The 60,650-nt window shown below is 33.3% G+C and overlaps 5 protein-coding genes across 5 annotated transcripts; 4 read left to right on the plus strand and 1 right to left on the minus strand.

The window, feature by feature from the left end:
- Positions 1–22,637: 22,637 nt before the first annotated feature.
- On the plus strand, positions 22,638–29,646 carry LOTGIDRAFT_154664 (hypothetical protein; the record flags this gene model as incomplete). Its single annotated transcript, XM_009063865.1, has 7 exons — positions 22,638–22,745; positions 23,387–24,656; positions 25,304–25,449; positions 25,801–25,897; positions 26,338–26,505; positions 26,768–26,938; positions 29,453–29,646. The coding sequence occupies 7 exons, from the start codon at positions 22,638–22,640 to the stop codon at positions 29,644–29,646; spliced, it is 2,154 nt and encodes a 717-aa protein (XP_009062113.1).
- A 2,920-nt stretch (positions 29,647–32,566) lies between these two features.
- Positions 32,567–34,507, plus strand: LOTGIDRAFT_107103 (hypothetical protein; the record flags this gene model as incomplete). Its single annotated transcript, XM_009063866.1, has 4 exons — positions 32,567–32,676; positions 33,518–33,522; positions 33,896–34,039; positions 34,314–34,507. Coding segments are annotated over 4 exons (453 nt in total), but the record flags the coding sequence as incomplete, so codon positions are not given.
- Positions 34,508–37,036: 2,529 nt separating this feature from the next.
- Positions 37,037–37,919, plus strand: LOTGIDRAFT_107115 (hypothetical protein; the record flags this gene model as incomplete). Its single annotated transcript, XM_009063867.1, has 2 exons — positions 37,037–37,119; positions 37,784–37,919. Coding segments are annotated over 2 exons (219 nt in total), but the record flags the coding sequence as incomplete, so codon positions are not given.
- Positions 37,920–40,724: 2,805 nt separating this feature from the next.
- LOTGIDRAFT_210552 (hypothetical protein) lies at positions 40,725–50,295 on the plus strand. Its single transcript, XM_009063868.1, has 11 exons — positions 40,725–40,749; positions 41,717–41,791; positions 42,458–42,511; positions 45,276–45,360; positions 46,308–46,480; positions 46,736–46,841; positions 47,418–47,588; positions 47,778–47,813; positions 48,206–48,320; positions 48,650–48,736; positions 48,925–50,295. The coding sequence occupies exons 1-11, from the start codon at positions 40,742–40,744 to the stop codon at positions 49,047–49,049; spliced, it is 1,035 nt and encodes a 344-aa protein (XP_009062116.1). The 5' UTR covers positions 40,725–40,741; the 3' UTR covers positions 49,050–50,295.
- A 3,526-nt stretch (positions 50,296–53,821) lies between these two features.
- On the minus strand, positions 53,822–58,916 carry LOTGIDRAFT_229316 (hypothetical protein). Its single transcript, XM_009063869.1, has 5 exons — positions 58,776–58,916; positions 56,517–56,557; positions 55,971–56,055; positions 55,258–55,369; positions 53,822–54,806 (listed from the first exon to the last, which is right to left on the minus strand). The coding sequence occupies exons 1-5, from the start codon at positions 58,858–58,860 to the stop codon at positions 54,782–54,784; spliced, it is 348 nt and encodes a 115-aa protein (XP_009062117.1). The 5' UTR covers positions 58,861–58,916; the 3' UTR covers positions 53,822–54,781.
- Between the last annotated feature and the right edge of the window lie 1,734 nt (positions 58,917–60,650).

Consider the following 60,650-nt stretch of genomic DNA (forward strand, 5'->3'; position numbering starts at 1 on the left):
GCTAAATTTGAAGAGAATTGCCAGCAGAATTCCAATGAGTGACTGATCAAGAAAGGTCAAAATGTCTTTATTTTGTTTATCCAGACTGTACAAACATGGACATTTATGATTGGTTGAAACGTTTAATTATATACAATAAGAACAAAATGATGTGATAAAGAATACATGATAATTCATTAGAAACACCATTAATCAAATAGTTTGCTTAATTTGACACTAAAAAATAAGAAAAACCCATCTTTAAAAAAATGTGAACTATTAAAAGATCACAAATCAGAATACCAATAAAACTATGTTTTTCTTATGGCTAATGTCATGATTTTTCATATACATATATAATACCCTCATACATGGGAAAATTACCCTGTGAAGAATAGTGATCTGAATAGAGCTATAAAGATTCACCCAATAAATCTGATGTAGCTAAAAGAAATAATATATCAACTGAGAAACCTAAATCAAACTAATTGTTGCAACAAGACAAAAGTTGTATAAACAACATAAAACATCAACTTACTGTTACAATGTTGAGTGGATTCGAATTTCCATAGTTACCAGAAGCTATTTCTCTACTATAAATAGATGTTGGGAAAGTGGGTGTGGCATCATTTACATCCACTACATTAATAGTCAATGTAGCTGTTGCAGAACGCATTGGGTTCACATTTTCTACTACACGCACCTAAATTACATAGAATTAAAAAATACATTTTACTCTCAATATGAGAAGCTCAGTGGACATACCATACAGCTGGGTACATAGCTCTGACCACATACCTGTATAATCAATATTGACAATGTTCTATTTTGACCAAAGACATTGTGCCAAATTCTCTGTAACTTAGAGCATTTTTAGCTCCTTTTGAGCCACATTATATGAAGTGAAACTATATATGTATTAAAGGGAATAGTACACAATATTTTTGACCAATCATACTTTAGTCTCAGAAACAGGATTTTTTTTTTTAGCTAAGCTAAGCAGTAATAGTGTTCACAGCCCACTGTTGAAATTTGAGCCTTTAAATCCATGTGTCTAGAATTATCCGCGTTTGAAAGTAAAAAAGACGAGCTGTCTTTTTTTAAGACACTGCCATATATAGAAAAGACATCTATAGAAATAGGAAAGGAAAGTACTAGTACTTCTGAAAACTATTTACATAATTCAAAACTTAAATCAACCCCCAAAGATGGTGCACCCACCCCTTTAATACCTAGTCATATTGGAATACATCCTATACTCAAAGAAGTTTTTGAGCAGGTAATAAGAACTTTGATATTTTTTGTAGAATGTATTAATCAGCACTGTAGTTGACATAATTTAATATTTACATTTCTTCTATCACTCTCCCTTCATTTATTTTGTAATAAATTGTAGTTTGTCATGTGACAATATGGCATATGAATACATGTAGCAAATAAAAATGTGGTCTTAAGAGCATTATTGATGTGTAAATGCATTGCATGACATTGTCATTTATTCATTGATGATCATGATCATTGATCAATCGTGTTTTCAAACCAATAATGACATTGAGACCAACGTTAAATTCGTAAATATATACAATGTGAGTAGATAGAAATGAATATACCTGAATTACATGTTGAACAGTGGTTTCATAATCCAGGAGTATATTGCCTGTTATAAAGCCTTCTGATGTAACAGAGAATAAATTACTGTTGACTACACTGTACAAAAAAGTAGTGACTGGATCCGAATCTCTCTACAAAATATACAAAGATAGCATGCAAGATTCCTCAGATTCAGATGACTGCAGCCTCTATGTCAATGTTAATAAAAAAAAATAGGGCAATAAATCTATGTCAATATTTTCAACAGATGAAAGAATTAACTCAATTCTTATAAATTTTCTCCATCAACAGAAATTAATCAACAAAGCACATAACTGCAAGATTCTGTGTCTCTTAGCAAGAGACTTTAGCCCTTTGGTTTCAAATTTTTCATTATTGAGTTCTTAAATGCTTGAAGCTGTTTATCCCACTTGACAATTCTATGGCCTGTACTCGGCCCCTCGGCTTATGATTGAGATTCATAGAAATGCTAATGTACTTATTAAGACTAATTTGCCTGTATTATTTGTATAATTTGCAAGTATCCATGTGGTCATTTATCCATGGTACCACTTTAACTACAAGTGAGATAGTATACATACCCTATCTGTATCAACTGGTAATAATCTCAATGCCTGTGAATAATCAGCATTGGTTACGATAGTTCCACGTGCAGAATTCTCTTTAATATAACCTTGACCTTGACCCAATGATGTACTAATAACAGGATCAGCTTCATTATTGGCTAGTACTGAAACAGTTACAATGGCACTACTGTACCTCCTTCTAACAGTCTGTTCTTCAGCCTTAAAAAAAACATAAAAATCAAATTGAACTTTTTTAGCTTTTGTTCACAAAAGCTTGTATTCATGATAACTTAATGGCCTGCAATACACAATGTTGATGAATTTTTGGTTTCAGACTTTTGGAAATAGATTAAAACTGAGAAGATGAAAAAAGATGTTACCTTTATATAAAGCCTGATAGTTGTATCAATTCTCCTAATAGTCTGAATTTGTGTTAGAAAACCTTGATAATAGTCAGAACCTGGTTCAGGGTCAGAGGTTCTGATTGAGAAAGATGATTCATAGCCTGCTGGTATAGCTTAAATAAAATAACATCATAGAATTCTTTAAATTGTTGTCAAATGTATGAGTTTTCATTCTACCTTTCTGCATCTTATGCCACAACAAGCAGTGTGTAATTTTATCAAGACGAAAGAGCCACAAAGCTTAAAGGTTAAAGGTATAAAGGCTTAAAGGTATATCACTCTATCTATGATTCTTTGAAAATGGGTTCTTTTACTTACTTTCTTCAATACTGAATTGAATGGGTGACTTTATACTAACATCTTGGTCTCTAGCCCTTATAATTTCAGTCTGCATTACAGTATTTAGCAGTCTCTCAGGATATGGAAATAGGACCATTTGTGAGTTGATTGCCACAGGTGTCAAAGACAACTGTAATATAATCAGACAAATTTAATCAACTATTCATTCTTTCATTCATTGAATTGGTACTACTACTAATTTATAATGAGCCAAACAAACCAATCATAACCATTCAAATAGTTCTGAACTCTTGTGCTCAGTCCCCCGTTTCACTACGGTACGTAAGTATTTACAAAAGTTTTATACTTACGCATAATGTAAGTATTTACTTACGTCCGTTTCACTAAAGCATGCGTAAGTATTAAGTAAAAAAAGTGGCGTAAGTATGAAAATGTGTGACGTAAAATCAATACATGGTGACGTAAGTCACGCTAGGCCTAAATAAATCGTCTTTCACTGTCACCTTTGTCAAAATGGCATCATCCGCAAGAAAACATAACTGGTTCAATAATGAAATATCAACATTTTTCGAAGCTGTTATGAAAATTTTTAATACAATATGCGCCAAGTTTAGTACTGGGGTGATCAGTATAACCAAACACGAAGCATGGTCGGTGTAAGATAAATAGACCTAATAAAATATTGAAATGAACACTTCTAAAGTTAAACTTGCTTGGTTAGCATTGTCCTAAACTCTAAAAGCAATTTTGAAATCATTAAATAAAAGACACGTGAATAATATGGATAGGGTAAACATGTGCCCTCGATAAAACACATGTGCTTCGAATGTACTTATGCCTGCTTGTAGTTGACTTAGGATTAAGGCGACATATTTACGTAAGTAAAAATTTACGTCTTTTAGTGAAACGCAAATTTTACCTACATATTTACTTACGTATATATTTATACTTACGTACCTTAGTGAAACCAGACTCTTACTGATTGACATTTTTTATCAAATGTTTTGGATCCTTTAATTATTTATGACGAAAAAGATCTAATTTAAAATTACTTGGGAATCTAGAGCCAAAAATAAGCATTATAAAAAATGCATTCTACAATGAGCTTAAGAATCAATTAAATACTTACTGAGGGCACACTGGTAGTGTAACGTGGACTATAACATATATCAGATATACCATTATTAAATACAAAACATGTCTGATAATTGAACACTGGTGGCAAGTCATCACCATCTTCAACTAGTATAAATAATGTTTTAAAAGCCTGTAATCTTAGGTTATTGCCTGTAGCTTGATCCTGCAATAATAATAAACATACTATTTAGATCATCACCATCATAGAGCAATCAAATGAATTACCTTCGGACAAAAGCAAATTCACTTCTTCAAACCAAAACAGATTTTTTACCATGCAATATTAGTTCAAACTGATTCCTAAAATAACTCATATTATATATTTTTCATTTTGGGGGTTTTCAATAAGGTTCATCCTTGTGTGAAAATGAACAATTTTATCAAGTTTTGGTTAAATCCATCAAGAATTTTTCTGTTTTTTTTTTTAAGAGTTCATTCATAAAAAGTTTCATCAAAATCCGTAGAAAAGTGTGCTTTCTACTAAAATGTTTACAAGCAAATGGGTGACATGGGTGACATCAATATACACATTTCATGTGGGCGTATAAAAAGGAAGATATTCTAACACAGTAATAGAAAATTGTGGCAAATAACATTAGTAGGATTTTCAGTTGAACTTACAGTTGCTGAGATGTTTACACGATATGTAAGTGCATTTCTTGACTTCAACAATTCAAAATCCAGTACATTTCTAACAGTAACCACTCCTGTCTCCTCATCAATGGCAAAAGCAAAACTTGGATCAAACTGAAAAGAACAAAAACAATTGAAGACAGTTTTGCAGTCAAGTTAATATATGCCATTATAAAAATGAAAAAAAAAATCCATATACTCAAATTCAGTTTCACACTCTTTTTTACTATACCAGGAGATGGATGGATGGATGGACATGGGCAACAGCAATATTTGCCCACTTTTACCCAAACCCTATTCCCTTTTACAAATCAGCTGACATGAGACAGAATCTGTATATAATGTGACATGCTGACATATGGTTATCTCTTGTCAATACAACCCCAATTAAACAAACAGTCAATATATTTGTCAATCAACTGCATAGTTAAGCATTTAACAAAGTCAGTGTACTTACCAATTGTGGAGTAGCACCATTTGACACAATTCCAAATTTGATTTCTCCATTTTTTCCCAGATCTATATCAGTAGCTGAAACGTCTCTGTAAACTGTGTTTCCAACAGGTGTCATCTTAAATCATAAATCAATTGTACCAGTTAAGACTAGGAATCAACAACAATGACCATATATATTGCCATCTTTACAATGTCAAACTATTACAAACTGAAATCCAATCAAATCAATTCTATGATACAATAAAGGTGGCTATTGCAGTCTATGTATTAGACGCAGTTCGTAAAAGCCTGATATTGTGAAGATAAATTACAACCATAATATCTTGTTACCTTTATCACTTCAAAACAAAATAAATTCTCCTGGAGTAAGAGGCCTTTAATAACTATTTATATGGTACAATTTGATGATTGTTCATTGTCCAATAAAAATGACTTGGTTAAACTGCAACCTTTCCCCTAAATAATAGGGCTGAGCAGAACTGTGACTCCTTTACAAAGTACATGCTAGTGTATAATAGATGGAATCAGTTTGTATAGGTTATGTATGACTTGAATTAGTCCTGCCATATCTAGATTTGATCTAAATGTATTTAGTATTGTATTTGTATTAGTATTTAGTGAGTTGATCAGATAGTTGATTCTGAAAGTGACTTCCAATTATCAGTAGTTTTTTTGGTTTGTCTAGCTTCAGGTTGTGGCTGGACAGAGTTAAATTTCTCATATATGAAAGAATTATAGTCTCTCTTCATTGAACACTCAGTTGTATTTCTTTTATCATGTGGCATCATTCTGGTCTTAATACAGTGGACAAAAATGTCACTGTTTAATACTACCCCTTGCTTTTTATTTTTCAAGAAGTTTGCAATCCATTTATGAGATGTCTTCCTTCATCTATCCTCAAAACTATTTTCTGGAGTCCATGGTGTGGTTGGGAGCTTTTCAGAAATCTATTTAATATTATGTCTATTTGATTTCAATCATCTAAAGCATCTGTTACCTGGTAAAAAGCATTCTAGACACTTTGTTATAGTAGATCTGCCTCATCCATAGCAATACTGTTCATGATGTTTTTCACATAATAGATTGTTATTCTCTACTCTCTACATGCTCCATAATCTTATCTTTTACAATTGATTCCAATGTTTTGACAATCAGGCTTGTGAAGCTGATTGGTCTGTAATGTGAAGTATATAGTTTGTTTTGTTATGAGTAGTAAGAATGAGGCCTAATAAAAAAAATTATTAATGTTATAACACACCTCATTAATGACAGTTGAATATGTAGCAAGTGAAAATTTTGGAACCACATCATTGGCATCAAGTATGTTAACCCTTAAATTGTAGGTTCTCACCTGAAAAAGATACAAAAATTAGTACCAAGCAAGGAGCTCGAGCTCGGAGTAGAGCCTGAATCCTGGAGCCGGTAATGCATTAGAGTCTACCGGTAGCCTACCATTGGCCTGTTTTACGTCCTACTTTATGCACTGTTTTCCTATAGGTTTCGGCAATATTCGATAACATTTTCATGACATCTATAAAATGTGAATATAAGATCAAAATTATCACAATCGGAATCAGACTTTTGGAATAACCAATGGAACAATGGTAATTTTTTGATATTATGTATAGGTTGTATTTCGATGTTCAGTCATTTTTCCGCCATATTGTTTACATCATACGCGAGCTAGAGAGTCAGGCGCGAGTAACTGAAACGTAACTACGGACAAACATATTATATAATATGAAGTGATTACGTATTAGACCAATCTGAACTATGCATAGAATAACACTTACTCTTCCAGAAGTTTGCAGCGAAGTACACTGTAACTGAAAATCGAAGAAATTCAAAGCTGGAGGTCCCTGAAAAAAATTGTAAATTATGAATGTTACTTTATAGGCTATGTGGATAGCATAGAGAGTTATGTCGATACTGTAGCCAAAGAGTTACATATACATGTACCCTAACTTTATGACTGTAGCCTACATATCACTGCGTAGACAGTGACTGTTCGCTACTCGACCCAGTGGCATGCTCCCGCCCCCTCCCCTCACCCCAAGAATTTAGGCTTGCCCGGTTCTGCCTCCGTCAAACTTTCAAATTTCTTATTATTGGATATAGGGGAAAATTGACTGGGGTCCCCTCTTGGCAATTCTGTGGCCATTACTCACTTCAGCCACCTCGCCGAATGATCCTTAGAAACGGCACTAAATCGATTGGCCCAGTGATTTTTATGAAATCAGTGATTTAGCCTATAACTGATACTGAACTGTGAACACGTAGTAACAATCACAGTCCGTGGCTGATCTAACCTATGGCCCATTTAAAAACAAAACTAAATCAATATAATATCATAGACTTACATCACGATCTACACTTGCGATAAGTCGTAGAATGGTTTTATCCGTGGTGGTATTCAACCTCAACGTGAAAAAGTCATTAGGATTGACATTGCTGGTTCCCTGATTCAAATTCAGTCGGTATGTTGTTTGAAATATGCCGAACAATCTTATTTCAGCTTCATATGCTGGATCATTTGGAAAACTGTCTGAAAAAAAAAATTTTGAAACTTTTTTAGAAACAATTTATGGATGAGATCTATGGGGGGTCTTTCTATTTTTTCTAGAACAAAAAGTTAAAGGAGAACCAAATGGACCTGTGGCGTATTTAGAAGACCAAAAGCCTCCCCGCAGAAGGACACTATCTCATTTTACCTCCTCCCCCTCCTCGGACATTTTCTAGATATACCGCTGAAAAGGACAAAGTGCAAAATCGTTTGGTTTTGGCTTACATACGTGCGCTGTCCTTGCCTAGAAAGCAAAAAACCGAAGCCTACGGTAGGATAGATCTATAGGTCCATGGACCTATCAATCAGGGGCTTGGTGAATTCGGCAATATTCGGTCAAAACAGCGGCGGAATTCGGGCAATCTCAGATATTTTGCCACCCCCCCCCCCCCTCCCCTAGGACGTTAACCTGGCTCCGCCACTGGGTCAAAATAGTCAGACCAACAGGCTCAAACCCGAAGAAAGTGTGTATCATAATATTAAGTCAAATTCAGCTATTTGGAAATCGAGGCCAATGACGGAGAAACAATGGAAAATATTGGGACCTTAACAAGGAGTTTTACCTGGCATTGTTTGTTCCAGAATATTAACAGATAAAGTGTCTGTAACATCATTATCAAGGGGGTCGCATATCTCTTGTCCTCTTGTTGATGACACCAGCAGCAGTATGAATATCCAGATTGTCGGTTGACCATGGTCTTTCCACCATGGCACCATTGCAACTTCTCACTAATCTGTAAACAAAAACAAAATGAATAATGTTTAATAAAATCTGTACCAGAGGACTCAATTTAATTATCGACAGATCATTCATTGCGGAATGAACAATCCTCTCTGATCAAGTAAAAGAATATCGTTGGAATGATGAGAGTCTTAATTTTGAGCACCATCCACTGCAAAGATATAATATATCGAATATAAAAATCTGACAATGGTAACGTCGGCCCGTTTTAAACAGCGGAAATTCTATCTGAAAATGATACGACAAAAGTAAAACTTGAATCGAAGAAATGATATAAGATAATATAGACCTACACTTAACTTGTATAGTCTACGAAATAATATAATATCTTATCTTTACAAAAACAAAATATGTTCATAGTTTAAAATAAAATTCAAAATAATATGATGTTGTCATATATCCTGTTCCTATATGATCTTGACACAATACAGGGTATATGTGTATTGTGATGAATTTATGGCCTGCACATAATTTAATTTTTAGTGTTGAGTATTACTTAAAAAATAGAGATAGTTTTCTTATAACGTTTGTTAACTGTTATTAATATTGTTACGTAGGCCAATACAGTAAAATGTGATCGGGAACTGTCTGCAACCATAAGATCCTTTTCTTCCTTCAATTTTCTCTCTCTTTTGTCACCATGTATGTAAAAAATTAAGCTCCGACAATAGGCCTACGCTCTTTATAAATTTGTGCACGACAGAAACTCTTATACACGGATGCATTATCTGTAAATTATCTGTACGTATTTTACATAAGAGTTTATTATTAGTCTTCAAATAACTTAGCGGTTGGCTGCATGCCCCCACCTGAACAGTTAATTTCTAGAAGTCGTAGAGAGTAGGCTTAACTTTCAGGGCGTTACGACCGCTTCAAATAAAAAGATAGCTTGCGTTGCAAGGTAACATACGCCCACTGGCAGCTGTCAGAAATAATAAAACAGTCTTTAGTGACTAAAGTACGAATTTTCTCATATTGAAGAAATTATTTATGCTGAATAATTCCACAAAATTTTTTAAAATCAATATCAATAACCCAAATACAACAAACAGTTAAATCACACAGCTCTAATCAAGGGCAAAAAACAACGTTTACAAAGTCAAGGGCAATAACTCAAAAAATGTTCATAAAATATATCTCTTGTTAGAACTTGTTCAAGATCTTATCAATTCCAATGATCACACCAAGTTTCATCAGAATCGGTTGAAAACTGTAGCTTCTATTGTGCTCACGAACAAATTTTGACGCGTTTTTACAAAGTCAGGGGCAATAACTCAAAAACCGTTCATCAAAAATGCGTCAAGTTAGAACTTGTCCGAGATCTTATCAATTCCAATGATCACACCAAGTTTCATCAGAATCGGTTGAAAACTGTAGCTTCAATCCTGCTCACGAACTATTTTTAACAAATTTCAACACGTTTTAACACAGTCAAGGGCAATAACTCAAAAACTGTTCATCGAAAATGCGTCAATTTAGAACTTGTCCGAAATCTTATCAATTCCAATGATCACACCAAGTTTCATCAGAATCGGTTGAAAACTGTAGCTTCAATCCTGCTCACGAACTATTTTTAACAAATTTCAACACGTTTTAACAAAGTCAAGGGCAATAACTCAAAAACCGTTCATCGAAAATGCGTCAAGTTAGAACTTGTCCGAGATCTTATGAATTCCAATGATCACACCGAGTTTCATCACAATCGGATGAAAACTGTAGCTTCAATCCTGCTCACGAACAATTTTCAAGGCGTTCTAAGTCAAGGGCAATATCTCAAAAACCGTTCATCGAAAATATTTCAAATTCGAACTTGACCGAGATCTTATCAATCTAAAGCATCACACCAAGTTTTATAAAAATCAGATAAAAACTGTAGTCTCTATAGTGCTCACAAGAAATGTTGACGGACGGACGACGACAATATACGACCACATATTCATGTGGGCGTATAAAAAGGTTAAAAATTTGCGCAGTTTGTGTCCTGCTCGGAAGGCATTGTGGTCTCATAAGTGATTTTTATGGCCATATACAAACGAAACACAAAACGTTTCACAAATCCTTTCAGTCATGTCACAACTGCGACCATTTGCGATCTTACAGCGACATGAAATATACTAGTCGCACTCACGCGCGAGGAAAACTAGAGAAAAGTCCCTTTAACCGCAAGTTATGCGAAAATATTGCGTGTAATGGGCTCTCATACTGTTCAGGGAGATGTTACATCGATTTTCTGACGACCTTCTTCATATACACCGCTCTCAACGAGTTGCTGAAACAGACCTCCAAACATTGGCGTTTGTTTTGAACATGTCGTAAAATAAACGCCGTGTCTCAGCGAATACTAGCGACATGTGCCCTACCCACTTATAAAACGCATATGGCAACAAAAACACGCTGAGCCGACTTTCCTTCGCAGTTGCAGGGCAGTATTCGCCTTTCTTCAATTTCTCATTACTGATTAATCAGTTTTTTAGGCATTTTCAGGAGTTGATTTAAAATTTGTAGAAATATTACAACTGTACTAAAATTACAAAGTTTCTCTTTTTATATATTTCGGGCCCAAGCTTATGTATGAGTAAACATTTTTTATTTTTATCCGAGTTATCATTCTGTATAAAACCATTTATGTGACATACTCTACAGACACCGACCGGCGAATAAGTGGTCCGTTTCGGGTCATTGGTAACCATTGAAAATGTCTCCGAATATCAGCGATATCCATTTAAATCTTAGTTTTAATCTCAGCACGGTAGAATGATCGCAGCATGTGTAACGAGATATTTGATGCTGTTCTATAAAAGTGTGTAAAGAAATTATTATTGCTATTTCAATAGAAGGACAATTTTGAATATCTCATGCATTGACCTAGGGTACAAATTATTTTTTCAAATTGTCGTTGTTCAGGAACAAAAGAATAGTCCGAAACTGTCTCTGTTCTAGCCTCTTATATGGGGTTTCAAGCATACTTCGCAATTGTTCGTAATATTGGCAGAGCTGAAACGAGAAACCATCTAGGTTCAATGCTTATTACATATGTGCATATGTATGCAGGTATATTCTCTCTGACCCTCACAAGTCGTCAAAATTGACAAAATCAACTGTTCGGGCTACATATGGATAGTTTGACGGTCAATTGGGACTGTAACTATTTTAAATTGCAATAAAACTATATAGGTCCCTGATTCTCAATCAGTTTCTGTGACTCCCATTAAGATATATTATTGTATAAGCCAACATGTAAAAGTCCTATATAAAACAATCGTCAGAGTTATCTTTCGAGCGTTTTACCAATTCATGTTTTTGTTAGAGTTATATGCCACTGCTACAGAAGCATGGCTTTTCCCACGTCTATTTGTACCATACTGCCATAATTAAGATGAAAGTCTTACTAATAAAGGGACAGATGTGCCATTCTTGGGGGTTGATTTTCGTATTGAATATAATAATCAACGGAAGTACGAAAATGTACGAAAATCACATAATTCCTTTAAAAATTCTTCTAACTAGGAATTCTACTCACTATTTCTATATGTGTCTTTTCTATATGTCACAGAGTATCTTAAATTGACGAGTCGTCATTTTAACATTCAAACGCAGATAATTTTGGACACACAAGGATTTGAAGCCTCAAATTTCGACGGTGAGCTGTGAACACTATTACTGATTAGATCAGTTGGAAAATTCCAGTTTCTGAGACTAATGTATGATTGGTCAAAAAAATGGCCTACCTGTCCCTTTAACTTGGGCCTGTACAACTATCGACTATATTAAGCTCTACCTGTCAGTTTTGATGGGAGACTCTTTGGGACAAATGTATAATCCGCAACGGTGTTCGATATTTCATCACAGCCAGAGTTACACAGTTACTCATCTTATAAAGGTTGTACACCGTTGCTAAATTGTACAACATTTAACTTTCACGATGCTGGGGATCCCACTACAACAATTTACAGAAAACAGAAATCTTTAGATTTTAGAATTTTAATTTTTTAAAAGCAGACAGACAATCTAGTTGCAAAAGAGCTCTCCGATGACCACATCTTTAATTTTCATTCACAAAATCGATGGTTTTGTCGAATTGGATGCGAGTAATTGCGAACAAACTTCAGAATGTGCCGCATGATTGAAACAATCAGACCAATGATCACCAATAGGTTTCACTCGGGTTCAAGCTGGATTATGCTAAACAATAGTAGCTTATTGGATAGTGAAGTTCTCAGTGGTCATAATGATTCAGTTATTCAACTTCTGGTTAGGAGTAATACTCAGTCTTGGAAATATTTGAGAAAAAAAAAGTTTCAAGTCGTGTGAAATTAATATGAAATGCCATTGAAGTACCTAAAATTAAACTGCATACGTGCTATATGCTTCACTTACTTTATACAAATCCTATACATATAAGTAGGCCTTAAGTGCAACCTTCTATTTTCTAAATCATAAATACTTTGGTATTCAAAATATACATAAAACCAAGAAGTAACGCCTTTATTTCAACTCCACTTGGCGAAAAAACTGGGCGTTTTCATTGTGATTTTGATCGTAAAAGACCTTTTCATGAAATATCTCGGAGCATGTAATTATTAGTTTAAAGATGGATTTCCTTATTTCTTAGTGTGAAATTAAGCAAACTATTCGATTGGATGGTGTTTCTAATTAATTGTCATGTATTCTTAATCATTTTTTGGAGAGATTAGCGCAGGACATACCAACGCATAAAAAACCACCATGAGCTACTCTAGGAATCAATCCTCAAGAATGAGATATCAATATCCATGATCATTAGCCAAACCCTTCCTGATATTGTGAATGATATTTTGTTCCGTTGACAAAACGCGGCATAAAGACAATTCTATCAAACAACTTGTAAAAATTGGTTTACAGTTACAGGTTTGTCTTCAATGTCAAAAAAAACAAACGTCGTCTTATACCTTGACGATATCAATATTTAAGCTTATTGTTTACATCCTCTCTGTTGAGGCCTCTGATTGGTCGAATTCACTAGCCTGCAATCCAACCAAATCGCTGCATTTACAAACATTTGTGATACAAGAAAGGTGGCTTTTGCAATCAAGGTGAATGACAGGTTTAGTCCCGCCTACAGCACATGTGAAGAAAATATAATTGTTGACTAAAGCATTTGGTCAAAACACGCTTTCCTAGAAAAGGTCTTAAGTTGATAGTATAAGTAAAGTAATCCACAGAATGATTCAGAAAGGGGAATGAGTGGTACTGTATTTTTAATCAGATTAACTCTATACATTTTGGTCTATGATAAACCTATGAACAAAGTGTCATGGCCTAAAATTATTTTAAACCCCCAGTTTAAACATATGTTAAAATGAGTCTATTTACAGATGAAAGACTGTAAAAGGGTCTGTATTGTTTACACAATGTAAGGTGTTTAAAATATTTGCTCTGCCTAAGAAAGGCGTGACGTTCATCAATAAAGTAAATTTCTTTACCGAGTGTAAAACAAACATACGACGAATCTGGTGAATATACTGATTTCTTTGTAAATATACATGTATACCAATTGAAAATAAAGAAAGATGGAAGATGCAAATTCAAATGAAATTGCTTTGAATAGAGCGGATAAATATTGAGAAATAAAACGATGGTTCAATAATATATTATATAAAAACCGTAAGTCCAAAATGATAGTTCCACAGAGCCAAAAATTTAATGGCTATTAAAATGTCAAAATCTGATCGTAATGAAAGGTCTATCATGTTAAGCTGAATTATTTTGACCATACCAATGAGTAATGGCTTTACCCAGATTTTTTTTTGGCTATGGGGCAATAACTCAGTTCAACTACAACCTATGAAAATAGTTCAAGTTCCATCAAATTGTAGTTTCGGGCGTGATAACAACGCAAATCTGATCGGGCGTACGAACTTCAAGGGTCGACGATGATTAACGTCCTTATCATAATGTGAGGTTGATAAATGTTTGACGTGGGGTTACATAGGAGTTTTTGTGACTATGGAAGACAACCCGTGCCTTTTTTTCTATTTTCTAACTTATCAGTATGTTAATTCATATAAAGGCAAGAACTTCGTGTAGGCTACATATGCAAATGTAAAGCATCGTCTTCACTTTCAAGTTCACTTTGAAAAATATGGGGCGTTTTTTGTGAAATTTAGAAGAAATAATGAAACTTTCAACCAAATTTGTTCAAGATTAAAGCCATTTAAGTTTCTATCAAAACAACCCTGTTGACCTCTACTTGGCACTTCGGCACTGAGCACTCTTCATCCCTAAACCCAAGATTCTACACCCTTAATAAAACAGTGTCACTGCAAGATTGTAGAAACATAGACCGCTATTTTGAAAATTGTCGGCTGGTTTAGATATAGAAAAACTTGTGGAGATTTTCCTCGTCTCCGGAGGTGCGGGTTTTTAAAATTTATTTTGATACCCCGGATCTGTATATGTATATTTTTGTAGTGCCTTCATTTTCTCCCTACACTCCTTACATTAATTTTATGTAACGTCTGCGGTTCCATAAATTGATCTGGCGTTGACCATTTACAAATATTACCCACAACTATGATGGATATCTGCTTAGTATCGAGTAACGGCTAAATGTCCACCACAATCAGGTGGACTGTCAGGGGCTGGTAAAAATCAGTACATTTTGGCCTATATCAGAGATATGGAAGCCAACTGCAGCCATATCCACTCTCGACTTCTCGCCCACGAGAAATCAAGGAAAAAGGCGAGAAAGCAAGGAAAAGGCGAGGGGCGAGAGTAAAAAAGGTCAGCTTTCTCGCCTTTTTCCCCGCTTTTTCCTCACCTTTTTTACCCTCGCTTTCTCGCCCTTTCCCTCGCCTTTATCCTCGCTTTCTCGCCTTTTCCCTCGCCTTTTTTTACCCTCGCTTTCTTGCCATTTTCCTCGCTTTGTCGTCTCTCGACTTCTCGTGGTCGAGGGTAATATGGCCGCAGCCGGTTTTCCATACAGAGATGAGGGTTAACGTCTCCTTCTCCACACGTTCAAACTACCTGATCATATGCTACTTATACAATCTTAATTCTTGACTATATAAGTAACAGATCGTTACTGAACTACCTTCTGATCTTTGTCTAAGTTTCTGACATTTATTTTTATATAGATTATGCAGCGATGAACATGATGTTTTTAAAAACAACAAATTTCTAAACAACAGTCGAAGCGGCAAGATATGAATCCGGTTTATCAGATTTATAAAATTATTGATTGATATCATTTTTTGTGAATTGAAAATATTGAATCAAAATTAAATGAGATATTACAATCAAGAATAATGTAGTACTTACGTGGACGATTCTCTATAAAGACTATTATCTCCTGCAACTCTGCAAGAAACAACCAATTCGACAAGAGCTTCACAGAAGAAGTGTGCGTCAAGGCCAGGTCCCCTGTAAGCTCTATATAACTAAAGTTTTATTCAACCTCGAAGTACTTTTAACGAAAATCACTCTACCGTCCATAATAAGAAACTACAATATGCATTTACTAAAAAAGATTAGAATTTCTGAAAAGGCCCAGTCAAACCGGTTTTAGTAAATTGGTACAGCCCAAAACACACCCAAAAATCTCAAAAATTATGAAGTGTGTGAAGAAGATAAGTATCTGAAATATAGAAGTATATACATGTATAGTATGACATGAATAACATTTGGAGCTATTATTCCTTGGGCCCATTGGGCATTGAAATGTAAGCTCAGGTTGAACATTAATCAACTTTATATCAACCAAAATTTTGGGAGTTTTCACTGGAGGAGGGGAAAATAAATTGTTCTCTTTTTATTTAACAATAAATAGTGCAAGGGAAAACTATTTAAATCCCAGATTACTAATTAAGTAATATTTTGCACCTCGTGGATTCTATAATTTGATCAGCTACACCATGTATCCTGGTGACATTTCATGATGCAAATTCAGCCTACATTTCGTCTCAAATTATATAATAATTTTGTCTCTATCATAAATCATCCATGCAGATATTACACATGATTTTATAATATTTGACTACGGATATTGTTAACAAAGAATGGCAGAATTATTGTAACATTATTAAGTATAACTCTATGTTTATATCTCTTTGATATAGAGTTATCTATAAGACTTTAGCATGAGGCACTAAAATTAATAACGTGGAAAATATAATATATTATATTAAGAAGATTGAGTTCAGGGTCATAGACTACATACAGACTATTTCTATTGAAAACACAAGCTGGACAAATGAACGGTCAATATAATGGACTAAAGAGTTTATATCCCAACTTAAAGGGATTGTAAAAAGGTTTTCTTAACTTTTTATGTGTATCGATGACACTGATATCATTAATTTGCGCCATTCAAATTTTTAGTCAGATGTCTGTGGCTCTTGCAATTCCAGGTAGGTAGGTAGATGACAAGTTAACGTTCGCTTCCAGCGGATGCTGATATCGCAAACTAGGTAGTTGTTGGTAGTCGTAGTAGTTGGTAGTTGCAAGTCCACTTGAAGTAAGCGTTTTATAGCGCCAATATCCTATATTATATAAAAACTTAATGACGTCATAAAACGCATAGTTTAAGTGGCATCACAGACGTCTGATGAAAATTGGAATGGTCCAATCGCTGCTATGGGTGTCCCCTGTACGCATTATACTTCGCAGAAAACTTCTTTACAATCCCTTTAAGACAAAAAAGGGAAGCCCTTTATACACTGTAAGCCCCTTTATTATATATTCATTTAGCCCAAATTTTCAATTCTTTTCGAACTCTGAAGACATACTTCATGCTTTCCTTACGTTATATGCACATTTGCCTTAAACCAATACAGTTAAGTGAGTAACAATTATCAAAAAATGATGAAAATTGGTAATATTAAAGTTTCTAGTAAAATTTATAACCATTTTAGGCTACCTTGTAAAACAAGGATCAGTCCTGCCTTCAAAATGTTAATCAAACTATTTTGCAATGAATTCTAAGAATGTTAATCAGGCCGAAAAATCATCAATCATTTTTAAAAAAATAGTTTGAGGTCGTTTTTCTGCTCGGTTCCAGGTCGTTTCACATTTTCATTGGTCGTTTCCTGGTCGTTTCTGGTCGTTTCCTGGTCGTTTCTGGTCGGTTCATGTTTTAGTAAGTACGATAAACATGACATTTTACGTCTGAACGTCCTATATTCAAGCTTCTTTTTACATGTTTAATAAGGATATAAGTAAATTTTCAAAATCGTTTATTATATTAAATTCTTAGGGTTGCAAATTAAAATTCTTCATCGTCATTAAATACATAGTGAATACCCTTCCATGTGAAACGTAAAAAGATAAATCGTCCATTGCTAGCAAAAGCAAAAGATGCGGTAAACTGCACATGAAAAGCGAAATTTTTTCCATTGCTCGACAGTGCACAAATCTGAATAATCTCATTGAATTGTGAAAAAAACCCTTGACAATCAAACGCGGATACGCAGTTTAGACTCGGCTCGGATCTCTTAAAGGAACAGTTCGCCATCCGTTTGGACCAATCGTACCTTAGTCTCAGAAACAGTATTGTTTTAGCTAAGCTAATCAGTAATAGTGTCACAGCTACCTGAATTTGAAATACACATAGAAATAGCAAGTGGAATTCGCAGTTTGAGCTATATTTTGAAGGAATTAAATGCGATTTTCATACGTTTTTAGTACTACTAAGGACTATTTACATATATTCAAGACTGAAATCAACGTCCTAAAATGGCAAACCTGTCCCTTTTACGGGGTTCCTGGGTGAAAGATTAGGCCTACATGATCTAGGACAATCCCTCCCTCCTCAAGAAAGATTCACGTTCCAATTATTTTCATACTTCGGGGCAATTTTATATTTTAAATATAATTAACCGCCTTGACTTTGACCGTCGTGTCCAACTTCTTGCAGATTATGACACTGGCCAAATATTAGATTCGATAGAGGCGTTAATGGTCGTATCTAATTGTGGTTCCAAATCATTGGGATTGATCTTCGTGTCCGTGACCGTATCTGAACGAAAGATCAGACTGTCACAGTTCGTGACACATGAAATTGATAAAGCCATTACAAATCGCATAATCAAATATCATAATTTTTTATCGGACGAATTTCCTTATGTAGTATAATCCCAAGCTGTAATCGGAATTCTAAGTGTCGTCTGCTAGAATGTAGTCCAATGAATAGAAACATTCTATGGAACACAATGGGGGCCGTATTCTTATATTGTTTCAATGACTTTTAGCAATAAATCACTCTTACATTTTACTTATATTATTTTGTCAGTCACTATTTTTTGTTTAAATCCTTGTTCTTTGAAGGAATTGTTATTAGTTATAATGAAATATTATTAAAGATAAATACTAAGAGAAGTTAATTATACCACCCGGTATCCATACAATGTGTTTTTCTAGACTTATTTATAGATCAAACATTGTACACGAAAATAGGTGACGCATTTAGCAGCCATTGTCGAGTTGGTTACTCAAGAAATATGGATCAAAGTGAGCGATTCAAAAAGAAAATCAAAAAAAAAAAAAACAATTTGAATTATTAAATTAAATCATCTGAATTAAATCAGAGCCGTATATATATAGAGAGAGTCTGGCCAACTTCTGATCTCACCGCGCTGAACCATGATCGTCAGTCGCTGAAAATAATTTCTACAGCCCAATATATGAGATGTCCCTCTGGCAGTAGTTATCAGGAGGATGACAGAGAATTCTTGGCCTATTTCTTACAAAAACCTCAGAGATCCAGGGACGATGTTGACAACGAAATGATCCCGGATGAAATATTGGAGCTAAGTTCGCTCAGTACGTCAGAGGAAGCCAGCTTGTACCATCTGGGTGGATATTGCCTTCATTCCATTAGAAAGCGAGGAACCCAATGGGTGAGGTCAAATGTTGAGTTAGGATTGAGTTAACCCTGGGGTTTACCCCAGTTAATTGACTCAACCCCCATTTCAACCTGAGATTTGACCTCCCGTTTTTGAGTTAGTTAACCGAGGGTTAACCGAGGGTTCAACTCGGGGTTATCCCCGAAATTCAGGATTGAGTCGATTTTTTAGTTGAGTTAACCTGACCTATCGTTTTTCCCACGCCAAAATTCGAGCAGAGGAATAGTTTCATCAATGTGTCAATCATAGAATTCAGCAGCAAATGATATCTGTACTCGATACAACCTGGATGAACAACTCTCGGAGCCCACAATCAACGTGAATTCCAGTTGGTGTTAGTTAACACCTAAGGGGTTAGCTTGAAGCGCAGGTCAAATCCCGCGTTGAGTTGAAATCGAGTTGAAAAAGTCAAGTGAAGATTTCGTGATGATTTTTGTGCCATTTATTCAAGTAATCGGTGTGCAAGAGAGGGGCGAGAATCATGATCGACGTCCAGCGAGCAGTACCGAGCCCACGAAGAAGCACAAAGTTTGCAAAATCGCGCAAAAAAAACACGTGTGAAAAACGAAACTAGAAATGGGAACACCCAGAGGTAAGTCTGAGTTAACCCCGAGTCGACTCAACTCACTGATTCATAGTGCACATTTTGCTTTGGGCAATTTTCATGATGACTAAATTTCTTCGGCAAAGACTGAGTTCAGTCCATTATAGTAACTTCACTATATTCTAAAGCTTTATGTAACATCAATCATTGGTTATAGTTTATGCACTGTTTTGACAGTCTCCAACTGTCGTCAGGCACATGGGCCTATTGATCAAAAACAATATGCATTATATTATACATTATATTACTTACCAATATGTTGCATAAACTATAACTAGTAATTAGCCTATTGTTCCATAAAGCTGTAGAATATACAGCTAGGCCCTATTTTAATATGGAAGATTACAGGTTTAATAATTCGGGGGTTAATTTTTGGAAAGTGCTAAAATTCAAAATTTATCTTCTTTTTGTGTTTTTGTATAGACATACCAAATTTTATCAAAATCGGTTAAAAACTGTAAATTCTAGAGCGTTTACGAGGGATAACGTCGGCCGTCTTGTATCTAAGAGAGGGTAACAAGATGGCGCCGTGTAACGTAGTTGGCCTGACTCTCTCTATATACGGCTCTGAATTAAAGCAGAGCCGTATTCTATATACGGCTCTGAATTAAATTGAAGAAGTTATTTGTAGTTTATCTGTTTATTTAGATTTGCAGTTGCTTCCCTTTAATGGATAAACCATAAATATAGTCTTGATTGTCATGAGTTGTTTCTTGAACTACAAGACTCGCAAAAACAGTTATACGCATGCGCAAGTCGCCATATTTTGCTGAGAGGAAATGGAAATTTTGTTGCTGTATTCAAGTTTCTAATTGTTTTATTTTGGCATTATTTGGTGATTTTAGTTTGGCAATGGGTATGACATGTTGCTGATTTCTTTCCGTTTTCTTTTTATTTACAGAAAGCTGCTTCATTAAGCCTTGGCAGTTGTTTCGATCGACATTTTAAGTATTCTGTTTTGACATCCCAAACTTTTTACACCTTCCTTACTTCAGCTGCAACATCTTTTCACCTACCTCCAGGTTTGTTCCTGGTAGAAGTAGGATGTTACCTCGATAGCCATGTTTCCTCGACAGCCATGTTTCTATTCATTTGTATGCAAAGTTTTTGCTCTTTTATGAGAGGTGTTACTTATTCAAAAAATCTTATTGGGGTGAAATGTTGCTGATATGTTTGTAGTAAAGACATGTTCACTCTGACATTAGCCTTCTCTACTGACAATTGAATATCTCAGAAACAATTTCAAACAAGTGGGTTCACAAGATTTGAGACATTGTTCAGGAGCTAAAGTCTTATGTAGAAACTTTGTACAGACATTATTGCTCATCAATTCTTGGTCTTGTACAGATGGACTATCATATTATCTTCACTATGTCGAGCTATTACAACTTTGTCTAATAATTCCATGTCACTAATAATAGTAGGCACTTTTTTTGTATCACGAAATGCAGTGATTTTATTGGATTGTATGCTAGTGAATATAGCCAAAGAGAGCCATCGCAGAAAAACTGTATACATAATGACTTATTGCTTAAAGACTTTCTATCAAGGAGTCAAATTGGCTGTGTTTGCTATCATACTTACAAACTTCAGTGATACTAGAAAAGTGGCTTATGAAGTAAAGCTTGACATTGTGTTTTTTAAGGGCCCATATATCTTTGATGTTGCTATATAGGGTCAAAGATTTGATACAATAATAGTATTATTGCTCTTTCGTAAAAATGTATTTCAATTCAAAAACAGTGAAATTTTGTCTTGGACAACATAACATTTTAATATTGCAATTGATTATATTATGCTGTAATAATTGATTGATAATAAAGTTATGATTATATTTTTGAAATTAAAAAAAAACTGTTCCATTTTGTCACTCGTAGCTCTGAAAAACTTGCTTAAGTAAGCTTATACATGCAATTTTAGAATTTAAATCAACTTCTGGATAAAGTGTACATGCTCAATCAGTTATGAAACCCAGTAACAGAAATCTTTTGACAGCATTTTCTTGTTGTTTTCCTCATTATTCCAGTTCACCCAGTCTTAAATACATGTATATTAAAAATCATTGAAAGAGCAACTACAGTAATAAATGGATATTGATGAGTGATATTTTATCTGTTTATGGAATACCTGTTGTATTGTTGTTTTACCATCTATTTGTCAGAGCTAGAGCATATTAGTGCTGATACTTGACAATACCTCTCGTTCCATGAAAAGTAGGGAATGGAATCACAAAATTTTCTCTCTGATTTGATGAAATTGTTTGAAACTACATATTGTATTTATATGATGGTTGACCTTAACCATTCTCAAATATCACAGTTATAAAGTCAAAAATGAATAAAAATTGAAACTTCGTGGCTGACCTGGTAATTTTTATCACATTACCCTTAGTTGTGATACGTATTGTGACCCTTGTATGGCGTTATGTATCATTTTGTGGCCAATTTAGACCCGGTGAAATATCTTTGATTGAATACTTATTATGCTATTGCAAGTCAGAATACTTTTTGTGGAAAGCTGAAAATAAATCTGGTTTAGAGAAATATTTTGAATCTTGTATTCATGTTACAGAAATTTTAATATCTCTCCTTCTAATCCTGAAGGGATTCAACAAAAGATATTGAGATGTTATAAGGGCCAACACCAGAAAAAGTTGAAATTGCTTAATTAACCATGAAAATTTTGCATACTGCCCCTTTAAAACAATATAAGAGTTTTTATTATTCTTTGACATTTTTTTTACAGCATGAAAATAAAAGAATATGGCGGGTCAAGAACAAGATACTAATATAAATGTTCAACTCTTTAAAGAGTTGACAGAAAAATATCCTGAAATACCTACAGACTTTGTCTCGCTACAATTAAGAAAGGTATGTAAATTGATACATGGGAAACAGAGCTGTGGGGTGGGGTTTTTTTGTGTAGCTTGTGTGAAAATGATACCTTAAGTCATGTTTCCGAGGTGTAGATGTGGCCATCCTATATGACCTGGGTAGATCAAGATGATTAAGACAATCTTCTGTTTTCATGTTGTTCACAGTTATCCATAGAAGTAAGAAGATGTTATCCCTGTTTGAAGAACATGTTAAAATCATTTGTTTATTACCCTATCGAAATGTTAGGAGAACAAATTTTATACCTTTTGATATCAATTTAAAAGGATCATCATCCATTTGACCAATTGAATCTTAGTCTGTGAGACTATTGATTATCAGCTTTAAAAGGAGGCCATGTCTTTTCTTGAGACAATATCATATATAGAAAAGACGCACATAGAAATAGAAAGTGAAAATCCATGTTTGAGGTATTTTTGAAGTAATTTTGCAATTATCCTACATTTCTAGTAAGCTCACTTCTGAAGACTAATTACATATTCAAGACCAATTCAACTTCACGAAATGGCTTACCGGTCTTATATTGTGAGATATTCCCAAATAGTCCCTGTTTAATGATGAGTCACAGTGAACACTATTTTTTCAAGATGTAGATATTTTTTACAAATTAATTTTAGACTGGTAATAATAGAGATGAAGTGATTAAGGTATTGAAAGAAAGAAGTCAACAAAACCTGTTTGGTAGTGGTAACACAGTAGATATAAAACCTGGCACAGTCATTAATCAGATAAACAATTTGACAATCTCAAAAAGAAAGGAAAATAAATCACCAATGTTAGTGAATCAGAGATCAGATGGTGGTAGCTATCCTACATTAGCTTGGCCTTCAACGGGAAATTCAACAATTACTTCCTCACCCCAGCCAGGATATACAGCTGCTGTTATGCCAAATGACTTCGAAAGTTATTTAGGAAGAGCAAACAGTCAACCTGGATCAATTCCCAATATAAACTGTACTGTGGATAATAGTTCCCAAAGTGTGTCTCAAACTGTGAAAAAATTTGAAGTGAATAATGTTTATGGTAATAAGACAAGTCCAGTGGTGGGAAAACGTCCAGTGCCAGTGATACACGTTCCATCCAAATCTGATAGTGCACAGTCCGTGAACACATCTTATCAGATACATAGTGCAGGCAGTGGAACTAATACAGTTACTCAGCCTCAACATTCACATACTTATTCTTATAATATTACACCTACAGTACTGAGTGCACAATCACCAAATTCCCCTAGTCAGTTTGCTTCTAAGACAAAAATAATGATAAATCAGCCAGCAAGTAATTCTTTTGACTCTCCTACGAGACCAAATAATTTTAGGCCTCAACTCAACTATGGAGATCTACAAAATAAAATTGTGCAACCTAGCGACATTGAAGGGAATGGTAACCATATGCATTGTTCCCCTAACATAACACCAAACTTTAGTAAGCCATTGTTTGTGAAAATAAAGTCAACGGGTCCTGAAGGATCGGAGACTCAAGTGCGTTATAATTTTAATCGGGACAATCAGTCTATGTTTGCAAATCCAAACACTAGCCGTCACATACAACAGCCAACATACTCTGGGGCTTCGCGAATACAGATTTCCCCAATGAATCAAAGTCCTGGAAATTCAAGTCAAAACATGACAACATATGTACAGTTACCTCCTTATGGTGGTAGACCGTTTTCGGCAAGTAGTCGTACTAATAGTGAGGATTCTGATCATGGTACTAGTAATGCATATAATTTATGTACAGGAGATATCAATCATCCTGGTATTTATCACCCCATGTCACCAGCTTCTAGTCACAGTAGTTTAAGTTCAGAATCTTCAGTTCACTTAGTGCAAGGTCTGTCCAAACCTGTCAGTGGTAACGGAACAGAGGATCAAGATTATCTCAAAGGTAAATGTTTCACTGTAGAATCTTTGTCTTCAAACTGTGGGTATTGTTTTGATTACAAGCATGTCAGACAAAATATAATAAATATTATTTTATTACGTAGTTGTATTTGATTTTACACAAAATTTATTTTGAATAATTTTTTTGTAAGCTGTAATCTATGTAGAATTTCCTTCCAAAATTATTTCCGATGTGGTTTCAGACAAGATAGTGCTATTTTATGTCATTTATATTCATGCATACACATGTAAGAAATAGGTACAATGCCAAGCACTTGGCATTTAAATGTTGAGATTGTCTCTTGCTAGGCAACTATTTAGTAATGTATCCAGAATTTGTTCATGTAAATTTATGTATGGTATAAAATTAGGGCTCTATTAGTTGGATACTTATAATGAACCAAATATGTTCTAGTAATTTTCATGGGATCAACTCAATTATCTTTGAATATCCCTTCACATTCTACGTTGGACATTCATGATCCATCTAAAACTGAAATGACAGTAATATGAGTTGGCATGTATTTAGGCTGTTATACCCTATATTATTTGGAAAAAAACACAATCAACACTTAACAGTCTTTATTCCATATAAAAGTTAGAAATGCATGTAGCTTATTTTTATAACTAATTTTTGATGCCCTGTTTCAGCCTTATTACATCATCAGAATACAAGATTAGGTAATTTAAAAAGTGATTATAATAAGACCCTAAAGGAAACTTCAAAGTTACGACAAGAGGTTGCTCAAATGGAAGAAAATATGATAGAGAACAGTAGAAGAAATAGTTTTCCAACTGTAAGTACTGTTAAGTCTGTAATTAAGATAGGATTGAGATGAATTGATTATGGTATAGTTATTATTGTTTAGATCACTATTCACTTAAACATACTCAAGACAGCTTTCTTGTTTTGTAGTATGAGAATATATTGCACCCTGAATTATTAGATATCTATACAATCTCACTAGGCCCAGAGAAGCAGATATTTCTCTCTACCTTCTTATATACGGAGGCGAGTGGGGCATTTAATTTACAGTATAATAAATTTTCCTATATTTCACCAAGTGTAAGAAGGCATGTGTTCTATTCATGGTTATATAATTTGTTTTAAAGTCCATTGTAGTAAACATGCCTGATCTTGATTTCAGATAAATGATGTGACTAAATTACGTGAAATAAATCGGCGATTACAGACTGATATACAATGTATGGGAAATGAAATTGACATGAAGAAGAATGGTCCAGGTAACCAGATATTTGTTCATTAGCTTGCAATATTTTGATTTTTAGTTCGGTTTGCTCTTATAAAGGAGAAACAAGCAATAATTAAGGTGGAAGTAGACACCAATTTATATGGTGTATTTTGATATATCTATGTAACAGTCTAAAAGCAGAGTTAGTATTGAACATTACGGTAAAAAATAAATTAGAAGTTGTAAAGCATTGTGGTTCAAACCAGTTGAAAGCTAGTGTATATTTCCTATATATACAATATAATATAATTGCACCCAATTGTCATCTGTTGCAAATGTAAAAGCTGTGTAAGTCGTCAAATTTTAAAGAATATAAACTTCAGATTGTTTGCAATAAACAGATTATTATGGATATCTCTGCACAAACAGAAATCATGCTATTTTAAAATGGATATTTAGCATACACTAATGTGAAATGTATTTTATTTCCAGGAATGAATAGTCTGGTAGATCCAGTAGATCAACAGAATTTCTTTGATAATATGCCAACAGGTCCAGCTGGTTCTATTGGTCGACCAGTTACATCAGCCTCTTCCCCTTCTTCTTCTGTTGCTCCTCCTTTACCACCACTTCCTTCTATAAGCTCAGTATGCAGACGAGGTAAGAGTATATAAATTGAACAGGCATTTCCTCTTTGCACACTCAATGACACAGCTCAATATCAAAGAGATATTGCTTATCTGTAGTACTGTTGTACAAGGCTAGATGTTGGAAACTAGTAGACAGTAGACTAGTAGTAGTTTACTGTTTTTCTCACAGACTTGCATTACAATGGTTCTGGAGGATATATTAGATTATTTCAAATGTCAGATAATATCGGTTTTTGACTGAGTTATTAATGAATTGAACCTGTTTGTTTCAGTAAACCCCCCACCAAGATCACCTTTAGACATAGTTCCCCCTGTTCCACCAAGACAGCCCCAATCTGGATCTGGTGACTCTGAGGAAGGAGAGCAATGGAATTGTACAGCCTGTACTTTCCTGAATCACCCTGCTCTCAACAAATGTGAATGCTGTGAAATGCCAAGAATAGGTACGCCTACTCCTCACCATCATAATGGTCAGGAATTATGTTATTGTCATAATCATTGACTAATCCTAATTTACATCTCACTGAAATTCACAATGCCTCAATACCACTTATCACAAACCCTTTCTCAACCAAATATTCTGGCTACACTACATAAATTTATAAATAGTCTAAATTATTCATCTCTTAGTATTTTTCCTGCTGATTGTAACATTACAGAAATTCAACAGGTATAATCATTTGGTCTTAAAATTGTATTTTGGAAACAGTTTATTTCATCAGGTCTAAAAATTCATGTGAGTCTCTGAATCCTATTCGCGCCAATACTCCCATAAATGCTGACTGCCAGAGTCTTGTTGGATTCTTGTGAAATCATTTCAATTTGTCTGTCAATACAGTGTATATTTTACATTTGAAAACCTGAATCCTTGACTGCACGTAGCGTCCCAGGGAACGCTCGGTTTACAGCGCTTTCGCCTATACAGGTTATGAAAATTTTAAACACTTTTCTTAAAAAAGAAGAAAATGACCGGCACTAAAAAATGAGAATTCATTCAGAACTATTACGGTATTTAAATGTTTAGTTCAGCATTTGGAAGACTCTCGAACTGCTTTCGGGTGAGTCCATCAGGATTCTCCTTGATTTCGATGAATTTTTAGGCCTGTTTCATTCAGCTCAAATATTTTGGAAATTTGATAAAAATTAGATATTACTGTGACAAGCCCCAGTAGCCAGTTGTCAGAAGTATTGCTGTAACGTGATTGACCTATCTGATATCTTAACTATACCCAGGTTCATATATTATATGATATAGGTCTTTTCGTTGTTCTGTTTTTCTGCACATAAGTTTATAGTTAGATAGATCTAGAATGATATTAATTCATAGTTTTCAATTGTTGTGATATTTTACTTTTTTCAATTTTTCATTCTTTGCTTCATAATAAGCTGCAGATTTGCCTTAATGTTTTAACACAAACTTATTGGGCCTTAACTCATCTAATTTTCTATGCATTTACAATATCTTCATTAGTATTCAACAAATAACCAAACCTTTATATTCTTACATTTTCTGCTTTTGATTTTGGAATTGATTTAAAATCATATTGTATTGACTTTTTTGCCATTTCTGATTCAAATGAATTCAAAACGATCATTTGCTATGTCAATTTTGATCTTTAACGACATTTCTTTAACATATTATAGTTGATTTTTATATTCTGTGCATAATTACTCTTCATCTAGTCTGTTGTGCATAAATAAGTAAGCAAATATCAATCAGTGACATTGGGCAATAGTTATTGTTTTATTAGTGTTTGTAAATTAAATTTTGTGATTAATTTGTGCGTAGTGTTTTTCTCTGATCTCTCAGAACCCTATTTGTATCCCTTATTTCTTTACACCCCTTATCTTATAGCTGCTGCTTTATAATGCTTTTATTTTATTGTCTTTTTTGACACTGACAAAATTTTAGACTGCTGTACTTAAAATGCTTGTTTGATAAATGTGATTTTATTGTGTTATTATTCACTTTATTATTGGATACAACTTGAAGTGATATAGTTATCAATTGTTTGGTTTACTAGCTGCAACTGAAATTTCAATTTTCTGTAATACTCATAATTCACATTGACAAATATGACATCATTCTTGTCTACAATTGAATACAGAGAAATTATTGTAGCTAGAGTGTGTAATATAAGCCCTCAATTCTCCAAATCTTTTTTTTGAATGGAAACAAATTTGAATGACAGATTTTCAATTCAATTATTTAACACCAGATTTTCATTTGATAAAGTGCTTAGGCTCAACTTGGCCTCTGTTTGTAAACTGATTGTGATGACTGTATAACTTTAAAAACAAGAACAGTTGTGAGCATGCTGGATATTACAATTGCTTTATATGTGTATAAAATATCAACATTGAGTGGTGTATTGTTACATTACATGTGATAACTTTATGACAATTCGTGCATAAACTTGCTGCTTTCATTTATTATTTTTGTTTAAATTTTGTTTTTTATTTTTTTATCTCTTAGGTTCATCTTGATGTTGTAGAAGCGCTTGTACCTGGATTCTTGTGGGGGTTTCCTGGATTTTTCAGGACTTTTATTTCATTTTTACTCTTTCCCTAGATTTGTGTACCCTGATTGTCTATTAGTATGTCATTTTATCAATTTAAGTGATTGTTGACCAGCTTTCTAAATATACCTTATATAACACAGCCAACCTAAGACGATCTTGATAGTTCACTGTGTTTTACCATAATAAAGTTGTATCCCATCGTGCCTCTTTTAAAAACATCAGATAGCTTTAACTTGAGCTCATATTATATAAAATTGTTTAAGAAAATAATAATTGGTATAAAAATATATAGCGTGATAGGTAGATCATCCTCTGTGGTTGTTGTGTTAGCATTATCTGGAAATATTGGAAAGCATTTGGTATATATTTTGGAAATTTTTGAGTGCCAGTAGCTTATTAGATATATAGTAAAACTGTTCTAAATTTGTTTGGTAGTTGTATATAGAATCAGTTCTTTCATATTTTTAATTGCACTTTTTCTACTGTTCTTTTTCTTCCAACAAACTCAATGTGCAGGCACATTACCATACTTATCTTTAGATATTTTTATTACAACTTCAACTGTACAAACTGTAGAATATGAAGGTAAAAAAGCATTTCGTAAATATGCCGCAGATAGGTCCTGTTAGTTTTACTTACTCTAGCTGGCTAACATCTGCTGAGCATATAAACTCTACATTAGGTTATGATCAGCTCGTTTTGTTACAAGGGTGTTTTATTAATTTGTTCAGCCACGAACATCATGAGCAGAGATGTTGAAACCTTAATATATATGTTGTTGGGTTATACTTGCCAGACTAAAATTAGCAAACAAAAATCAAATAAACCAACATTTAAACATATCCTTGATATTGTTACTCAACTCCCTAGTCTTATTGAAATTTTCTCACCTATTTCCAAAGTAGCTGTTCAGATAGTAACAATCTAGTAGGTCCAATGAACAAGTGAAATTCTTTTTCGGGTGGTCACAGAACAAAGATTAAAGTAACTTACTAATAGGTTTTGCTTTTGTTATATATCCCAAGTTTTGAAACCAAATTCTTTGTTTCCTTGCAGTTAAAAACGCTGCACATAAGACTTACCATACAAATTATAGGAGATAACAATTGATATTTGAATCTTAATTCTCCATCCAGCTTTGTGATTATATTTTTGTATTAAGTTTATTCTGTCTCTTGATTTAATAATGTCTATGATTGATAAGGACATTGTATTGTAATAATGAGCATAAATAAGGTACATCAAACCTTTGATTGGGGTTGAAGGCCATACAGGTCCAACTCTCGAATGCACTGAGAATTAAAATATTTTGATCAATTGAGAGGATTCAAACACACAATTACTTATCAATTTATTAGCTACTAACTGAGCTGCCAAAGATGTTCAGAACCATGGTTGCTGATCTGGAATTTATTTCGATAAAGGAATACACAGTATCTATTATTTTTTCTCTCCAATTCTAAACAAATCTTGAGCAACAAATTTTGATTCACGCACTGAAATAATTCATAATTCTTTTATTTATTTTGTCATGGTTTGATGTTCATTATTTATGCACTATTTTGATATTATTGTGATATTTCTGTGTCCATTTTAAAACTATTCATTTGATATCTGAGCAATAAATGATAGCGCATGTCAGAGAATGGGAAAAATTGTTATTACATAGAACACTTTATTAACAAGAGTAAATTTGTCTTGACCTTCAATCTTTGATGAATGTAATTGTGTCCAATTCTTAAATACATAATAACCAGCAGAATTGATGAAGGCTACCAATATCGATATATTTGTCACTTTTTGTAGGAACAAAAGTGGTAGTTTTTAATAGCATAAAACTATTTCGTTAATATTTTTGAGCTTTTGAAAATGGAGTTTATTCAAATTAAATCGAGCCTAGTGTGGATTAAATTGTGTGAGGGTCAATTTCCCTCTTAGAAGAAAAAAATCTCTTAGTCTGTGACATTTGAATAGTTTCCTTCTCAAAGTGGTATTGAAAACCACAGCAGAAGTATAATAGATGAAATGATATTTATATAAAGAAATGAAAAAAGTGTATTTTTAACCTGTGTGATTTGTTATTGCTAATATTGTTACTATAAATGTATATATGATCTATTGTTAACACTATAACCTTGTATAAAGTCTGTATATATATAATATTATAATGATATTATAGATTATGTATGTGATTTGCAATATGAGTTGCTTGAATGGAAGAATCTTGTGCCATTTTAATAAAGCAAATTAATCATGACTTTGTTTATTACATTTCAAATTTGTATGGGATATTGTTCAAATTTATATTTGAAGAATTGTGACCAAAAAGGCAATAAATAGACCAGCCTTGTCGCCAGGAATGAATTGGTGCTGTGGCTCAGATTTTGTACTCAGAAAATGTTAAGAATTTAAGGCCCATAGAACTCATTACTGACTACTTTGAGGTGCCAAAAACGTATAAAAATCTCCATATTTTTTATTTTGTACAGAGACACTGTAAATAAATCAATCTCTGCTGAACTACATAAGGTTTTGCTGGGGCTTAGTTCTTACTTGCTGAGGCCCGGACCTTACCCTTACAACTGGGCTGAAATAGCCTAAGGTAAACAGAATTACATTAACTGCTCATGAAAAGAATTTTGTCCCGTTGAAACTTATATATTTCAGTACATTGGAACTGTTGTTAAATATATTTGTGTTCTGCACCAATGATATTGCTCCCTTTACTCAGTGCCAAAGTGCTTTATATTAGGCAATAAGTATACGGATTACGGTAATATAATGCCCACAGCTATGCCACAGGCACAATCGGAGATCTTACGCCGTGTAGCCTACCCTACAATTGCCCAGTGTGTTAAAAGTAGACAATACTAGATATATAGGCCTAGTATAATGAACTAGGTGTTAATTTATTGAGGATAATAAGGATTAAATAAATCCTGTCCTCGATAAGCCCCCAGCTCTCAAGCTCAACAAGGCTCAACAATGAAAATGCGCGCGCATTAGGCTATTAAATGACCTCAGGTTTATTTTCAAGACAATGAGGCTGTATTTATATAAATTTCAAAGTCTACCTTAGGTGACGCGAACAACAATCTCTGATGTATCACAAGTCGTAGACAAGGGCAGCAGTGGTGAAATTATGTTACGAAGTGTCCAAATTGTGTACGAACTGGAACTAAAAGGTGAAGGTCGTAAATGTTGTCAGTGGCTACAACATCCGGGTTTTCACTGAATTCCAAAGAGCAACCATATTTTCCCGAACAAAGTGGAGGCGTAACCTACTTATTTATATTTACTGATATTTTATTTCTTATGGATTGAATTTTATATTTTTGTTAACAGTTTTCTAAAACGATTTTGATGGATACTTAGAAGTAGAGATATTCTAAAAGTGATGGCTGTAACCTGATTGATAGCCTTGTTTTTTTAGTTTGATTCGGACAAAGCCAATCTGGACGTGGTGGCGCTGCAAAATAATGTAAATACGTTCATGTAGGGAGGATTTCCGATTTTTATACCGTCAAAATAGCTTTCGGACACCTCCCTACGATGGAACTGTTTATTGAAACCCTTACTGGTACAGCCTTTGAACTTCGTGTTTCACCTTTCGAGACAGTTTTGTCTGTTAAAACGAAGATACAAAGACTGGAAGGCAAGTATAAACAACCAACCCTTCCTTTCCCTAAACTATTTAATTCTTGGCTATAAATAACTATCAGTATTGTTATTATAAAAACGTAATAACAACATTACAAAGCAAAATTGAGATGGATCAACCAAGGGCTCTTAACTGAGGGGCCTAATCTCTCTTCTTGTAATTTTTACAAAATTTGGCCACTAAATGATAAGGTTCTAGCCAAAATCATCCCTCTTTGAGTCCTTGGCTTCATCCTTGTAAAATTTCACACAAAGTTCAGCAATCCCTTAGGTCTAGACTCTGGCTGGGTATCGAATACAAAATTGAGATTGATTATCTATGGCAGACTTCCGATCAATAAGGCTAAGACGATTAATAATCACAATAATTTAATTGAGACACCCTGTGGCTGTATACTTAATTAAAGACATGCCAAAATTCTTAATTTCATGGGTTATTTTTGCCTATTAGAAGCATATTCCCGCTTTGATCGGTTATTATAGCTTACTGTGGGTAAGTTATGTGCTGAATGGAATCTATGTTGAACAGATTACGGTACTACTGTTAATGTTTACAGTGGAGAATGTGTAAATTTGACATATAATCGATTATGAAATTTGATAATCAATAATCAAAATCATATTCGTAGCAACATTAATCGATTATTTCGATCATTTCACCCAGCCCTAGTCTAGTCTAATATTTTTGTCTGTGTACATGTTAATTTGTGTCAATGTGATTTATCAAATTGTAATGTGAAAACCAGTTAAACATGGTATGGTGTGACATTGGACTTATTAGTGTCATGGGCAAAATTACCAGGGAAGGAGAAAATAGAAAATGACTCACAAAGGATATAGTGTTGGTTTTTTTAGTTTTTATACGCTAAAATTATAATGTGGGCGTATATTGTCGTCGGTAATAGAGACTACAGTTTAATTTGATTGTAAAGAAATTTGGTGTGATGATTTATATTGATGAGATCTTGGACAAGGTCGAATCTGACAATTTTTCGATCAATGGAATTTGAGTAATTGCTCCTGACTTAGTTCAAATGCATCAATATTCGTTAGAGCTGATATTTTATGTCAGAATTTTTTAAATTTTGTGTTTACAAATTAAATTTTTGATATGATTTGACTGAATGGATATACTGAAAATGTATCAGGAAAGTGGGCATATCTTGCTAGGCAACCACTTGTTGTATTTTGATATTCTTAATATTAAATTTGTTCTAGGTATTCCGGTTACACATCAACATCTAATCTGGCAGTCAATAGAACTTGAGGATGACTATTGTCTTCATGACTATGGTATACTAAGTGGCGCCACCCTGAAGCTAGTTCTAGCGATGCGTGGTGGCCCTATCAACACTAGGAGAAGTAAGTACCTACACTTAATTGTATCAATGACCATGTTATTCTCATTGAATATATGCAAGCAATGAATTGGTTGTTGTTTTTAGATAAGCAAATTCAAAACCCAAAACTGGACTTATTTCCGAAATCCCTGCTGTTTGATACATCTTTAGTTCATGGTCAGATCTCACTGATGTAGAACCAGCTGTAGTAAAATAAACTATTGTTTATATCCACTTCTGTGCCAGATGTATTTCACCACCTATTATTTTAACAAGGTCACTGTTTGTATTTTCAGTTCCAATGGAGGACACTGCATTAAGAGAAATGGCTGAATATATGGAGGCAAATAAAGACGAAATTTTAGAAAAACTTCCAGGCAATCGTCAAGTTACTCTCTTAGTATTTCGAGATGGAGATCAGCTCAATTTTTTTCGTGTAGTTGATCGAGGAGATGGTACTTTGACCCCTTTGTCTGAATCTTTGAGGTAAGTATGCATGATTTCATACATAGTATCCTATTGTTTCTTGTTCAAGTGCAGTCAGACAATCTTGTTAAAACTATTTAGAACTACAAAACATTTGCGAAATCTTAAAATGTGCAGGACTGATAGATTTTAGGTTTAACTCTTGTGAAACTTCTCACAAACTATTCAAAGAAATAATGGTCTATGTAAGGACTGACAGTATTTTCACCTTCTCTTGTCTTCGGAAGTCGAAACTTTGCTATGTAAATGCCAGCAAAATTATATTGGTTCATCATTTATGTGTTATAAATACCATAAGTAATAGGGATTGTAAGGAGATTTTCTTATTTTTTCAGTGCATAGGGGACACTGATTGCATCGATTTTGACCATTCCAATTTTCAGTTGGAAAATGTCATCTAACACTTAATTGTAGTGGAATTGCAGGAACTAAAGATGTCTGATTGAAAATTGGAATAGTGCAAATCGATGCTAACAATGTCCCCAGTACACATAAAATTTAAAAAAAACCTCTTTACAATCCCTTTAGGGTCACTTCAATTTATACAAGGCTATTTATGTCTTCAATTATTTCTGATTTCCATCTTACTGCATGCTACAAAAAAAGTTGAATTAGGTACATGCTACAAAAAAAGTTGAATTAGGTATCTTTGCATTCACCTCCTTGTTAACTATTTAGCGTAACTGGTTATAATTATGCTGAAGAGGAAGATGAAGAAGACAATAATGAATCTGGTCTTTCAACAGAAAATACTGTTCTCAAAGATAAGATGATACAGCTAAGAGAAAACATGGAAAAACTCAGTCTTACAAAGAAGGTAAATCGTATGCTACTTTTGTTTTTTGACAGTGTTTAAAAGTCCTATGCTGAACATTATGTTCCTCATCATTCCAGATGTTTGTATCAGAGATTGAGTAATGATTGTCATAAACAGAATGTTTGGAAGCCATATTATTTATTATTTCTATTAGGCCTGTGTTGGTCACAGAGCATGGCGTGATCACTTTCCAACTACACTTAGTGCCTACTGGATGTTAAGCGTCAGCCTTTTTTCAAGGGATCCACAGAGCTAAAGGTGTATTTATTGAATATTTAATTAAGTGATGGAGAAAGCATTTGATCAAAAAACTTTCATCAGTTAATTTTTTTATTTTTCAGCACAAATTGCCAAAACCGCCTCCAAGTGCTTCAGGAGTGTCCACTCAATCAGCCAGTAAAGTTCGTTTAAAACAATTGAGTGGCCAAGTTCGCCCTGTCAGTAAAACATTAAATAAAAACACTTGTTTACCACCAGTAGGCCAGTCATTCCAAGCTCAGGGAACCACTGAACTGGAACAGAGTACTACTGGCAATAGCCAACTTCTTTCTTCCATGGATTCAGAACCAGTTGCCGAAATAGCATTAGGTTCTTTAACAACTACCTTAGATACCCTTGATACTTTAGAAACGAAGTTAAATCCTCCCCAGTTAGATAGTGTGAAGGAAGATACAAGTGTCTGTGATCAAGGAAGAATCAGTGCTGAGGTGGCAGCAGGTGTGGGATCAGATTCTAGCTCAGCCTCTGGGGGAGGGGGTGGAGCATCTATTAAAAGAGACTTGTATAGATTAAATAGTTTAACTGATCCCAGCACCTCTAGACATTATCTCAGCTCTTCAGCTAGAAGGAGAGAATATAATTTTGATTCATTGCGACCCCCTTTATCTTCTAAAGGTAGAAAACAAAAGTGTGATCAAGCTACAGACTCTAAAGATTTAAATAAAAGGGTTTCTTCCTCTTCAACCAAAAAGGAACTGTCTATAGAAAATTTTAGGGATTCTTTGATCAGACCAACAACTACATCTCGATATAGTGCAAAAAAAGATTTTAAATTGGAAAATCTATCAACTAAAGAAGAGGTTTCTATGTCTGGACTGTTACAACAGGCTTCAATAGAGAAAATTGGAACATCCCACATAGATAACTTTATAAATGGCTCCAAGTCCAGGTTGGGTAATTATAGTTTATCTACAACCAATCAGGATGATAATACTTCTACCAAAACTCGTTTATTGGTAAGTAATAAATATCAAGTTTATACTTCTACATGGAAGAATGGATGTGTATTACAGATGCTCTTGTATCTGTCAACATTATTTCATTAAGAGCCTTCAATTTTCAACAAGTGTGGATGAATCTTGGTATAAACACAATGAATGATGAGATCAGGAAGGATTTTGATATTGACAAAGTTTCAATGAACAGATTTTTAGATACTATCAGTGAGAATGAAACTTGGCATGCTTTTGGATGTGTCCATTGTTATATGATGACAAGATGTTTTACTTATTGCTCTTAAAACAAATAGAAAACGCACCAAAATTTGTTTGTTAGTTCAAAGATGAGTTTTCATCTGATGAGATCTCAAACAAGTTGGGGTTGACAAATCAAAAAGGCTGATGAAAGAAAATAATTTTTATCTGGTTTCAGTCTGCCAAATTACAGAAGTTATCAGCGAGTAGAGAGGGGAGGATATCTCCTACCTATCGTTTACCACCAGTTAAACAGAAGAAGAAACAAGTGAAACGTTGTTATCTTTGTGGTAAAAAGACTGGTTTGGCTACAAGCTATCAGTGCAGGTATGGTCTGTTTTAACCATTTATAATCAGGTCAAAATTTTTATCTATTTGACATTTGTATCAAATTTTTCAAGAGGCAAGACTTAGGATCTTAATATACATCAAATCTCCAATGTGGTAATGTGCACTGAAATATGAAAAAATGTTAAAGGTATTCAAAAGCCTCTATCTGGTGAAATTATCATCTTTTGCTCTTGGCACACAAACAGTTTGGGTCGTCGATTAAGAGTATTGACCAGAGTTTCACTGACCGACTGCAGGCACACAAGGAGGCCAAAAATCCAGTCAATGTTGATAAATCATGTGATAATCATGCAATTTAAGAGAAAATGAATCTGTTTGGATAATGATGCTTTGTGTAGTCTTGTCTTGTAAATGCAGTCACACAGCGAACACATCGCCAACGAGAAAAAGATCCGGGACAAATATCAAACTTGGTTGATGTTCAAAATCCTGTTGGCAAGGCGATAATCTTGTTGTACATGTACACAAAAGATTTTACTCAATATTCGAATTGGCATTATAATTGTAATATTTTTACCAAGTATTGCCCCTTTAGCCAGCTACCTTAAATCCATTAAAAGTTACTAGATGAGAATAACTAAAAAAAAAATGTCGATTTTCATTATTAATTAACCAAACTTATATTATGTTTTTGTTGTAGATGTGGTGATAATTTCTGTGCTACTCATCGCTATGCAGAATCCCATGATTGTTGTTTTGATTATAAAACAGAAGGCAAGAAGTTATTAGAACAGAATAACCCTGTAGTTACTGCCCCCAAATTACCTAAAATTTAATCTAACCTCTTATATAGGAATATGTTTGTTATAAATCTTTGTTTGTTAAGATGGTATTATTTTATGTCTAGGCTGCCGTGTTTAATATTACAAGCACATCAATCTGATAAATTCTTCCCTTGCTATTTTGAAGCAATTGGTTTTTAAGTTAGATGTGTTACCGTACAAGAATAAATGCTTAATTATGTAGTTTTGGAATCATAGAATACAGACTATAAGATTCTTAAAGGCATAGATTTTTAGATCATAGAAGTATAGTTCTTGATTTAAAATTTTATTCTTATGTGGGTTAATTATGAATTCCTTCTTATTTTTATCAGTCATATGTTAAAATTAAACAAAAAATGGCTAATTTTATTTGAAAAGTTTAAATTGCCACCAAATTAGAAGATCCAATTGGACAATCTAACATCAGGTTATACTGTATTGTACTATTGATTAAAAATTTACAAATATTTTTGAATATTAAGCTGTATAAGTTGATGTGAATAGGCCTTCTTTATATATAAACCAGAGAGAAACATTATAAAGCATTATTTTGATTGTTTGTTTGTTATTAAAGTGTGTATATTTTATTATAATAATGAAGAAATTGGTGAAGTGAATGAATGAGTGAAATATTAACTCTGTATAGGCTTTAGACTCAGTTTATTTATACCTCCTCTATAAAATCCTTCTACTGACTTGCACAAATTCTTTCTGCAGATAGTTTGTGTATTTATGGGCTTGATATAATAATCTAATATGAGTGATATTACAGACAGAAAATAAACAAGACGTAATAAGAGCTGTATTTTTTTTTTTTTTTTTGGACATTGGTTAATTTTTAGTGCTATTCATATTGAACTTGCATATTTAACCTCCATTGATATTAAAGTTGAGTGGTGTTTTGTTTTGATTTTCCTTAAATTTCTGTCACCATATATTTTTAGAATAATTTAAATTTTAAAATAAGAATTAAATTTGTATTTTCTTAGTTAAGATTATGTTGCCTCCACCAATTTTAACAAATGAAATTGTGAAGGTAGCAAGTTCTTTACAGCAAATAATGTTAATTGTACAAAGGGAGAAAACTACAATTGATATTTCTATCTTTCTTGGAAGGAAATGCCCAGAATAGAGGCTGCTCTGGTTCTGTAATCTCTCTGGGTTGGACATAACTCTTTAATTTTCCTCTACCTTTTGATAAGCCAGTATAAGATTGTGATAAACTATAGAGTGAAGTTATGTGCGTGTGTGTCAAATGGCTCAAGATAAATTATATTATTTGCCCATATCCGACTTCTATTATATCTTTTAAGTATGGAATAAACCCACTTATACAAATAATAATAAATCTAGATTCAATAAAATTATGACTAAACTTTGGGTGCTTTATTATCCCACATCTTACTTTGTAGACATATAATTATATCTGTCTGTCCATGTGATTTTCTTTTCTTCCGAAAAAGCGTTCGCAATTTAACGTCTTCCCAATACTCCAAATGGATCCGCTATCTTTCTGTCTTGCCAGTGAGTAACTTGAAAGAAATTCAAATGAAATTTACAAATGTACAATCCAATTTAAACTTTACCCAACCATCTTGCAATATCTCTCAAAAGTTATTTGAATTTTTTCTATTATTTTTATGAGAATTGGAATAGCAGCCTCAATATAGTACTATAAGTCTTAAAATGTCTGTGCTTTGATAGAAATATAAACACAACCACACATTATGTCTTCAAAATTTGCTTTTACAGAGGCCCATTTTCAGGCAAAATTTGTGACTCTTTGGGGTTAAAGATCTTGGAGGGAAATGAGTTTCTTTTCAATGTCAACTTACAAAAGAGCATATTTTTATCAATGCAAAGACATTCTAAGACTATCAGTACTATTTTGAGGCTGATATTCCAATTCTCTTAAAAATTATCGAAAAAAGTCAAAAATAAATAGGACAAGACAATAAAGTAACCATTGCTCTATGAGTTATTTGATTGAATAAATTGTTTGACTTTGCTTCTGTAACCTGTTGATATGATCTATTTAGTTTCTGATATGATCCCTCAGAAACTGTTGCAAATGATTAGGTCTACAACAGCTATCTGTTGGATCCTGAAAACTTAAAGTTTTACTTCTCATGGTAGACAGTTTTTTGAGAGAGGAAAGCTGTCTCTACTTTGATTTTATTGTGCTTCATAATAAAAAGAAATGTCTAGAAAAACACTCTTGCTATCAGGTAAAATTATTGGCAATTTAAGATGATTCGGTTCAAAAACCATGGTAGCTTTTTGAAGCATAAGTGTATAAAACGAACTGACTCCCACTTGAATTTTGAAAGAACGAACAGGCTGCGCGATGTCCTATCCAAAAAGATTATCTGGAGATTCCAAGGAGTTGGAAGTAGAAAATGATTGTAAAAAACAGAAAACTCTCTTAGTCAGGTATTAACGATAACTTAATTTCATCTTGTTACTACATAGGTATGACTACATAGGTTATCTTCAAAAGTCAAGTCACAACCAGGCTTGAACGAACCGGTCTAGGCTGGGCCTAGTGCACTTGCTATCAATGATTGAGTCTAATGATGAGGAATTGTGTCTTGGTATCCTTAAGGAGTCGACTATTTGAATGTTTTAAAGTTATCCATTTGTTCCTAGTGAAAATGATTTTCAAATATTTTGATAGATTTCTTTTCAAACTCGGTGATAATATCAATTTCATCGTCAATGTAGTTTCGCCTAATTACCTAACTACCCTTAACAGTTTTAATGAACTCGTCCATGTGTATAAAAGAAAACGTTGCTTACATATTGAGCCTCTGAGAGATTTAATATTGCACGAAATGGCAAGGTATATCTCTCGATCATTTTTACATGACTTACAAATCATCGTTCATAACATCAACGATCAATATTTCCATGAGTTCAACTTAATCGCAGCAGGGGTAGCGGTAGGGGTATTTTATGGCTCTCTTCTAGTTCTACTTTCAGTTTAACCAATCAAGCAAATCTTGCATCAAACATAAAAATTAATGAATCCATTCCTTGTCTGTTCCTTTTTTATATACCGTACTATGAAATGAAAACCGACAGCAAAAAGAAAAAAAATTGTATTTTCATATGAATTGAAATATCAATTACAAAAATACTACTGAGAGTCTTAGATTGTCTTTGGGTTGATGAAAATGTTGAGCACCGAAAAAAACATTAATTTTAAAAATTATTTATCAATTTTTGGTCAACAAAGGAGGTCATTATATTTCGAATATTTTTGAAATGAGAGAAAAAAATTCAATTCAAAGCTCAATGTAGTCAGACATTAGGGGAATGGCCCTTATCTACCAGTTTCATTTTCATAAGATAATTAATGTATCATATTAAAATTCACACAACATAATAAAATAATATTGTTTGAATGTATTAACAATGTTATATTTCAAACTGAATTAGGTCACATTCAAAATGTACTTAACTGGGAATTATCATACAATAACAGGTCAATAAAGTGCACTTGTCCCAAATGCACCTTTCTTAAAAATAAAGTACGTGTGTGGCCTGATTAGCATTCTTAAAGTTCATCGAAAAATAGTTGAAGCAGTTTCCTGGTTGTTTCATGTTTTATTTGGTCGCTTCCTGGTAGTTTCTGGTTAATTCATGTTTTAGTAAAGTACGCTTGGAAATCTATTCTTTCCTGGATCAAATCTAGAAAGTGATCTGGAAGCATGATTTTGAGTCAGCCTTTCTGTACATAATCAGATTTAATATAATTACCGGTGTATATTGTTTGAATATAACTAGATATATTATATATATTTCAGACCAGGTATCTTACTCGGCTATGGAAATCCTCTGTTAGATATTTCTATCATAAGTGATGAAGATTTTTTAAAGAAGTAAGTTCTGATTTTCTAGAGATGACTAATAGATATTTACTGACCAAATAATTGCTTGAATTTTGGCAGTGTGAATATTATGGACCATAGATTTGTGGAATAAGCAGTGAGAAGCTAAATTTAAAATTTTTTTTTAAACAATTTATTTTTTCTGCTTTCTTGTGCAAACTGCATTTGACTAGTTACATGATATCTTCAAATACAAACTCGAGTCTAAAAATAGTATTATCTTTTGTACTATATTTCTATTCATTAAAAACAGATAAAAACATATTAAAGTTATTTAATTCTAAGCTAAGGTCATGGCCATAGCTCTTACATTGAAGGTAAATTGGACGTTTGTGGTTCCTGAAATTAAAGTAATGCTTAATTGTATATGTTATGACGTCACTATTGCAAATGATATCTGGGGGCAATAACTAACAAAAATTACACACAACTCACTAAAAATTGGAATGGTGCATATTGATGCTTTCATTGTCATGGATACACATATTAAATAGGTTTTGTAAACCTCTGTACTATTTTTTATACTTTTGTTTAAGAAGTCAACCTGGATTAGGACAAGAAAGTCTTTCTTCCAGTTCAAATCTACCATTATGTTTTAGTTTTAATTCTGACATAAATTTTGTTGTACCAGTTTTCATGATTTTGTATATTTTGTAGATATGACTTGAAAGCTAATAATGCTATTTTAGCAGAAGAAAAACATCTTCCTATGTAAGTATCTAAAGATAAAAAAAATATAATTATTTAGAATGATAACATTGTGTGAAGTTGCACTTCAGAATTCTAGTATGAAATTTTCATTAAAGTTCGGTTTCCTTATTTTCATTTATTTACATATATATATTCCATTATTGGACGGCTAATCGAAAGCAGAGGGGTTCTAATGATTGGGAAAATATCAGTTTGTCTCAGAAGTCAATAATTCACTTGTAATTAGCTAATTACGAGGGGATTCCAATGATCAAGCGGTCTCTTATTAACTTAATAAAGATTATCAGGTCTCACAATTTCCATAAGGGAGGTAACTCTATGTGTGCCTTTTTACCAAAACAGTCAAATACCAACTAAAAATTTGTAAATTAAAATCGTTATGTTTCCAAAATAGGAAAAAAACCGATAATTTTTTATTTTCTAAATACGTAGTGTATTCAATTACATTATTTGTAACTTACAAATATGTCTTTTAAACATGGTTTGGCTAGTCATTTTTATACGCCCATATGAATATGTGGTCGTATATTGTCGCCACCCCTGTCTGTCGGTCCGTCCGTCAACATTTCTTGTGATCACTATAGAGACTACAGTTTTTATCTGATATTGATAAAACTTGGTGTGATGCTTTAGATTGATAAGATCTGTCAAGTTCGAATTTGACATATTTTCGATGAACGGTTTTTGAGATATTGCCCTTGACTTAGAACGCCTTGAAATTTGTTAAATATAGGTCGTGAGCAGGATTGAAGCTACAATTTTCAACCGATTCTGATGAAACCTGGTGTGATCTCTGACAAGTTCTAATTTAACACATTTTCGATGAACGGTTTTTGAGTTATTGCCCTTGACTTTGTAAAAACGCGTCAAAATTTGTTAAAAATAGTTCGTGAGCAGGATTGAAGCTACAGTTTTCAACCGCTTCTTATGAAACTTGGTGTGATCATTGGAATTAATAAGATCTCGGACAAGTTTTAACTTGACGCATTTTCGATGAACGGTTTTTGAGTTATTGCCCTTGACTTTGTTAAAATGCGTCGAAATTTGTTAAAAATAGTTTGTGAGCAGTATTGACGCTACAGTTTTCAACCTATTCTGATGAAACTTGGTGTGATCATTGGAATTGATAAGATCTCGGACAACTTCTAACTTGATGCATTTTTGATGAACAGTTTTTGAGTTATTGCCCTTGACTTTGTAAAAACGCGTCAAAATTTGTTAGTGAGCACAATAGAAGCTACAGTTTTCAACCAATTCTGATGAAACTTGGTGTGATCATTGAAATTCATAAGATCTCGGACAAGTTTTAACTTGACGCATTTTCGATGAAATGTTTTTGAGTTATTGCCATTAACTTACGAAATATGCGTCAAAATTTGTTTGTGAGAACAGTAGAAGCTACAGTTTTCAACCGATTTTGATGAAACTTGGTGTGATCATTGGAATTGATAAGATCTCGGACAAGTTCTAACAAGAGATATTTTTGATGAACATTTTTTGAGTTATTGCCCTTGACGTCAAAAGTTGTTTTTTGCCTTTGATTAGAGCTGTGTGATTGAATTGTTTGTTGTATTTGGGTTATTGATATTGATTTTAAAAAATTTTGTGGAATTATTCAGCATAAATAATTTCTTCAATATGAGAAAATTCGTACTTTAGTCACTAAAGACTGTTTTATCATTTCTGACAGCTGCCAGTGGGTGTATGTTAGCTTGCATCGCAAGCTATCTTTTATACGAAAATGTGGCCAGATTATCACAATCTGTTAAAGTGTTTTTCAATCGATTTCAGTAAATTTGATCCCAAAGCTTTTCTACATCCTAACACAATCTTAGCACTCAATTAATCAAACAATAAACATGATTTGATCAAGAAAAATAAGCAAAGGCAACTTCAAAGTATATTAATTTGACATTATTTGTATTAAGATATTTCTATTTGATATTTATGTGATGAAGAAACAGTGCCAGCATTTAACCCTCTTTTATTTAACTCATAAGACAATTCTTGAATATTTAGAATACATGAACAGTATAATACTGCTTATTGAATATATCTTCTGATATTGTCATAAACAGAGGTCAGTCAAAGAGAATGTAACCAGATAATAATACTAAGCCCTACATACAATGAAAACCAGTTTCAGATCATTATTATTACTTGAAAGATATGTTTTTTGTTTGGTTCAAGTGATTTGTATATTGATATAAAGTTGAAGAAATCAAGATAAATAATTAGCTCAAAGTCGAAGACTATTAACTTGATCTTCACTAAAATAAGTTATGGGGTTGCTTAAAAGGCAGGGCATGACATGCTACCCTAAAATTTATTGTAAAAGCGAAAGTAGAATCTACCAGATGTTGTTAAAAAAAAAGTATGTCACATGGGCTTAAAATACGCTTTATCAGGTGAAAATAGATCAAATTACCATCTTAATTGGGGGATTAATTAACCAGGTAATGATAAAATTATTAGGTGATGATATTAACGCGTGTTACTGGCAATCAAGCTACAAGTAATGATAGATGTTTTGTTGATTTATGGTAGAGAATTTGGACATTGAAAACGGACGGTCCTATGAAAATTTGGTCAGAAAAAAACAAAAATTGGTAGAGAGGTAGACAACATGCAAAAGCGGTAGAAACCCGACAACATCGGTAGATTACACATGTATGGGGCATGTTTATCCTTCCTGAACACCTGATGCTTAAAGCTTTACTGAAGAGATAATAGCTGTAGCGGTTCAATATTTGTTATATTACAGGTATGATGATATGGTTAAATCTTATCCTGATACTGTGGAATATGTTCCTGGTGGAGCCACTTTAAATGCAATTCGAGTTGCACAGGTAATTATTTTCCTTGAACCCTCAAAACTTGACAGTTGAAAGAAACATTTCTTATGTCATATTGATATCATTAGGTCAAATTGTGGTCTTAAAACTAATTGTAAAGTAAGAGTTATCTCCCATATTTTCCTTCTCAGTAAAACAAAGTTGTCTGCTCTTAAAGTCTGTCGCACACGAGCCATCAGCTCAGGCTGAATTCATTCGTGCACTTCTCCTTAAGGCGATACCTTCCGCGTGCGAGTAAATTTATGTAAGATTTTGGTCATTGGTGTTGAAAATCAATGTCTTTAATAATTTTGTCCACGAATGAACAAATGCTTGTGGTGCGCGTAACTAAAGCTATCTGCTTACAGGTAACTTTATCTACACATGCGTAATCATGTGACAATTCAAAATGGAAGAAGATGAAGAAATTTTACTATTAACGCTGTTACCTGAGGCCATATAACTTAGCGCAACAGTTAGCCTTTCAGTCGGGCTTATTAAAGGGCGCATTCTATTCTTGGAATTGATAGGGCCATTGCCCAAACATCTTTAAAAGACTGTCTGTCTAGGCAATGATATTGACGAGATTTCTCTTTTATAACTCTTGTATGTGTTAGAAGAAAGCTTCCCTTGAATGCCTTCTCTGAATCCAGGTTTGAACCCATTGCTTGCAACAATTTGCTTTCTTTCAACTATGATTATGGCGTAGTAACAGTGTTAATAGCAACATTTCTTCGTCTTCTGAAGACTTAGAATTAGGCTACTATCAATCAAATCCAAGGGCGCAGCCATTCTGAATTGTCACACACAAGCATTTGTTCATTCGTGGAAAAAATTATCAAACACGTTTGATTTTCGAAATGAGGTTAACATTGTAGTTTAATCCAGAAGGCAAAGAGAGCACTGTATCTGTTTCCCCTTCCTTTGTTCACAAAATGTTACGAAAAATAATGATTTTTTAGTGGCTGGTAGGTGTGGATAATGCCACAACTGTATTTGGTTGTATTGGTAAAGATGATAAGTTTGGTTCAATTTTAAAAGAAAAGGGCAAAGATGCTGGTGTCAATGTAAAGTTTCAAGTCACAGAAAAACAACCCACTGGTACTTGTGCTGTAGTTTGTACTGAAAAAAATAGGTGTGTACTATTTTTGATTTCATTTTCTCAGGTTGAACATCCAGCATGTGCTGAAGGTGGGACTTAAGCTGTCAATCAACCAATCGAAATACTGTCAGTCAGTCCTCTTCATTGTAAAATTTTCAAAGAGCAGAACAACTGTGTGTTTCAGTTTCTTATCTCAAATTTCTATCAAAGATGCAACTCATTATAATATTGTTGTACTGTTAAATTGGTTTAAATACTTTGACTTACCCGTACTTCTCAATTGGTCAGGTCTTTAGTGGCTAATCTTGCTGCAGCCAATTGCTTCACAGAAAGTCATTTAGATGATCCTGAAAACTGGAAGTTAGTTGAAAAAGCGGATTTTTACTACTGTGCAGTAAGTGTATTTTAGACTTTATTTTTTTTTAAGATAAGGGACAAATATATTGCTGTGGATTTTTAGCTTGAAAAACAAGAAGTCTAATTCTACTTCTAATAAGTTTTGACAAATTAAACACAACAATTGCATATTATCTATGCAAGCTTATACGCCCACAAATGCATTTTAATTCATCCAAATTGCCCCAAAAAAATTGCGTAAGCGGTAATGGAACACCTTGGAAGTCTTGGTTTTAAATATTAAATTCGGTTTATTCTCGTTATAACCTAACTATTCCTGCATTTTGGAAGGCATGCAGTACAGTGTACTCCACTAAGCGTTTTATAAAATTACAAACCCTTAAAGTGCCTTCAAAAAATCTTAGTAAAATTTGCAAAACTTTAAGAACACATAAATCGAATTAGGGCAGTGTTCTTGTCACTATTTAGACTACTTGCAGGAAGGTTAACTCCATCTTCTTGAAATACAGTCTGACACAAAGATACATACTTTAGAGGATCAACCCAATTGTTTTCCACCTTCATTCTCATTTTCTCTGAATTTTTACTTAAAATAACTTTACTATCTTTTCAGGGTTTTCCACTAACGGTTTGTCCTGAAGCCATGCTACGAATTGCTAAACATGCAAATGAACATAATAAAGTATTTTGTATGAATTTATCAGCACCATTTTTATGTACTGTATTCAAAAGTGCCATGTTACAAGTTTTACTATATGTAGATATTTTATTTGCCAACGAAACAGTAAGTGTCATTTATCTTTATTAAAAGATGCTGTGTGAACTTTCTGCCATACTGTCTGAATACTTCTGAAGTTGTATACTACTTATTGCCTTTTGTACTCTTACCTTTCCAAGCAGTGTCTATTACAACCAATAAGACATACTGGGTTTTTATATATGTCACCTTTCACATTGTTTGGTTTACTTTTAGGAAGCTGCAGAATTTGCTACTGCTAATGATATTAATGTAAGTATATCATTGGTTTACATTGTCAAAAAATAATTCTGCAACTGCAATGGTTGTATCAGGTGGAAATAATAGTATGTGAATTGTATTACAATATAACAAATTTTGCTGTATGAGGACCTTTACTTTGTGTCTTTTGCCAAATCTCTTATCTATGATTTATATCAAATTTTTTTGTATCCATGTAATGATTTAATACAATGAGGGAAGATGACTTAGTTACGACCAAAAGACATTTGCACACTGACAGATATTAAAAATAAACCATAATTTTTTTAGTCTAGATGGCAATGATACAAGAGACTGAGCAACTGTCTGACCCAGAGAGAATTCAATCTTTAAAGTCTTCAATGCCATGCCAAAATCTAATACTTGAATTCAAAATATTTCAGACAAAAGATCTCAAAGAAGTAGCATTAAAAGTAGCAGATATGGAAAAAGTTAATTCTAAAAGATCGAGAATGGTTGTTTTTACACAGGGAGATTTACCTGCTATTGTAGCTAAAGGTAAGATTTGGCAACAATTTGACACCCATAAACAAAGGCTTGTGAATGTGAGAGTGATATACTTCTGTTTGTTCTGTGGTGATTGGACAGTAAGCAGTCATTTTTAGGCACAACGTTAAAAATATGTAAGCCTTGTTTTAAGCACTGTGAATAACTGACTTATATATTTGTGTCAAGGTGAACCCAATTTGACAGAAAGGAAAAGGCTGAAGCTTGCTAATTATGCTGTGATGCATTATTGTCTTCTTGACGATTAGGATAATAGCTTTTGTAAAGACCTCTCCTCTCCAATTCTGTATAATAAATAATAAAATAATATTTTATTTAAGATGGTAAAATAACAGAATACCCTGCGTCTAGTGTTGATAGTAAAAATATTGTGGATACTAATGGAGCTGGTGATGCCTTTGTTGGAGGTGAGTGAGGTTTATTTATAGCAGTGTGTATCTGTGGATTCTTATTAATGCAATTTAAACTAAGATCTTCCAGACTTGATGACACAATACAATAACCAGCATATATTTTTATCATAAAACATTTGGATAGACCTGGACAAGTGATCCATTTGAAAATTAATTTGGGCTATTCTGTTCTCTCTTTTCAGGATTTTTAGCACAGTTAGTTCAAGGCAAACCAATCAGTGAATGTATGAGATGTGGACATTGGGCAGGAAATTTAATTATACAGCAATCTGGTTGTACTTTCCCTAAAAAACCATCATTTGTATAATTTATGGATTATTTCATCTCAAACTAAGGTTTAATCATTCTATGCATGTCTTTAAATATTATTCACAACTAATTTTTACACTGACTTAACTCATGAATTATAGCACCTCACTATCACCCCTCTTTTTAAAACAGACAAGTGCCAATGAAAATTACTACCATAAAAAGTCTGTTTATTAACTCCATCATTAAATAACAAAAGCATATGATGGAAAACTGACTGTATGAACTAGTCTATCCAGTCAAAGTATACAAGCTGGTAAAATCAAGGAGGTATACATGAAATGAGTCATTGAAAATGACTACTCAGTGAATTGTGCCATATTGTTAATAAAATTTTATTACTGGGATTTGACCTCTGTACCTGGTCATTAGGATGTTAAATTGTTAAAGAAAATGAGTATGATTTGTTAAACAAGACTTTTTGGTGACCTTTTTAGTAAAATTCTTTCAATATTCTGATTAAACAACAGATCTAAGTGTTGTCATATTTTTCAGTGGGTGACTCAAATATATAATAATTCAAATAATTCAAATAATCTGTAGAAAAAAAACACATTTGATCTGACTTCTTCAAAAGACTAAATTTGTTAGGCCTTTATCTTGGTTTTTAGTAGGTCAACAAACAACAACAAAACAACATGTAGATTGTACCTAGTATACCTATGCAATTTATGATTCGCTAAATATTATACTAATATGCTAAACTTTATTGAATGTCTAACTTGACTTTATTTATCAGAAGATATTGGCAGAACAAGTTTGTGAGGAAGGATGCTAGTTAATGCTTTGAATATTTAATCAGTATTAAACACAATATGAGGATGACTTTTGTTTATGTTTGGATTCAGACTCTCGTGCACAAATATGTCGGTAACATGATTTACACAAACATAATTGCTCATGTTGAATCTTTTTGTGTTATCTGCTGATTTTGTTATTTTTGATTAGATTTCTATCACTTTGTTGAATTATTTCTAATCATCTTTTGAGCTTTGAAAGACAATTATCCTAAATAATGTATTAAAGTGAAAATGTATCGAGAACCATGTTCTTAACAGAAATACATCTGTCAATTATAAATATGTTAGTTATCGTGTCATTATACTGTGTATCTCCTTTATCATGTACTTTTAACTTTGAAAAAGAAGTGGAAATGGCTTTAGAAAGCTCAAAAGATATTTTTTGAAGTAAGTTATTTTAAGTCATGGTTGTTATTGCAGAGAATAAATCATTCATTAACTTTTAGATCGTTAGTGTTGTTAATTATAGTTGACATTATTCTGGAAAGTAAAGAGGGTTAGTTTAACAGATCCTTTGAAAATACTCTATATAGTCAAGCGAATATGTTAACACATCCAGTTCTAATTCAAAACATAAAGACATCCCACCCTATGCTATTGTTATGCTTTGATTCCATTCAGATATGCCAAGTATCTTTGCTAAACTATACTTGTAGTATTGAACACTTGAACACTTAAACTGGTATCTGAATGGGTTACAGTGAGCCAAAACATCTGCCTCTATTCCAGTCTCTGATAAATATTTTGGCAGTTTTCCGGTAACTAAAAAATAGGCCCTGTTTTATAAGATGTGTTTTTTAGTTACCATATATGGAATTACCTTTTCATAACTGAATATTAGTTTTAGGCATCACTTAAACTTTCGTTTTCTTTAAAAACTTTAATGGAACCAAAGATGTGACATACATGGTATAGGGGTATTACGAACAACAAAAATATCAATCTTTCTGAATATATCTGGGTTTGGCAGATCCACGTTAAATAAATAGGGTAAAATCCCCTGCACCTTTGGAGAAGTGGAAAACTGGGCCCAGTTTTTCTGTCTCTACACCAGCCGACATCCTTCAAAATGGCTATTGAAGGCTGAAATAGAGGCAGATGTTTCTGTCTTAGGTTACAGGAAAAAGCATATTTTCATATATCAGTGCATAACCTAGCATATAGAGTTGTAGAATCATTTGGAAGCAACGTGCAACACTTCTGATAATGGCCCAGGCTATTGACAACATTTCTTTCATGGACTAAGGTCAGAGCTATAGATTGAAGTTCTAAAACTACATTTTCAAATTAACAATTTATTAATACTGTTACATGATAAAATCTTTGAATTATTTAACTGAGTTAAAATATAAATATCTCGTTGATTTGATGGTGAATTATTGAGATTGAGCTGATTCTGCTGATTGCTGTGATGCTAGCTGACTTCTGTATCTGTAATGTCAGAAGAACACTATTATAAGTAGGATATATCTAATTTTAAGGGATTGTAAAGATATTTACTAAATTCTATGTATGTATATCCGGGATTCTGATATCACCAATTTGTACTATTTCACTTTTCAATAAGATGAACCTTTGTGATAGTGAAGTCATAAAACGCTTAGTTTTAGTAGAATTACATAAACCACAGACGCTTGATTGAAAATTGGATTGAGGCAAATTGATTCTATCAGTGTCATCGATATGCATAAAAATTTAGAAAACCTCTTTACAATCTCTTTAATGGAAAGAGATATAGTTTAGTCAATCACAGAATAAACACTCTGTTTCATTATTCAGGATGAAAACAGAAGACAACAGTTTCACATTTCTCTATAACCATGAAGTTAGAAACTGTTAAAACTGATCTAATGTTTAATGAATTAAAACAAAGTGATAATTCTAATAATAAGCTACAATAATATGCTGTTTAATAACACAATTAAAAAATTTGAAAAAAGATTGTTTCACATTGAAAGTGTTAAATGCCAGACTCCAATAGTAGGGTCTATGCTAGATTGGCATGTCAATACATATAAAATCTTGGCTCTACATGTAGAGTGTTTTATAAACATAGCTGGATAGACATCCAGCCCCATTTGGTCTAACACTGCAATGTATCAGTCTAATAGATAACTCACCTGTAGATTTTACTAAGTTGATAAAAACCAGTTAATGCAACAAAAACATTGACAGTGAACAGATAGTAATTAACTGGTATGATGACTAGAGAATAACGAGCCCAAATAGTCCCTACAATTAATTTAGAAAATATTAGAAAATGAAGAGGTGGTTTGCATGGCTGTGAGGTGCTGCAGGGACAGGTTTGCCATTTTCAGGGGTTGATTTGGGTTTTAAATATATGTATGTAAATAAATGTAAAAGTATTAGAACTGCAAGAAAGTCGTTTAATTAAACTAGAAATATTTCACTTTCTTTTTCTATGTATGCTGGAGTATTATGAAATGACAAGTCATCATTTTAACATTCAAACGTGGATAATTCTGTACATACATGGCTCAAATTTCGACGGTGAGCTGTGCATACTATTGTTGATTAGCTTAGCTTTTCTGAGACTTGGATACAATTGGTCAAACAGAAGGTGAACGTGTCCCTTTAATGATATCAACATGAAAGTTAATTCTCACCTGTAACAGCTAGAGCAGAAGACTGAAATAAACTCATTTTCTCTGGTGGTCTCTTTAAATCACCCAGTCCTGCTATAACTAATACCTGTTGTTAATAAAAAAAACAATTGAAATTCATTATGACTTGTACTTCTAAAAGTGAATGTTATTGATATACTGAAATCCACTGGGAAGCTTATGTAGATGAAATATTTCATTTGATCAAATTTTTCAATAGCAGATTCTTAGGAGAAGGACGATGACCATTTCCTATTATCTGATAGGACAGTGACATTTCTATTTGTTGTCAGAATGGCAGGTGATATCAAATAGTTGATAACTGTTTTGAAAAAAAAATGTTTTTTTGTATACTGCGCTTAAAGTTCTCACGTTTTGCCTTATAAAGAGTTGTCATATAAATTATATAACTGACTCTTACCCATTTCACTGATGGTGCCCAGAAGAAAATTGTTTTAGGTCCTGAAAAAAGAAATCAATATTTAAGCAGATTTACAGACAAACATGTTCACAAGCAATATCTGAAGATTAATCAACCCAACAAATCCACCTAGGAATGATGGAAACAACTTTGAATGAGAAAAATCAGTGCAATGAGATAGATAGATAGAATGAATGAATGAATGAAATTATGAATGGATTTTACTTACCAGTAGCAACAAGTTTTTAATCATATACGAATACTTCAGAATCTTTTTATTCCAGGAATAGTCAATAATATTTACATGTATTATCTAGATGAGCAAGGCAAGATCAGAAGTTTTTATCTGGTTTAAGCTTTGGACAAACTCTATTAACGAAATGATTTGGAGCTCTTTCTTTCTGCTTGCACTCATCTTCACCTGGCTAATGATGATTAGTAATAAGGGACAAGACCATACTGAGTGAATATTACATACAGAAGAGAATAATTAAAGGAATATAATTATTTTTGATTCTGAAAGGTGATACACATAGCTAATATTAAACTCTATCAGATGATAATTAAATGTCAAGACAACTACATACAATCCCTTTAATATTGAACCAATTTATGCAGGCATTGTAAAGCAATACCCATGTTATTTGAACTGAACAAAACTCTTGAGCTCTTGACATTGTAAAGACCCACACTAAGGGCAATAATCAGATGAGCTGTTATCTATGCAATTTGAATATTTTGCTTCTGTCTAGTGAAATACCTTTGTATATATATCAAACAAAGCCTGATTGTGATTTCAGTATCTGAAACAAGAGAAATAACAGGTGCTCCAATCTCATACTGATCATAATAGATTACACAATCTGTGAAATTTCAGTGTAATTCTTCATAGTATCCATTCCATTGATCATTAACACACAAATTTAGTTTCATATAATAGATTTATTTCATTTCATAATAAAACAAAACTAAAAATTAAAATCATAAAATTTCTGATAATAATAATCTCATAACCACAAACATATTTTATAGGGCTACCAAAATATTTTAACTATAAGGCAAGATCAAACAAAACTATTGTAATAAATATAGTAACCAAAATATTGTAATTTAACCAAAATATTGCAATATAATATAACCCAATTTTTATTATTAATTCAACCAAAAGTTTCCTAAAATATCATCAAATCATCTTAACCTAAAGTACTTGTCAGGATCATGCAAATTTTTCTAACTAAAAATATTATCACTCACTGGTTGAAATTCAATACAATAATAACTAGCAAAGAAATCTCAATATAAATACAAGTTTCTTATGATTTTTGCTCAACTATTGAAATGCAAAATAAATCAATCTCTGATAACAATTTTCAGTCACAAATCAAGATTACCTAAATATCCATTGATATTTCAAAATTTACCACCAGCCTTTATCAAACTGTAAGCAAGTAAATGTATAATATATAATTTCCCTCTATATTGTTAATGTACAGAGAGCATTTATATTTTGAGGTTTGTCACAACTCTTATCACAGCTGTATTGTCATTAAGGTATAACTCATATGAAAAATACCTAACGACCTTTACAATTCGAATTGATGCCATCTTCATCTTCAAAAATATGGGCCTTCCTTAAATTTGTAAGTTAGTATTGGATAGAAGTTCATTAAAAAATGTTACTTTTATATTAATCTTTTATGATATAAGAAATTTTAACTCTTAGGAATCCATCTTTATTTTGTGCTAAAATCTTTTTATTTTGATCCCAAATCCATATAAAATTCATTTAATCAAATTCCATTCATCTAAATTATTCTAATCTTAATCTCCAATCAGGGTTATCAAATCATTATTTCAATACTTGTCGTTAGTTTATGGTACACTGTTATTGTTTTTGTGCTTTTCTGTGACTGAAATTATAAAATTATGAAGTAAGAGTTAGTAATGTTTATTTTAAAAGCACAATGCTGTGGAGTAAAGTGTTCAGACTGTACAAATGGTACAGATAAGGTCATATTTACAACATCAAGCTATTTCGAACTCCATCCAATAACTTGTACTCGTAAATAAAGTGATTTGATAAGATTGCACACTATTGAATATAGCAAATCAAAGGCCTTGAATACACATGTAGTTTTTCCATCAAGTTGAAGAGTTTGTGATATCTTGACATTGTGAAGATGACTTTATCTGTACCATTTGTCCATTTCCCTTGTCTGTTAAATAAAAATAATAATAAATAAAAAGGGAACACCATACACAAGTGACTTCGTCACATATTCAGTTTGATGCACTTACACACCAATAACACTATTGAAATCAGCATTGATTCTTAAATAATTTAACAGTATAAAAACTTACTTATAAATACGAGACAGCTGAAATAGTCCTGTAGCACCAACAAATAGATTGACAAGTAATAAATTATAGTTTTTAGGTATAATAACCATTGAATATCGAGACCATATAATACCTATAAATAAACCATATTGCAAAAGACATTACCACTTAAATCTTATCACATTCTTGAGAGTAGAAAATAGTGCTGGCATGATTTATCAGTGAGATACATTGTGATATGACATGCCATGATACGCGTATTAATACTTACGATACTAGGCATGCTAAAAAACATGTAGGCTACACACATATCTTGGCAGCATTCAAATACAGTAGAAATCTAGTGTTCAATTTGCATTTGGGAACAGAAATGACAGTAATTAGTCCATATTTTATAGGAAAATCTTCAAGTAAAGTTAAACAGCTGAATAAATATTGAAGCATTACTCTTTGTCTTTTATCCCATGTCAAGATACATGTCTCACTGTATCCATTTTATTGTAATACATTTCCTATTATTGTATGTTTAATATCCCACACTAGTACATAAGAGGAGCCTACATCTGAGTTTGAAGGCAATTTCAATGAAAAATGTTATGTTTCAGATGATGATCAGATATATAATCTATTTCAGGACAGCTGATCTGGAAATATGAGATAACTATATCCAATATATGGATTTCAGGTGAGAGAGTAAAGCAACACAACTTCTTAAAACAAACAACAGAAATTACCTGTAGCAGCTAAAGCAGATGATTGATAAGCACTGAGTTTTTCAGCTGGTCTAGCTAAATCACCAATACCAGCTATTACAAGTGCCTATAACATACAAACATACATATTTCATCATAGAGCCAGCCAAAATATTCGGTGATCAAATATGTTTACTTTTTTGGGAAAGGATATATATCAACAGCATCAGGTGCTACTGAGGTGAAGATGCAATTTCTATGTAAATCAAAACCCCAAAGTATTAAATAAAGGGATTGTAAAGTGGACAATGATAGGTTCAATTTGCACCATTCCAAGTTTTAATCAGTCTGCGGTTCCTGCCATTCCATTAAAACTAAGTGTTTTATAACGTCACTATTGAGATAGTGATAAAACGCTAAAAATTGGTGGAACTGTCTTAACCAATGACTTCAGCCTGAAAATTATAATGGTTTTATACACATAAAAAATTTAGAAATCCTCTTTACAATTTCTTTAAGTTAATCTCCTGTATTTGATATATTGTAGAATAAGTTGACATAATTTCTTAGTTTAATTAAGACACTTACCCATTTAAAGGATGGTGCCCAGAAGAAAATAGTTTTTGGACCTGAAATAAAAATGTAAATTATAACAAATGCATGAGATGTTCAGCATCAATTTATTAAATATTAGTACAGAATAAAGAGTGAAAAAACATTTTAAATTAAAGAGTGAAAAAACAAGTACTACATATAGTCAATATTAACTTAATAAAAACTAAAAAGTTAAAAACTATTCTTTTAATATGTTAAGAAAAAAAAAATTCGATAGAATTACCTTTGATCTAGAGATCCAAAAATACAATACCACTTGTCTAAACATAAAAAGCGACTAAATGCGAGGAACGAAACAACTAAAGAAAATTACGTTAAAAAGGTAAAGATTAATATTAATTAATAATGTTACAGAATGAAAGGTTTTGTTAGTTGAAAAGAAAACTACAGATCTTCAACAGTTAGAATAAGTTTATTTTGGAAGCAATAATGAAAAAAAGATGCAGCTCATTACTTATACCGGTAAGCTTATATGAGTCAAAAATGCAGACTCAAGACATCATAGTTTTTTGGTTTTTTTAGTGAATGATTCTTAACATGATAATAAACTAAAAAGGAATAGATACAGCACTGACATCATGCATAGATAAATTTCTTTTAACTTGCAATGATTGAAATTGTGTTTGTTAAAGTCAAAACCTCTGTTTGGAGTTTGTTAATAATAGGATCCATTTTTAGAAAACCTTCTCTAACAAATGACTTGCTTGTCTAATTATTCAAAAATGAACAAAATTATGGGTTCTACACCGTTCATTCTACATCCGCAAGGACAAATCTATACATATTCACAGATATCAATTATTTATGTACCGGTACCGTACATATTTAATATATAATAAACATTGATATCATTTTACTAGTGTCATGTAAAATTTGGCTATCTAGTACCATTAAAACTACCTACTTTCAGAAGTTTCTAAAAATTAAATAGCATGGTAAAGAAATCCATTCAGTACTTAACAAGTGCTGTGTTGATTCTTCTGCTGACTAACATAATAAAAAAATTGAAAATGGCCTACAACTTGCATGCTAGCTAGTCAATGCCTCAGTATGCTTAAGCTACCTTATAAAGCCACGAAAGTAAAGATATTGTCGAAATTTATACTCAAACTTTTTGCCACAACACTGGTTCTGAATTGAAAATTGAATGAATAGAATTAAGAGTTTCATTTCTTATACAGTCAAGTACCCCAATTTCGTGGAAACCTATTATTCGTGGATTTCCGGAAACGATTAATAATTCACATGAACGACCTTGCGCAACCTTGCGTTACCTCCGCATTAGTTTGTTTTGATAAACATGGGTTTTCTCTACAATGTCAGCTAGTAGAATGAATCCAATAGTTTCAAGCAAGGAAAAATGTTTTAATGTATACATTGACAAATACAAAATGGCGGATTTCAGTTATTACCAAACGCCACCATTTTTTATCGGCCGAATTTCCTTATAATCCCAAGCGGTAATCGGAATTCCAAGTGTCGTCTGCTAGAATGTAGTCCAAAGAATGAAGTCACGTGATCAACTAGCGGATTCTGTGTCAGCAGAAAATTTCTATGGAACACAAAGGTCACCATATTCTTATGTTGTTTCAGTGACTTTTAGCAATAAATCACGCTACATATCATATTTTGTCAATCACTATTTTTTTTTTAAATCTTGGTTCTTTGAAGGAATTGTCACTAGTTATAATGAATTGATATTAAAGATAAATACTAAGAGAAGTTAATTATACCACCAGGTATTCATACAATGTGTTTTTCTAGACTTATTTATAGATCAAACATCGTACATGAAAATAGGTGATGCATTCTGCCGCCGTTGCCGAGTTGATTGCTCATGAAATATGGGTCAAAGTGAAGGATTCATAAAGAAAATCGAAATAAACCAATTTTAATTATTTTGTAGAATATCTGAGGAAACATCTAAGACATAAAAAAAAAATTCGTTTTTTAAACTGTGACGAAATTCGGTGTTGAATCCTTATATCCACGAAAATAGGTTACACCACTGTATTGTAATTGTAGGCTATATATATTTGTAACACAACACCATATAAGATATCATTCTTTTTTCAAGCAATTCATTATGGATGCAATGTGGGTCAAAGTCAAATAAACTGTATCAAAAAAGAAGCCCAAGTCAAGCAGAAAATAACATGTAAGAATAAGTGTTGACTCAACTTAATAAACATTCATGAACATGCCATTTACAGAGAAAAAGAGGAACATTACCTGCTGGATGATTCCAAAAAGGTCCTAACTTAGCAGGGACAAAGCGATCAGCAACATTTATAACTGTTTTGTATATTGCTGACATGGTGTTTCAACCTGAAAACACCTGAGAGAATTTATTTAGTTATCTCAAAGTCAGACCATAATCAACTCATACTTTTCTCATCTTCAAGTAAAAGGTGAAGATTTTCATTCAAGGGACATAATCTATTTCAGAACACAATGCTTTTTGAGTGTCGTATACAGAGCCGTATATAGAGAGAGTCTGGCCAACTACGTCACAAGGCGCCATCTTGTTACCCTCTCTTAGCTACAAGGCGGCCGACGTTATCCCTCGTAAACGCTCTAGAATTTACAGTTTTTAACCGATTTTGATAAAATTTGGTATGTCTATACAAAAACACAAAAAGAAGACAAATTTTGAATTTTAGCACTTTCCAAACATTAACCACAGAAATATTAAACCTGTATTCTTCCATATTAAAATAGCTAGGGCCTAGCTGTATCATCATTTCAGCTTTGAAACCATTTTGCTTCCGCTGTCGGTTGTTGTCCCGGCGAACTGTTTCTCTTTGACTGTCGTCGATGTGATTCTGGAAGAGAAACCAAAATTTACCCAAGTGACTGGCCCAAAAGACTTAGTGTTCACATTATAGTCTAGACCCACAGTCTACATTGCCCTTCCATATTTTTCTGCGAATGTCAATAATGAAATAACATAAACAATGGTGGCGTTTCATTTGATCTCTAAAGGGGGTGGGGTAATACTTATAGGCATTTAGGAAATCTTGATAGGGAGAAGGGTGGTAGTGGGGGGGTTTTGGGTTGAAAATCAGGACCAGCACAAATATTAGGATTAGGAGCCATGGCCCCTTGCCTCACCGTACAAGTACCAATATGGCGCACACCTTTAAATTATACTGTTTGTTTTGGTGATTGGAAGTAAATAATAATAAATACTAAATAAGTAAATAGTCTTAGAATTTCACCTTTATAGAAAAACATAAATCGATCGATTAAGTGTAGGCCTATCAGAAATGTTGTTGACAGTGTCTCAGAAGCCATGGTGCATGCTCCTCGTCTAGGCCTAGGTTTAGATAGCCAGTGCGTGGAAAGAAACCCTCTCACAAAGTTTCCATATCTATTATATCCAGTTTTTAGACCTGAACATAACACGATTTGCAAAACCCCTGAAATCATCGAATGTACTTACATCGCATAGAAAAGAGTTGTCGTGGGGAGTCCAGTCGGATCGTTTGTCCTTTACTTCCCCTTCTCTGCGTCTCCTTTTATCCTTAGGGAACCTGTGCATCACTATACCTTCTCCAGATTTGACAGAGCATTTCTATGCCACACATCGAGGCATTCTGTTGCCAGACAAGACCAGGAATAAGGCTTAAACAACGTAAAGAATACCCAGGCTCCTACGCCTAAACGTCGCGGGAAGGGTAACAATATGGCGGCCTTCAATCACGTGACCGCTCTGCGCCAATCATGGTTCAGCGCGGCGAGATCACAAGTTGGCCAGACTCTCTCTATATACGGCTCTGGTCGTATATAGACACTGGGTTTATTATATTACAATGAACGCAACTTTCTCCACGAGCTTGTCGGATACTCCCTGTGATGTTAAATGATGCTCAGCTAAGCTGACAGATATCACTGTCTTATCAAGAACTGCGGTGATGAGATATTGGGTATCTGTTCATGGTGGTATCACTAGACGATATTATCAAGTACTGGTGACAAGATTTTGAATATCTGTTCATGGTGATATCACTGTCTTATCAAGAACTGCGGTGATAAGATATTGGGTATCTGTTCATGGTGGTATCACTAGACAGTAGCATCAAGCACTGGTGACAAGGTGTCTGT

Source organism: Lottia gigantea, assembly GCF_000327385.1.
Source record: "Lottia gigantea unplaced genomic scaffold LOTGIsca_6, whole genome shotgun sequence".
Classification (NCBI taxonomy): Eukaryota; Metazoa; Mollusca; class Gastropoda; family Lottiidae; genus Lottia; species Lottia gigantea.

Excerpts from the sequence above, each read along its gene's own strand:
- LOTGIDRAFT_210552 (XM_009063868.1), top strand. Across the intron at positions 46,481-46,735 it reads GTTTGTACTGAAAAAAATAG|GTCTTTAGTGGCTAATCTTG; the intron begins GTGTGTACTATT and ends TCAATTGGTCAG. Across the intron at positions 47,589-47,777 it reads TTTTATTTGCCAACGAAACA|GAAGCTGCAGAATTTGCTAC; the intron begins GTAAGTGTCATT and ends GTTTACTTTTAG.
- LOTGIDRAFT_229316 (XM_009063869.1), bottom strand. The coding sequence starts at position 58,860 with ATGTCAGCAATATACAAAACAGTTATAAATGTTGCTGATCGCTTTGTC. Across the intron at positions 56,558-58,775 it reads TTTTTGGAATCATCCAGCAG|GTCCAAAAACTATTTTCTTC; the intron begins GTAATGTTCCTC and ends TTTTTATTTCAG. Across the intron at positions 54,807-55,257 it reads CAGCTGTCTCGTATTTATAA|TCACAGAAAAGCACAAAAAC; the intron begins GTAAGTTTTTAT and ends TTATAATTTCAG.